At 38.6% G+C, this 72,089-nt stretch overlaps 1 protein-coding gene across 6 annotated transcripts; it reads left to right on the top strand.

Annotated features, from left to right (window-relative positions):
- Nucleotides 1-44,852: 44,852 nt before the first annotated feature.
- Nucleotides 44,853-68,816, top strand: LOC132622596 (rab escort protein 1-like). 6 transcript variants are annotated; one of them, XM_060337221.1, is made up of 9 exons: nt 44,853-45,122; nt 46,289-46,544; nt 48,543-48,737; nt 60,103-60,313; nt 60,569-61,204; nt 63,442-63,673; nt 64,268-64,422; nt 67,689-67,770; nt 67,963-68,197. In XM_060337221.1, exons 5-8 carry the CDS (start codon nt 61,169-61,171, stop codon nt 67,746-67,748), a joined length of 483 nt encoding a protein of 160 aa, XP_060193204.1. In that variant the 5' UTR covers nt 44,853-45,122; nt 46,289-46,544; nt 48,543-48,737; nt 60,103-60,313; nt 60,569-61,168; the 3' UTR covers nt 67,749-67,770; nt 67,963-68,197. The 6 variants fall into 6 exon arrangements, 2 of the variants coding, with proteins under 2 accessions (XP_060193204.1, XP_060193205.1); XR_009575949.1 differs by having other exon boundaries at nt 44,855-45,122; nt 46,299-46,391; nt 64,256-64,422; nt 67,963-68,816; XR_009575948.1 differs by having other exon boundaries at nt 44,855-45,122; nt 46,289-46,391; nt 64,256-64,422; nt 67,963-68,816.
- The last annotated feature ends 3,273 nt before the right edge of the window (nt 68,817-72,089 follow it).

The raw sequence follows: 72,089 nt of genomic DNA, 5'->3' as shown, positions 1-72,089 counted from the left end.
CTCTGCAGCGGTGGTTTGACCGCCGCAGCGGTCGACGGAAAGCAGTAACTCAAGTTTTAAAGACTTAGTCTCATATTCTTTATTCATAATACCCCAACACAGTTCCCCACAAGCACCTAGGGTGAAATTTCAAGCTAAGGCAAGAAAACTCTTGAGAGGTAAGTTTCATTTATTCCTTCTAACCATTCCGTACCATCTTCATAATTATCATCACTTTTGTGGATCTTTAATTGTGGAATTGTAATAGAAACCCTAGAAATTAATAAACCTTCTGAAATTGATGGGTTATGGTTACTATCACTTGCTTAACATCTAAAGGCTTGAGTTAACTTCTCTTAATCATTAATTGAAATCCTTTGAGCCATAAACTAATTGAATTGAGACCTAGGGTTCCATAAAAATGGTATCTTGACCATGAAAACTGCTTGTTGTGGGAATGTTGATATAATATTGTTATAATTTGATGATTAATGATTACTAAGGCCCTTTATAGGTTGCTTTACACCTAGAAAATCATCCACCCATTGGAATGGGGTAAAGAGAAGGGTATTCTTGAATTGGTACTTGTTATTTGAGAAATTGTGACTCATTGAGCCTTCTATTTCTAGACTTTGAGCGTTCTAAGGCTTTAAGGAAGGGAAAAGCTATAGCAGAGTGACTTGCGTTGTTCCAGCTCTACGTTTAAGGTAGGTTACAGTCTACTTGAGTTAGACTTTGATTAGTTGATTGTATGTTTTGTGAATTCTTTAGGAGAAAGCATGTCTAGTTTTCATGCATGATATCGTACGGTTGAACTCCTATGTGAATGTGATTGAGTGATTGTGTAGGCTTCGTGCCACTATTCCTGTGTGTTAAATCTACAGTGGATGTGTTTGTGATGAGAAGCTAATATGATCTTCCCGGCGATTTGTGATATGAAATAATGACTTGGGCATTGATAGGTAAGAAACACTGCCCTGTAAAGAGGTATGGAAAGGCACAAATGTGACCTAGATTATGGGCTCGTGGTCCGAGATTTGTTCCGAAAATGAGAGGTACATTGATATGGCCCGCGTTCGAGGTTCGTTTCGGAGCGGAGGTTTATGCTTGGGTCCGAGGAGTGGATCCGGAACGAGTGGTACATGGACACCATGGGTCCCCTGCAGGTCATGACTACTGAGCAATGACATCAGTTAGCATGTGTGTACAATGAGTAGGGTTATTGTGGTAAACTTATTTCCGTTGTGGCTTCCGTTGATTATGGTTCTTGATGTCTTAGTGACTTGATTGTGTTTATCCTTGGTTGACTTATGGTGGTTTATTAATATTCGTGTCTATTGGTTGGCTTGTTTATTCTATTGATTTTATGAGATATGCATGATACTAATCTTAGTCGGCCTATGATATCTACCGGTACGTAGTGTTTGTACTGATACTACCTTGTTGCATTCTTTTGAGTGCAAATTGTGGTACAGAGACTGCTACCCGCCCTCACATCTAGCGTTGAGGACGTTTGCTGATAGATTTAGGGTGAGCTTCTATCCATGACAGGCCACCCGAAGATCTTCCTCTTATGATGTCTTTTCCTATTCTGGACATTATGGATATTTATTAAACAAATTTCATTTCTTAGACATGTTTTAGATTGGAGTCCTGGTTCGATGACTTTCGAATTTTGGGGAATTTGTAATAGTTAGAACTTCTGTACTTATTTCAGTATTTAATGGCACGACTTATTTTGTTTATTTGATGCTTGAATGAGTAATAACTGACTAACTTGGTTAATATAAAATTGAACTTGAATGAATAGATGGCTTGTGTGTTGGTTCTCCCACTAGGAGTTAGTGTGGGTGCCAGTTATGGCGGGTTGGATCGTGACACCCCCAAATATGGAATTTGCTTAAAAAATCTTAAGAAGTGTTTCATCCAATTTTATTTTAAGTTTTTACAAAAACAATCATTTTAACTAAACACCAAAAAGGAATTTTTAATAAAAATGAATATACTTTCAACAACAACATAACCAGTGTAATTTATAAGTGGTGTCTGAGGAGAAAAAAATGAACGCAAACCTTATCAGAGGTAGAGAGGTAGTTTCACAAAGATCCTCGGCTCAAGTGCAGCAGATCAAAATAGTTATGAAAATAGGAAATATGGCAGTGAAGAAATCGTGGCGACTAATTGCAATGATCTGTTTGGTCGTTATTGTCTTTTTGATGCTTTTGACCCTTTCCCGAGATTTGTTAGCTCACATTTGACTCGAGGAGACTGTTGGCATGCTTCTCAAGGTGTTTGGACATGATTTGGGTGACTTTGTGGGAAATTTGGGCTTAAAGTGAAAAAGAGTTGACTCAAAGTTGACATTTTGGTAAACAGACCTTTTTTAGGAATCTGTCAATTTCAAGATGTCCAAATGGTCTTTTAGAACAAATACGTATATTCGGTTCGGTTCCCAATTCTCTCGGGTGCATTTGGAACTTGGGTTGGGAAGTTAGTTTTGAGGTATCGGGGGTTGACTCGGTCAAAAAAATCTTCATTGGGAATTCAAAGGCCACAATGCGTTCGTAGCATTTTTTATGTATGTTTGCATATATGGTTTGTGAGCAGATGGTCTCGGGTGATAGTCGGGATTTCGAGTTAAAGTAGTGAAAACTTGGGAGTTTCTGGTGCCACCATGACAGCGGTAGCGGTACCGCTCCAGCGGTTACCCTGCCGCTATAGCGGCCATGTGTAATTCTGGTGGACCGCGAAAGTGAGACCGCTAAAGCGCTAGCGTGGGAGCGGAAGCGGGTGACGGGCAATTAGATCCATTAAATGTGTGTTAAAAGCCCTAAGTCTTTCATTCAATAACATTCCGACTTTAGAGCTTTTTTGGAGCATTCAAGGCTGTTCTTCATAGAAAATCATTCTGGGAAGTTCCTTCACCTTCCCTTCCATTCCATGTTACATTATTCACCTTAGGAATCCATTAAACATGTTAGTTTCCTTAAGAAATGCTGGACTGAAAGAGTGTTTTATGGGTTCTTCATTCTAGGCTATTAAATCTTGAATTATTGATTGGGTTAGCTTTATTAAGCATGGAATTGATGATTAGAACTATTATTGTATGATTTCTTCCTAATTAGTGGCTAATTTATGGAATTGGAAGTTAGGGTTCATACCCAAATTTGGGGGTTTTGCCAAGAATCTGAATATAAGTGATTTGTTAGTTCTCCTAGCTTATAATTGATGGGAATTGATCACCTAGAACATTAGTTTCATGTTGAGACCTATAGATTCCTAATTTCATCTTTTTAGTTCATAAACCCCATTCTATATGTTGGGATTTGGGTCTTGAATAGAAGTAAGGTTTGAATGATGTTTCTTCTTGATTCTAATTTCATAATTCAGATATGATTAGACTTCCATTATCTCGAGGAGACTAAGGTTTGACTATTGGAGACTTTGCTGTTCAGCCTTCCAGGTCGGTTACGATTTACCTTACGATGAGACTTCAATTAGCAAAGCGTATGTTTAGATGATATTATCGGAGAATGCATGTAAACCTTCGGGTATAAAGTTGGGTTGGATATTGTCTTAGTTGGGCCTTGTTGTATGATTTGGGGGGCTAGCCACCCTGTTGTGTTGTTGACTTATCTTGATTTATTTACTTATTGGCTCGTTGCCACATTGAGACATTGGGTATTGGTTATTAGTGATATATCATGATTATGATATTGCGGTACTTTACTTTGAATTGATATTGAGATGAGGATTGTGGTTCCATTATGGCTTATTCTGTAGCCTGATTTATTGAGACTACTTGTGTGACATGTGTGGTACTATTTGGGATTGAATTGGTTGTCAATATTGCATTGCATCGTATTAATACTCACTTCCATGATACATTGATATGGTACTGAGGATGAAAAGTGTGAAGGAAATACAGATTCATTGAAACACGTTATATATCGAGTCATCTCTTAGTTGTGTGTGGAATGACTGAAACGAGGCATATAGGCGGGAAGGATTCTTCTCTAGGCTATGTGCGGTGTGACTGTTACATGAACTTCGCAAGTCCCCCATGGGTTGTGCTGCCGAAATGTGATATTTCATTTATCAGAATGCATGTGTACGGTGATTCATCATTCATACATTATTGCATTGCATTATACCTCTAGGTCGGTTATGATATGGTTGTGATATGATTGTGATATACTGGTTCGTAATGATTATACTGATACTTGGCACAGTTGGGCTTAGATGCTATAACATAGGTAACGACTTGTATTGTCGTTATGGATTCGTGTTGACTTGTACCTTGTTGTTTTACATGTTTATCTTGGTCTGTTGTCTTTGTATACGTTACCTAGTCGTAGTCGGCCTATGATACCTACCAGTACTTGTTGTTTGTACTGACCTGCACTTGCTGCATTCTTTTATGAATGCAGAGTACTAGGTTAGATCTACTTCTACCCCTCGTGGCTGATATTCGAGGATTGCTGATTCGAGTCTCTTCAGGGTGAGCATGAGGATGTTCGCTGCCCGAAGACTCTTCCTATTATTTATGTCTTGCATTCCATTCTGAGACATGATTCTGAGACTATTATGTATTATTATTCAGACTTGTAGTATTTGGATTAAATGCTCTTGTATAACTAGCCCAGATACTGGGGTGGATTTCATTTACTTCCCGCACTTATTATATTATATCTGTGAGACTTACGTTATTTTACTTTCTTCCGCTATTTTCTATTATTTGTGAATGTTGAATTAAGGGTTCGCCTACAGAGGTGGGAAGGGTAGGCGCCCTCATGACTTAATGAAATTGGGTCGTGACAAATTGGTATCAAAGCCCTAGGTTACCCGGTCTATAATACAAGAGTGTGTCTAGTAGAGTCTCGTGGATTGGTACGATGAGCTCCGTACTTATCTGCGAGAGGCTATAGGACATTTAGGAAACTTCACTTCCTTTCATTCTTTCGTTCTACTTTATTCTAATTGGTATCCGGAACAATCAAATTGGTATCTGATTCTTATCTCTTCTCTCATAGATGGTGAGGATTCGAGCCACGATAGTTCGAGATCAGGTACCGGAGCCGGAAGCTGCGGCAGACACCAGGGGACGAGCGACAGTTAGAGGATGCGGTCGAGCTAGAGGTTGTGGGGCTGCACTAGCCAGGGGCAGGGCTCCGGCGGCTAGGCAGCAACGTGCGGGATCTCCACCTCCAGAGCCTGAGCCTGACGTTCAGCAAGTTCGAGACCAGGCCGTCGGGGATGATGTGGCTCCAGCACGGGCATATCCCGAGGTCACTTCAGAGTAGGCGATACAGGATACTATGGCTCGTGTTTTACTTCATTTGGATGCCCAGCAGGCTACCGTTGGTATAACTTCTCCGGGTGGGGGATCACAGACTAGAGATGGGGCACAAACCCTCGAGCAGAGGCAGACCCGTGCAGTGCATCTTATTGCGGCTTTGACTCTATAGATGGATGCAATGCTGGCCTCGTGAGATGATCTTAGACCCATAGCATGCCCTGTTATGACCTTGACCGATCAAGAGCTGGTAGGGAGGCTCAGGAAGATAGATCCACCGAGATTCGCTGGTACTGATGGAGAGGATGCATATGAGTTTATATTGGACATGCACGAGTTGTTGCATGGCATAGGGATTGTTGAGACCCACAAAGTCAATTTTGTGTCATACCAGTTTTGTGGAGAAGCGAAGACCTGGTGAAGGTACTTCATTTCTTGCAGACCAAAGGGTTCTCCTCCACTTACTTGGACACAGTTTTATCGGGCCTTCCTTGAGAAGTATGTGCCCCGTGCCTTGAGAGAGGCACGTAGAGATGAGTTCCTAAACTTGCAGCATAGGGGATTGTCCATTGATGCTTATGTGATGCGCTATTTGCATTTGACCCGTTATTTATCACCCCTGATTCTTACTGAGCCCGACAGGATTCGACGCTTTGTTGGTGGGCTCGTTACTTCTCTTCAGATTCCATACCTTCAGCTTGAGGCCATGGGTTCTTCCTTAGTCGAGGCTGCTAAGGCCCGCGCATTTGGAAGGGTTAGTAAGAAGAGGCAGCGACAGTTTGGGGGTTATAGTGGTTCTAGCTCGAGGGGCGCCGAACATTCTTCTAGGCAGTATTAGTCCTATTCCGGCTGCCCTGTGCAGTCAGCATTGCAGGTTTCTTCTAGTTGGCTATCCAGGCAGAGAGCTTCTGAGAGCTCATTTTCTCGACCAACAGACCGAGTTGTTCCAGCTGGGTCTTCAGTGTCGGTTCATCAAGCTCCGCTTTCTAAGGCTTGTTTTACGTGTGGAGCACTTGGTCATTTTTCTCGAAAGTGTCCACGACCCAAGCAAGGTTATCAGTGCCAGAGGACTCCGATAGCTTCAGGTAGCCGAGGTGGTGCTTCTTCGAGAGGCGGTGCTCGATCAGGCTGCGGTGGTCTACAGATTTTTAGGAGTGGGTTCCAGGCCGGTAGAAGTGGGTCCCAGAGTTCGAGAGGTGGATCATAGTCTGGATAGTCTGCTCGTAGTGGGGCCCAGTGTTATTCGTTCCCAGGTAGCTCCGAGGCGGAGGCCTCAAATGCTGTCATTTCAGGTACCATTTCTGTCCGACATAGAGTAGCCTCTGTATTATTTGATCCTAGATCCACTTATTCATATGTGTCTGCATATCATGCTATTGGTTGGGACTTGACTTGTGATATCATAGCGGTACCTATTCATGTGTCTACTTCATTCGGATATTCCATTGTGGTTGATCGAGTCGATCGGTCGTGCTTGGTTACTTTTATGGGTTATAACACGTGGGTAGACTTGATGATACTTGATATGGTGGCTTTCGATATTATTTTGGGTATGACATGTCTTTCTCCTTATCATGCGATCTTGGACTGTCATGCTAAGATAGTCACTTTAGTCATGCCGGACATTCCTAGACTTGAGTGGAAGGGTACTCCTAGTTCCGCTCCGAAGAAGATTATTTCCTTTCTTCAGGCAAAGAAATTAGTCAACAAGGGTTGTTTAGCTTAATTGGCTCATGTGCTTGACACTACTGTTGCATCTTCACCCTTTGAGTCCATTCCCATTGTGAGCGAGTTCGCGGAGGTATTCTTGTCCAATCTGCCGGGTGACCCGATCGCGATATTGTATTTTGTATTGACTTGGATCCGAGCACCTGCCCTATTTCTATTCCGCCATATCATATGGCACCCGCCGAGTTGACAGAGCTTAAGGAGCAGTTGCTGGGTTTATTGAGCAAGGGGTTCATTAGACCAAGTGGCTGCTCTTGGGGTGCTTCTGTGTTGTTCGTGAAGAAGAAAGATGGATCGATGAGGATGTGCATCGATTAGCACCAGCTGAACAAGCTTACTATTCATAACAAGTGTCCTATGCCTCGTATTGATGATTTATTTGACCAGCTTCAGGCTGCTTCAGCATTCTCGAAGATTGACTTGCGTTCGGGCTACCATCAGCTGAATATCAGGGCTGAGGATATTCTGAAGACAGCCTTTCGGATGAGATATGGGCATTATGAGTTTCTGGTGATTTCATTTGGGCTTACCAATGCCTCGACTGCATTCATGACTTTGATGAATGACATCTTTAGGCCATTCCTTGACTCCTCTGTGATTATGTTTATTGATGATATCTTGGTGTATTTCAAGAGTAGAGAGGAGCATGAGAGCCATCTTCGCACTGTGCTTGAGTTGTTGAAAAAGAATAGTTTGTTTGCTAAGTTTTCGAAGTGCTAGTTTTGGTTGGAGTTTGTGGCGTTCTTGGGCCACGTTGTATCTAAGGACGGGATCATGGTTGATCCTCAAAATATTGAGGCTATAAGGGATTACTGTGATCGAGATCCGTAGTTCGTGGGTTTGGCTAGTTACTACTGCCGATTTGTGAAGGGTTTCGCTTCTATTGCTTCGTCATTGACCAGATTGACTCAGAAGGATGTTCCCTTCCTGTCACGAGCCAAGCTAGATGGGCCGTGACGGGCACCCGAACCCTACCTGCCGAGCACCACTAAACATACATACACCTCATAGTCATTTCTGAGTGGGCCACAAAGCTAACTCATAGATATCATAAGTTGTATGGGACACAAGACCAAAGATAATATACATCGTCAAGCTGAAACCAAGTATACAAGCTGGACCAGACTGTCACATACGTCTAACTGTACATACTGTCTATAAGCCTCTACTGGAGTACATGAAATAATGTGGCTTGGACAGGGCCCCGCCATACCCATGCAAATGCATATGCAACCATGCTGACTCACAGAGCAACTCCGGAGCAAGTAGAGTGCCACGACACTGCCTGCTGAGCTGGTATCCTACTGAGAGATCCATCAACCTGTATCTCAAGACCTGCGGGCATGAAATGCAGCGCCCCCAACAAATGGACGTCAGTACGGATAATGTACTGAGTATGTAAAGCATAAAAAAACAGCATAATGGAGACATGAGAGTAACATGAAACATGAGAGACAAAATAAACCTATACATCTGAGCTGTTTCTATAGACTAATGATATACATAAATACTGTGCACCTGAACTGCCTCTGCATGCATGAGGTCATATATATATATATATATATATATGCGTATATAACGCCTGACTAGCCAATGTGGGCATCTCATCGTATGGTATCGGCCGACATTATCATCATCGTATCATTATATGACCAGCTGATCAGGTGGTAGTGTGTATATAATGCCGTCACCTTCCCTATACCCCATATATATATATATATATATATATATATATATATATATATATATATATATATATACACACACACACACACACAATTTTCGCTCATATAGTGCATGAGGGGTCTCGGGTCTATATATGCATATGTATATATAAATGCAATGCAATGCATAAAACATGCTAGGAGTACAAGTGACTCTAAAGACCAAACTGGATCTAAGCAAGACTTTCTGAAGATAGCAATATGGAGCATGAACCAAATGGATCATTCCTAACTCTAAGAGTATAGTCATTATGGATTAACATTACGTGTACGTTCGGTTCACAAGGATCATGCCAAAAAGAAAGAAAGGGATAGCCTTACATACCTTATCGTCTCATTAACTACTCAACGCCTATCCTCCCAAGCTTGTAAATCTCAAAATGCAAGAACACTTCAATTCCAAGATTACTCCACCTTACAATACTCACCCAAAGCTTTTTCAAGGAGAGAAGTTAAATTTAAACCTCACTTTGAAACCCTAAATACTTTGATGTTCAGTTTGATCTTGGATTTAGGCTTGGAAATGTATTTGAATGTGTTTTGATAAGTCTCTAGAGCTTTTCTGAACTTGGGGCTATGTTTAAAATGATTAAAATGAAAATGTAATATCATATATATATATATATATATATATATACGGTCCGTATAACATTATACAGCCAACATCCTGGCCGTATAAAATTATACGGTCTGTATAGTTGGCCGTATAATACCACCTCCAAAACTGCCTTCTCTCGAAATTTTTAAATCCTTAAATACGATCCATATCTCAAAATACGAACCATATCTCAATTACACGGTCCATATTCTATATATTCTAGAAATAACTTTTAACGAACTTTTTCGCTTCGATTCACTTATTGCCTAATCCTTTCGTAACTTACCAAACATGAACTTAAACACTTTTAAGCATAAGCTAAACATATCCAACCTCGTATAACGTCGAAGGCAAATCCCGGTGTCCAAAATTAAGATAGCTAACGTACAACGAATCTTAATGTAGAAAACTACAAGGTGTAACACTTCTAGTGGTCCGATGATTGTGAGGAGACCTTTCAAAATCTCAAGACCCTTTTGACGTCAGCCCCGATTCTAGAATTACCCATGGAGGGTAAGGATTTCTCAGTCTATTGTGATGCATTTCGTATGGGTTTGGGTGTTGTTTTGATGTAGGAGGGTAGATTCATCGCCTATGCTTCCCGTCAGTTGAAGATCCATGAGAGGAATTATCCTACCCATGATTTGTAGTTGTTAACTATGGTCTTCACTTTGAAGAGCTGGAGGCATTACTTTTATGGTGTCCATTGTGAGGTTTTCTCCGATCACCGTAGCCTTCAACACGTGTTTACCCAGAGAGATATTAATCCCAGGCAGCACCGATGGATGGAGTTCCTGAAGGACTATGACATCTCTATTCTTTATCATCCAGGGAAAGCCAATGTTGTTGCTGATGCCTTGTGTTGACACCTAATTTTCACCTCATAAAACATGTATTTTAATTTTTCAAATTTCCCGAGTCCAAGACGGAGTAAGGATGCCCTTAAAAATTTAAAAGTTCAAAAATTCAGAGAAAATTGCAAAAAAAAAAAAAAAAAAAACTGGTGTTTAATCATTATTTGTATAAAAATTAACAATTGTAGGAAATTACGAGTTATTTACTTTCATGAATATAATTCAAAAAGAAGACGTGTATCCTACTCCATCCAAATTCGAGAAATTCAACAATTAAAATGATGTATGAATTACGATTCATTTTTTTACCGCATTTTCACATCCCTAAAAATTATCCGGAACTATATCAATATTAGGCTCGTTTTGAAGCTAACATTTTAAATTTTCGAGTTTTAAATTTTTAATTAGCCTAAAATAACTATTTTATTTAGTTATATATGTGTTTATATCACTTAGTCATTATTTGATTTAAATTAAGGGAGGGGTTAAATGAATCTTTTAAAAATTTCAGGGGCCTATGTTTTTTTTTTAAAGGGAGAATGAAAGTTTGTAAAAATAAACTTCCCCCCCCCCCCCCCCCCCCCAATCTTTCATTTTCCTTAGCCCGACTTCCCTTTCTCTTTTCAGGCGATTTTAAGGCAATTTGGGGTGGCTTCTAGGGTTCTGCCTCCATGGCTATCCACGGCCATTTTTGGACGGATTTTTTTAGGGTTTTTACCCTTTGTCTCGTCTTATCATCATTCCCAGGTTTAATTTCGTGATTTCATGAATAGTTGGGCTCGAATTAAGTCGATTAATGGGGATGTTGCTCGGGTTCTTTGAGTAAGGGGTTGCCATGGGCGGAACCAAGAGTTCCTAGCCAACTTGTGCACCTCGTACTATAAACAAAGGACCTAGTATAATTTCCCAAAATATTCGAATGATTCAGGTACTATTTTAGGATTTCTATCTTATTTGTACAATGTATAGGTTGGATGTACTGGTTCTTTTGTCTTATTGGTGACTAAGTGTACTATCCTACTATTTTGCTGATTTATCTGATTTTATTTGAATTTTTAGGATAAAATTGGTTATATTTTGTGATATGTGTTGTTTTTATGATTGGGGGAGTAGTACATTTAGTGAGTTGTTTTGAGGAAATTGCTGAGTTGTTAAGGAAATTTGAAATTGTTTTCGAATTAGGTTGAAATGAGGGGAAAATCTGTTTGGAGGGGGGAGACCTAGAACTTTCTATTTTTGTCGTTAGGGTTCCCACTATTGTCCTATAAATATCTAGTGTTCATGACTAAAAAGGGGTCCAATTTTTATTTTATTTTACCCCACGGCTAAGGTTGAAATTCTCCCTAAGTTTCTCCATTAGCTATACATATATTAATATACTACCCCTCAAATACCTATCAAAAATATAATAGAACTTAATATACACTATAGTCACATCAATATACTACAAGACCACTAAAAATACTACTATTTTTGGAAGAATCTAAGAGTTTAAAGGTTGTTTAAGGGTGCTTGGTTGTTGGTGTTTGAAGATTTAATCCCCATTTTGATCTTTAGGTTGCCCTACAAAAAGGTAATATTACCATTTTAAGCCTATTTTATTCTGTTATTTTAGTTTATATTTCCATTTATATTGTTTGAATCATGTTGTGCTATTTGACTTTCGAAACTGTTTTGGTATGTAGAATGTGATAATAGAGTTGTTTAGATGTTTTTAGTATTGTTTAATAAGTGTTTGAAGTCTTAAAAGGCTTGTTTGATTGAAAGGGAACCCATTCGGTGTTTATATTTACTATTTCATTGGATTTTTCTTTGTTTTTGGGGTGTTCAAGTTGGTTATGAGTTTTGAGGCATTTAATAGTAATATCCTGGTGTTATTTGAATGATGTGATGTCCTAAATGGTTTTAAAATGAATAGAGGGGTCTGTTTGTGTTCTGAGCTTATTGTTCCATAGATTTTATCTAAGTCTAAGATGTTTGATTTGATTATATAGGCTATAATGTGATCCTTGTGTGTTCCTGGTGTTGTTTAAGAGATCTTAAGTTTGGAAAAAGTTTTAGAAAATGAAATAGGTAACCAAGCTTGACTTGAGCAGTTGTTTATTGACTGGTTGTGTCATTTGGAGCTGAAAAGCTTGATTTTCCTGGTCTTAGTTATTACTAGTTATGTTATGGATCTTGTTTTGAAGATTTAAAGGTATAGGAGGTTTCCATGTTGTTTTAAAACTAAGTTAAGATTAAAACTAGTTTTGTTTTCCCTTGTTTGTGACGGTTTTCATGAGATTACAACTTAAAATAAAGTTTAAGACTTGTAAGAGGCTTTGGAGGTAAAACTGAGATAAATAATGGCTCTCAAAATGTTTGTATGTGTCCTGCTTGTTTAACCTCTTGCAAGCCTATTGTGACTGTCTTTAGAATTAAAAAAAAATGAATTTGAGAACTTGCCTTTGTGCTTTATGTGTGGTCATTACTTGCAAACTAGTTTAAAAAGGGGTTTGAATACCCTTTGAGTGAAAACATGTTTTAAAAGATGATCTTGAAAATTTATTCTTCTTGTTTCCACTTAGCATGATGTGTCTTGAAGTTTCTGTGCTATTTTGAAAAGAAAGGAGCTTGACCTATTTTGAAAAGAAAGGAGCTTGTCCAGTTTAAAATACCTCAGAAGGACTCATGTTTTCTCTGTTTTGTTTAGCTAGTTGTGCTTAAATGTGAGGGTTTGGATTTTGTGTTCATGAACCTACTTACTGACTTATGTGTTATTTTATCTGAACTTTGTGCAAAAAATGATCTTTCTTAACTTGGCTAAATAGATTTTGAGACTGTAACTTGGCTATTTGTTTTGGTGAAAGGGTTTGAAAATGTTGTGGCTTGCTTGTTAACGCTTAGTTGGTTTACTCTTTGTGGACATTTGGTATTTGACTTGCAAATTGTTAAAAGAGGAGAGACTAGTATTCAGAGCAAGTTGTTTTCTTGACTTGAAACTGGGATAATAGGGTGTGGGGTTGGTTAGCATGTTGGTAGCTTTGATTTACTTCTGACCTACAGACCACTGTCCTGTCTCATATTGGTTACCTGTTTTCAATGTTCATGTTGGTTTGTCACTTGTGACTTGCATTTTACACTTGGACTGCTTACAGATTGCTTGGTTCCCTTGGTCCAATATAATCACCTAATAGACTAAGTGTAAGCAGCCTAAACTAGGACTAAAGATGCTTTAAGGGACTGAGTGTAATACTGGTTTTTGTGACTCACCCCCCCCCCCCCCCTTTGTCATTTGCTTGTAAAAATATGAGATTGCCTCAGATGTTTCTTGTCCTTTATCTGCTTGCTTTTGAAACTGAACCATGTCTGATACTGCTAAAGACATAGGATAGTTTCATTCCCCCCCCCCCCCCCTAACCTCATTTATGAGACTTCTGAATACCCCTGTGAATCTTGTCTTTGTTGTGTTAGTCATAAAAGGTTGTCTATACTTGTCTTGACCTGTGCTTATACCTCTTGGCCAACTATTGAACCATGTTGTACCTAGCATTCCATTTCTAGCCTAGGATAGCATTCATGCCCCCATTATGATCCACCAATATTTCTACTTGCACCTGTGATCCTTTGTGTAATCTTGGGAAAAGAACTGAGGTTATACCATCATTTGAGACCTTTGCTAGTATCCTATAGGGCCTGCCAATATACTTTGTGATTTTGCTAAATCAGTTCTGAGACTTATATTGAGTCTTTGGCCAAGATTTCAAGTCCTGAGAATATACCTTGCATCACTTGAACCTTTTATCCTGCTTTAGTCTGAAACCAGTCCAGAAATAATTCTTGGCCTGTAACCTTGCTCCTGTGATGTTATGATTGATTGATTAAAGACCTTAAAAATGAGTCTGAACCTAATCTAACTTGTTTAAAAACTTGAAGGTGATTCTCTGAACTAGCTCAGTCCTTTCACTTGACTACTGAACTCTTTTGAAACATGCTTGTGTCTTGATATTTGTTTTGTTTTGTTTTCTTGTATTCCGTACTTGGCATTGGCTTCCCTATCTCCATCCTTCCTCCATATTGTTGTTGTTTCTCCCCTTTGTTCTATGAATCCTACTTGGTTCTTGTTTGTAGTGTAATTGCTTCTGTGTTTTTGATATTCTGAGTCCTACCTTGTCTTGTTTTGATCTGGAGTTCGAAATCTCCCACACCTTGCCTTACTTGCTTATGTGAATTTGAAGCCTTCCTGCTTTTCTCCATTATAGGATTAATTTAAGATCTTGGGTAATTTATTGTAATTCAAACAATTGAGACCAGTTGGGTATAGATATATACACTAGGTATATGGAGGGTATGTAATCTTGTTTTGCTCTCCATAGGTGCATATTATTGGTATATCATGTATACCACAACTTTGACACTTAGGAGAAATTTGAGAAAAACTGAGTAGTATACCAGTGGTATATCATGTATATCACCTCTTGATACTTAGGAAAAATTTGAGAAAAATGGAGTAGTATATCTGTGGTATATCATGTATATTACCTCTTAATACTTAGGAGATTTTTGGCCTGGGCTTGTCATTTGGGCCTATTACCCGTGTGTGGTTTATTATCATTATTATTTTGGGCTTATTTCATATTTGGGTTGATTTTGTTAGTCTGCCGTTACAAAGTATTAAGTGGGCTAGGCCCAATAAATTGTAAATTCGTTTTTGGCTTTTGTAATAATCATTGTAGTCTTAATTTCTGTACTTAGTCTTATTCATGAATGTATACTTACATTAAGCATACCCGTTTGTATTTTTGCCCATTTAAACCCGTTGATGGGCCTCAACGGGGCCCACTAACGTATCTAGATCGAGTCAACCCAATTTGGAGCGAAATAGAGCATACGTTGGAATTAAGACAAACCCGATTGCATAGACGTTTCTCTTTTGGGCTTGGTTGGCCCAAATTCTCTATCTCCTTTAATTATGTATTTTAAATTATTGTGTGTGCAATTACCATGTCTATTGGAACCCTTAAGAGATTGTCATATTTTAAAGTTGCCTAAAGGAATTTATTATAAAAGTTGAGACTGATTTTAAGGCGTTGATGCAAACTTGGGATTGATGTGAACAAAAGGACCGAAACTGTCGATTTTTTATAAAATTTGGGACTGATTTGAACACTTATGAAACCTATGGACTTATGGCATGTGCACTGATTTGGACCAATGTTTAAAACTTGTGAGACTAATTACGATTATTTAGACTTAGACTAAAAAATGAAATTTGACTAAAAATTGACCAAAAGCTTAGAAATAAAAGATGGACTACATATATGTGTATTATATGGACTATAATGGTATATTTAAATTATTTTTTCTAAAAAAAACTATTTTCTTATACTTCGAAATATTTTTTTCAAACTATTTTTTGGGTGGACTTACGTAAACTCCTACTTAGGCTAAGAGCCTTCGGGTATTAGCCTAAGTGTTCTAGTCCGACACCCTAAACGCCTAATTTTGGGCAAAATTTCACCACTTTTGATTCTTGAAACATGGTATTTTTGCATAAATGACTAATTTTTATTGCGTATAAAATATAAACAATTTTTATCACAACCAATTTATATCTATACAGACACATTATTAGAACCCGTAGGTAAACCGCAATTGAGCGGATCCTTAATACCGGGGGTGCCTAACACCTTCCCCGGGGGATCACCAGAACCCTTACCCATACTTTGGTTAGATTAGGATTCTTTTAAAAACTTAACCATTTTGAATGGACCCTTTTCGAACTGGTTTTCCTAATTTCCTAAAAATTAGGTGGCAACTCTAAAATAAAGTCTATTTAGAGCACCATCCACGTAGAAGTATATTTTTTCCTTTTTCCCGGTACGATTGACAACCGTACTTACCCAGGACATTTTCCTTTTTAAATGAGGCAAGTGCAAATACGAATCGAAAAAAATAGAATCGCTACACCTTGAGTCGCAAGTTTACAAGTATGGGGATTTTAGCCCGTTTGGTTGTTTCCGAGCGTCCGTTGGCCATGGAAGTTTAGACTCTGGCCAACAGCTTCGTTTGTTTTGATATTTCAACTCCCAGCAGAGTTTTAGCTTGTGTGGAGTTTAGATCGTCCTTGTTAGATCAGATCAGGACCCATCAGTTTGAGGATGCTCAGTTGAGCAAGATTCGAGATAGGGTTCTAAGAGGTGAGGCCAAAGAGGCCATGATTGATTCTGAGGGTACTTTGAGGATTAAGGGGCGCGTGTACGTTCCTCGTGTTGGTGACTTGATTCATTTGATTTTGATCGAGGCCCATAGCTCTCGATATTCCATTCATCCGAGGGCGACTAAGATGTATCGGGATTTGAGGCAGCATTACTAGTGGCGTCGTATGAAGAGGGATATAGCCGACTTTGTGGCTAAGTGTGGTAATTTTCAGCAAGTTAAGTATGAGCACCAGCGACCCGGTGGTGTACTTCAGAGGATGCCCATTCCCAAGTGGAAGTGGGAGAGGATTGCCATGGATTTGGCTGTGGGTCTTCCGAAGACCCTGGGTAAGTTTGACTCGATTTGGGAGACAGTTGATTGGTTGACTAAGTCTGCTCATTTCATTCCAGTTCAGGTTACTTATTCTGCGAAGAAGTTAGCTAAGTTGTACATTCGTGACGTTATAAGATTGCATGGGGTTCCCATTTCTATCATATCTGATCGGGGTACTATCTTCACTACCCATTTCTGGAGAGCTTTTCATGATGAGTTGGGTACCCGAGTGGATCTTAGTACAGCTTTCCACCCCCAGACCGATAGGCAGTCCGAGTGGACCATTCAAGTGCTCGAGGATATGTTGAGGGCTTGCGTTATAGACTTTGGTGGTCACTGGGATCAGTACTTGCCGTTGGCAGAGTTTGCGTATAATAACAGTTACCACTCGAGTATTGACATGGCTCCTTTTGAGGCTTTGTACGGTAGGAGATGTAGATCTCCAGTTGGTTGGTTTGATGCGTTTGAGATTCGACCTTGGGGTACGGATCTATTGAGAGAGTCTCTTGAGAAGGTGAGTTTTTAGCAGCTCAGAGTCGACAGAAGATATATGCAGACCGAAAGGTCTGAGATTTAGAGTTCGCCGTTAGTGATCAAGTTCTATTAAAGATTTTATTCGTAAAGGATGTTATGAGATTTGGGAAGAGAGGTAAGTTGAGTCCGAGGTATATTGGGCCATTTGAGATCCTTGATCGTGTGGGCAATGTTGCTTATGAATTACCCTTGCCACCAGGCTTGGCAGGTGTTCATCCAGTTCTCCATGTGTCTATGTTGAAGAAGTATCATGCCGATGGTACTTATATTGTTCGTTGGGCGGTATTGCTTGACAAGAATCTGGCTTATGAGGAGGAGCCTATTGCGATTTTGGATAAGTAGGTTCAAAAGTTGAGGTCTAAGGAGATAGCTTCTATGAAGGTGCAATGGCAGCATCATCCTGTTGAGGAGGCTACTTGGGAGACTGAGTCCGACATGTGCAGCCGATATCCTCAGTTGTGTTCCGATTCAGGTACTTTTCCGCTCTTTTCCCTTCGTCGCTCGAGGACGAGCGATGGTTTAATTGATATCTGATGTAATGACCCGTTTGGTCGTTATTTCTTTTTTGATGCTTTTGACCCTCTCTCGAGCTTTGTTAGCTCACATTTAACTCGAGGGGACTATTGACACGCTTCTCGAGGTCTTTGGATATGATTTGCGTACTTTATGGGAAATTTGGGCACTTTATGGGAAATTTGGACTTAAAGTGAAAAAGAGTTGACTCAAAATTGACTTTTTGATAAACTGACCTTTTTCGAAAATCCGTCGATTCTGAGAGGTCCGGATGGTTTTTTAGAACTTGTACGTATATTCGGTTCGGTTTCCCATGCACCCAGGTGCATTTGAGACTTGGGTTGGGAAGTTGTTTCGAGGTATCGGGAGTTTCGAGGTATCGGGGGTTGACTTGGTCAACGAAACCTCCGTTGGGAATTTCGAGGCCACGAGTGTGTTCGCAGTGTGTTTTTATGTATGTCTGCATATATGGTTTTTGAACAGATGGTCTTGGGTGATAGTCGGGATTTCGGGTTAAAGTAGTGAAAACTTGGGAGTTTCTGGAGTTTGGTGCCTGCAATGGCGGCACCAGGACCGCAGCAGCGGTACCGCACCAGCTGTTACCCTGCCGCAATAGCGGCCATATGTAATTCTCGTGGACAACAAAAGCGGTCACGGGACCGTGGAAACGCTAGTGAGGTCGCAAAAGCGTGTGACGGGCAGTTAGATTCATTAAATGTGTGTTAAAAGCCTTAAGTCTTTCATTCATACCATTACGACTTTAGAGATTTTTGGGAGCATTCAAGGTTGTTCTTCATAGAAAATCATTGTGGTAAGTTCCTTCGCCTTTCTTTCCATTCCATGTTACATTATTCACCTTAGGAATCCATTAAACATGCTAGTTTCCTTAAGAAATGTTGGATTGAAAGAGGATTTTGTGGGTTCTTCATTCTAGGCTATGAAATCTTGAATTATTGATTGGGTTAACTTCATTAAGCATGAAATTGATGATTAGAACTATTATTGCATGATTCCTTTCTAATTAGTGGCTAATTTATGAAATTGGAAGTTAGGATTCATACCCAAATTTGGGAGTTTTGCCTAGAATCTGAATTTAAGTGATTTGTTAGTTCTCCTAGCTTATAATTGATGAGAATTGATCACCTAGAACATTAATTTCATATTGAGACCTATAGATTCCTAATTTCGTCTTTTTAGTTCATAAACCATATTCCATAGGTTGGGATTCGGGTCTTGAATAGAAGTAAGGCTTGAATGATGCTTCTTCTTGATTCTAATTTCATAATTCGGATGTGATTAGACTTCCATTATCTAGAGGAGACTAAGGTTTGACTATTGGAGACTTTGCTGTTCGACCTTTCAAGTAGGTTACTGTTTACCTTATGGTGAGACTTCGATTAGCAAAGTATATGTTTACATGATATTGTCAGAAAATGCATGTAAACCTTCGAGTATGAAGTTGGGTTGGATATTGTCTTAGGTTGGGCCTTGTTGTATGATTTGAGGGCTAGCCACCCCGTTGTGTTGTTGACTTATCTTGATCTATTTACTTATTGGCTCGTTGCCACGTTGAGACATTGGGTATTGGTGATTAGTGATAGATCATGATTATGATATTGCGGTACTTTACTTTGATTTGATATTGAGTTGACGGTTGTAGTTCCATTGTGGCTTATTGTGTAGCCTGATTTATTGATACTACTTTGATTTGATATTGAGATGAGGATTGTGGTTCCATTGTGGCATATTATGTAGCCTGATTTATTGACACTACTTGTGTGCCATGTGTGGTACAGTTTGGGATTGAATTGGTTGTTGATATTGTATTGCATCGTATTCATACTCACTTCCATGATACATTGATATTGCATTGATATGGTACTGAGGATGGAAAGTAAGAAGGACATACAGATTCATTGAAGCACATTATATATCAAGTCATCTCTGGGTTGTGTACGGAATGACTGTGTTACACCTTGGGAAATTTCATGTCGTTTGCATTATGAGTAAACTAACGCAAGCCTAAAGTGGACATGAAGCCCTATAAGGTTAAGAGGGTATTTGATAACTTTGAGTGTGTACCTTAAGGTTTTGGAGTCACATGAAGCGGCGGATGTAAGTCTGTTAAGAGATTGGAAGAATTGAGTCATGTTTTGGGAAGAATAAAAAAGAACGCATTTTCGCGAAACCGGGGAAATTGGGGCCACATGCGGTCGCATACTCAGTATGCTGGACCGCATATGGGCAGCAAACTCCCCAAATCTGCAACCTTCACTGACCAACCTCCTCCCTAAGGAGAGGAGGGGAGATGCGACCGCATATCCCATATGCGACGCCGCATCTCCACTACAAGTGGGTGCGGGGGAGGCGACCTTGCCACCTTTTTAAATCCCAAGAGACCCCATTCTCATACCAACCTCCCACATTTATTTCCCCACACTTCTAGAGAGTTCTTGAGAGTTATTGAAGGTTGCATAACACTCCAAACCTTTCCATATCATCAAGAGAGAAGATCAACATCAAAACCCAAAGAGAATCCATAGAAGGGGATTGTTCTTGCTTCTCTTCAAAGATGTGATAAACTTTGTCTTGAAAGGAGTTGGAGAAGGTGAAGTTAATCTATAATAAGGTATGATCTTCATATTATTTACATGATTAAGTTGATATAAAGGTTTAGTGACCCTTGGAAACGAAAAAGAATTAAAGTGGAGAAGTCATAAATGTCGAAGTGAAGAAGATGACTATGAAATGAACTTAAAAAGGGGATTTTGGGTAAATTCGAGACTAAAATTGAATATAACTTCTTGATTATGATATTGTGGATGTTGTTATTGTTGTTTGGGAGTTGATTTATGATATGGTGGAAGTTGATAAAATACGGGAAGTGCTGCCCAAATTTCGTTAGTTCATTAATTGCACTAGTTTGAACTTATAGGTGTTTTCAAGACTTAACCTTGGTATGAATCCTCTTGAATGTAGATTTTTCGGACTTTGGAGAAGAACATTAAGTAGTTAAGAAGATGTAAAGGTATGTAAGTCTAACCCTTCTTTCTAAAGGCATGATTTCCTTGTCGTGAACCTATACGTGATACCCACAATATTCCTCTTCCTATAAATGCTAGAAGCTCATAGTTCTCAAGAATTCTCATGCTATTGTTGACAATGTTCTTTGCGATGATAATGATAACGATTATGATGATCATTTCAATTCTAGAGATGCCATATAAAATATTTGCAATGTCCTATTCCTAGAAATGCTGGAAGTTCATGACTTTCAATATTCTTGAGGTATTATTGGTAAAAGCTCTTCATAGTGATGATGATGATGATGATGATGATGGTGATTCCATAATAGAAATCGGGGGTTTCCCGACCTTATTTCACCCCGATAGAAATGTAATGTTTCCTTTGGATACTCATGTATGTAGCTATGTTGTGACACCGAGCTTATATGGTCGGGTATGATATCTATTGCGCGCAAACCACTGCAGTTGGGTATGGACAACACCGAGCCTTGTTATGGCCGGGTATGGATGACATCGAACCTGTATGGTCGGGTATGGTATCATTATATATATATGGAGTGTTTCCTTTAGAGAAAGGTTTAGTAAGCATGATGAAGGTCTTAAGAGGTATTATGAGGTATAAATGATTCATTCATCTTAAGTTATTCTTCATGCTTTTATCATGTTACTATTACTACCTTACATACTCAGTACATTTTTCGTACTGATGTCCTTTTGTTTATGGATGTTGCGTTCATGCCCGCAGGTAGACAGGGAGACAGACTTGACCCTTAGGCTGCTTAATCAGAGATTGCCTAGAAGAGCTCCATTTGATCCGGAGTTGCAGTAGTTGGTATTATTCTTTTGTGTACATATATGGGCATGGCGGGGTCCTATCCCGTCTTTATGATTTTACATACTCTTCGTAGAGGCCCGTAGACAGATGCGTATAGCTGGATATCCCTTAATGTCGTCGGTTCACATTTTGTATATCATTTTGATAGCCTTGTCGGCTTGTGTATATATATATGGGCATAGTTGATGATGTTTATATAAAATAGTGCCTTAGTCCGATAGAATTTGTGTTATTGATGCATGGTAATTATGAGTTAGCCATGTGGCTCACCTAGAGATGATTATGAAAGTATGATAAGAGGTGCTCGGTTTGTTAGCTCCGGGTGCCCGTCATGGCCCTCCGATTGGGTCGTGACAAAAGTGGTATCAGAGCAATTCGTCCTAGGGTGTGTCTACGAGCCGTGTCCAGTAGAGTCTTGTTTATAGGTGTGAAGCGCGCCATACTTATAAACAGGAGGTTGCGGGATTTAGGAATGAATGACCTTCTTCTTCATCATAGATCGCGCGATAGAGACATGATATAAGAGTTTCCCTTTTCTTAGCCGTGTGTTATGTTTTCTGCGATGCGTGTCAAAAGAAAAGCTACAGCAGCCCAAAAGGGCAAGACAGTGGTAGGAAGGCAGACTGAACGGGTACAACCCTAAAGAGGTAGATGAAGGCGAGTCCCACAATGAGGTTCCATCTCGGTCCTCTCATACTCCACCTGCTTCAAAGGAGCATGAAGGAGCCTCAGCTCCAGCTCCACACCCCCAGTTCCTCCACCAGATACCTCAGGCCAAGAGGTGAAAGAGACCATTCATTTGCTGACTCAGTTAGTCACCGCTCAGGCCCAGCTGCAAGGTACGGGTCATGATGATAGAGCTGTCAGTGGCAGAGCTCGTGATTTCATTAGTTTGAACCCTCCAGAATTTTGTGGGTCGAAACCGGATGAGGATCCGCAGAGCTTCATAGATGGGATGTTGAGAACATTGCGGGTGATACATGCTTCGGATGTTGAATCGGTAAAGTTGGCCTCCTATAGATTACGGGATGTTGTGGTTCATTGGTATACTGCTTGGATAACATCTAGAGGAGTCAACGCACCTCCACCGGTATGGAAAAAGTTTGTAGATGCTTTCCTCTGACACTATTTGCTGCCAGAGGTACGACGGGCCAGCGCTGACAGGTTCTTGAATCTTAGACAGGGAAATATGAGTGCTCTAGAGTATGGCCTTCATTTTAATTCTTTGGCCAGGTATGCTCCGACCATGGTAGCCGATATGGGAGATCGTATTCACCGATTTGTGAATGGTTTGGGGCCGCATTTGATGGATAAGTACTTGACAGCCTCACTTCAGGAAGGTATGGATATTTCTCGCATTCAAGCCCATGCCCAGAATATGGAAGAATGACAACAACAACAAATGAGTGAGCGTGAGCATGATAGGGGGTATAGTAAGAGGGCTAGATCCTCGAGTCCGGCTAGTGAGTTTAGAGGAGCATAGAGGCAGTAGTATTCTAGGCATTCAGTCCATTCGTCCACTAGTGCACCTCCACAATTTGCAAGCCAGAGATTTGATATAACTATTCACTCCGGACCAGGTCAGAGTTTCCAAGCTTCGGGTTCTCAGTAGGGGTGGTTCAGGCTAGACGAGACCACCTTTACCACGATGTACTCAGTGCGGGAGGCTATATTGGGGATAGTACTGATTAGGTTCGGATGTTTGTTATGCTTGTGGCTAGTCAGACCATGTTATGCGTGAGTGTCCCTTCCGAGGTAGTAGCGGTACGGTTCAGCCTACAGGATCAACAGTTGGTTCTTCGTTATCTATACGCCCTCCGGGGCAAGGCTCACAGACACCAGCTGGTCGTGGTAAAGGTAGGGGAGGAGCGCCCAGTTCGAGTGGTCCTCAGCACCGTATTTATGTATTGGCTGGGCGACACGATCTTGATTCTTTCCCCGATGTTGTCACAGGTATATTATCGGTATCTTCTCATGATGTCTATGCATTGATTGATCTAGGTTCTACATTGTCATCTATTACTCCTTATATTACCGATCGTATTGGGGTGAAACCTGAGCTAATTAAGCCTTTTGAAGTGGCTACACCCATCGGTGACCCAGTGATAGCTAGTCGGGTATATAGAAATTGTGTGGTTGTGATTTGTGACCATCATACTATGGCCGACCTACATGAGTTGAAAATGGTAGATTTTGATGATATTATGGGTATGGATTGGTTGGCTTCTTACTATGCCAATTTTGATTATATAACCAAAATAGTTCGTTTCTAGTTTCCGGGAGAACCAGTTTTAGAGTGGAAGGGTAATATGGCGTCTCCGAGAGGTAGGTTTATTTTCTATCTCAAGGCAAGGAAGATGATTGCTAAAGTTTGTATCTATCATTTAGTCCGGGTTCAAGATATATAAGCAAAATCGCCGACTCTCCAATCTGTCCCTGTGGTGAATGAATTTCCGGATGAGCTTCCAGGCCTTCCACCGGAGCGAGATATTGATTTTTCTATTGATGTGCTACCGGATACTAAACCCATATCTATTACTCCTTATAGAATGGCTCCTGCAGAGTTGAAGGAGCAATTGAAGGATTTGCTTGAGAAAGGCTTTATTAGACCTAGTTCGTCGCTGTAGGGAGCCCTTGTATTGTTTGTAAGAAAGAAAGATGGCTCCTTGCATTGGTATTGATTACAGGCAGCTGAATAAGGTGACAATTAAGAATAAATATCCGCTCCCAAGAATTGATGATTTATTTGATCAGTTGCAGGGTGCCAAATGGTTCTCAAAAATAGACTTGAGATTGGGATACCACCAGGTGAGAGTTAAGGAGAAAGATATTCCTAAGACGGCCTTCAGAACCCGATATGTTCATTTTGAATTCCGGGTAATGTCGTTCGGATTGACTAAAGCACCGGCGGTGTTCATGGATTTGATGAATAATGTGTTTAGGCATTTTCTAGATTCATTTGTGATTGTGTTCATTGATGATATCCTGGTATATTCTCGATCCGAAGCAGAGCATGCAGATCATTTACGTACTGTCCTTAGAGTTCTTCAGGCTCGGGAGCTATTTGCAAAACTTTCAAAATGTGAGTTTTGGTTGAATTCTTTGACCTTTCTAGGGCATATTGTTTCAGCTGATGGTATTCGGGTGGATACCCAGAAGATTGAAGCTGTAAAGACTTGGCCAAGACCTACAACACCTACGGAGGTTCATAGTTTTTTGGGTTTGGCAGGTTATTACAGAATATTTTTCTTCTATTTCTGCACCATCGACGAAACTGACTCAGAAATCAGCTAAATTTCAATGGACGGATGCTTGTGAGCATAGTTTTTAGGAGCTGAAAGACAGATTGACTTCGGCCCCAATTTTGACACTTCCTGAAGGTTCGGATGGCTATGTTGTTTATTGTGATGCTTCAGGAGTAGGTTTGGGATGTGTGTTGATGCAGCACGATAAAGTTATTTCTTATGCTTCAAGACAGTTGCGGAAACACGAGAAAAACTATCCAACCCATGATCTTGAGTTAGCTGCGGTGATTCATGCATTGAGGATGTGGAGACATTATTTGTATGGTGTTCACGTTGATATTTCTACAGATCACAAGAGTCTCCAGTATATTTTCAAGCAAAAAGAGTTGAATTTATGGCAAAGGCGATGGTTGGAGTTGTTAAAAGATTATTATGTCTGTATTCTATATCATCCCGGGAAGGCGAACGTTATAGCCGACGCTCTTAGCCGTAGATCTATGGGAAGCTTATGTGATGTTCATCTAGGAAAGAGAGAGTTAGCTCATGAGCTCCAACAGTTAGCTAGCCTAGGAGTTCAGGTAATGGACTCGGGCAATATGGGAGTTACCATTCAGAACTCAGTTGTTTCGTCTCTAGTAGTTGAGGTGAAAGAACGCCAGTATGAGGATTCCATATTAGTTCATTACAGAAATACACTTCCTCAGAAGAAGAAGTCATCTTTTAAGGTTTCTGCAGGTGGAGTTCTTAGATGTCGAGGCAGATTATGTGTTCCGGATGTTGCAAGATTACATCATCAGATTTTGGAGGAAGCCCATTGTTCCCATTATTCTGTTCATCCGGGAGCAACGAAAAATGTACCATGATCTTAAATCCATATATTGGTGGGATGAAATGAAGAAAAACATAGCAGAGTTCGTATCTCAATATCCTAACTGTCAGCAGGTAAAGATCGAGCATCAAAAGCCTGGTGGATTTTTACAAGCTATGGAAATTCTGACTCGGAAATAGGAAGTGATTAATATGGATTTCATCGGAAGCTTACCTTGTTCTCAGCGTAAGTATGATTCTATATGGGTAATTGTGGATAGACTTATGAAGTCAGCTCATTTCCTACCAGTCAGAACTACATACACAACTGATGATTATGCAAAGCTTTATGTCAAAGAAATAGTACGACTCCACAGTGTTCCAGTATCTATTATTTCTGATTGAGGGACATAGTTTATAGCTAATTTATGGAAGTCCTTCCAGGAAGGTTTGGGGACTCAGGTGAGTCTTAGTGTAACATTTCATCCACAGACTGATGGACAAGCTGAGTGCACCATTCAGACCCTTGAGGATATATTACGAGCATGTGTGTTAGATTTTGGAGGTAGTTGGGATGATTGCTCACTGCTTATAGAGTTCGTATATAACAATAGTTATCATTTCAGCATCCAAATGGCCCCGTATAAGGCTTTATATGGGCGCAAGTGCAGCTTATTCAGCAAGCCATAGAAAAGTTCAAGCTTATTCAGGACCGATTATTAACAGTTCAGAGTCGTCAGAAATATTGTGCAGATAATTGTCGACTAGACTTAGAGTTCCAAGTGAATGACTGGGTATTATTGAAGGTATCGCCGATGAAAGGCTTCATGAGATTTGGCAAAAAGGGCAAGCTTATCCCTCGGTATATTGGTCCTTCTAAGATTGTACGCAAGGTAGGCCAGGTGGCTTATGAATTAGATCTACCTTCAGATTTGGAGTCAGCCCATCCAGTTTTCCATATATCGATGCTTCGTAAATGCATTGGAGATCCTTCCAGAATTGTACCTGTATATGATGTCCAAGTCATCAAGCAACTATCTTACGAAGAAGTTCCTATTGTTTTTCTAGATAGACAAGTTCGGAGGCTTAGAACCAAAGATGTAACTTCAGTTAAAGCTTTATGGAGAAACAATAATAGAGAAGAAATGACTTGGGAAGATGAGAAAGATATGAAGTTCATGTATCCGCATTTATTTCCACCCCCAGAAGAGATTCAGACAGAGGCACCATTGTCCTCAGGTATGTAATGCTTTCTTTTGATGATTTCAAGGTCGCGTGTGGCCATTATTGTTGTTGTTGTTGTAGCCCTGTGAGGTGTTGTATATCTTGGGTTGTTGTGACAGGATGGTAGTGACATATTTACAGAGGAAACTCTGGCGAAATATTTGTAGAATCCCTAAGAGTCAAACATTCGAGGACGAATGTTCTTAAGGGAGGAGGAATGTTACACCTTGCGAGATTTCGTGTCGTTTGCATTATGAGTAAAATAACGCAAGAATAAAGTGGACATGAAGCCCTTATAAGTTTAAGAAGGGTATTGGATAACTTTGAGTGTGTACCTTAAGGTTTTGGAGTCACATGAAGCGGCGGAAGTAAGTTTGTTAAGAGATTGGAAGATTTGAGTCATGTTTTGGGAAGATTTTGTATCATTCGAGTTACACATTTCTTAGCATTACCTTGATGGGGATATATATGGCCCCTTATATGGTTAATGAAGTTTTATACAAGTGCCAATAAGGTTCCATAAGGATTGGAGGTCGAACGAATCAAAAAGCACACATTTTCGCCAAACCGGGGAAATTGGGGCCATATGCGACCGCATACTCAGTATACTGGACAGCATATGGGCAGAAAACTCCCCAAATATGCATCCCTCACTTCCCAAACTCCTCCCTAAGGAGAGGAGGGGAGATTCGGCCGCATATCCCATATGCGACGCCGCATCTCCACTGCAAGTGGGTGCGGGGGAGGCGACATTGCCACCTTTTTAAATCCCAAGAGACCCCATTCTCATACCAACCTCCCACATTTATTTCCCCAGACTTCTAGAGAGTTATTGAAGGTTACATAACACTCCGAGCCTTTCCATATCATCAAGAGAAAAGATCAACATCAAAACCCAAAGAGAATCCATGGAAGGTGATTGCTCTTGCTTCTCTTCAAAGTTGTGATAAACTTGGTCTTGAAAGGAGTTGGGGAAGGTGAAGTTCATCTATAATAAGGTATGATATTCCTATTATATACATGATTAAGTTGATATAAAGGTTTAGTGACCCTTGTAAAGGAAAAGAATTGAAGTGGAGAAGTCATAAATGTCGAAGTGAAGAAGATGACTATGAAATGAACTTAAAAAGGGGATTTTGGGTAAATTCGAGACTAAAATTGAATATAACTTCTTGATTATGATATTGTGGATGTTGTTATTGTTGTTTGGGAGTTGATTGTGATATGGTGGAAGTTGATAAAATAGGGGAAGTGCTATCCAAATTTTGTTAGTTCGTTAATTGCACTAGTTTGAACTTAGAAGTGTTTTCAAGACTTAACCTTGGTATGAATCCTCTTGAATGTAGATTTTTCGGACTTTGGAGAAGAACGTTAAGTAGTTAAGAAGACGTAAAGATATGTAAGGCCAACTCTTCTTTCTAAAGACGTGATTTCCTTAAAATGAACCTATACATGATATCCACAATATTCCTATCTATACTATATTAAAATCATGAAACCCCTAAATTAAAAGTTAAATTACGATAATACCCCTCCTATTAATTTAAATACCCTACTGTTTAGTAAATGAATAAAAACTAAAAAAACTAATCGACATAGAGAGAACCAAAGCATCTGTTTAAAAAGGAATGGTCATCGTTATTATATCAAACCAACTTCCGTGTTATTATGAAAATGACCAAGTATAGAGGAACTCTCAAATTTCAATCTCTCACTTCGTGCTTTTCTCCAACCAGGTATGTTCTATTCTTCTTTTTTTGTTTTGTTTTTTGTTTGTTTGTTAAAACTATGTTTTGTTCTTCAATGCACTAACTTCCTATTTTGCATAATTAATCGAAACTTTGAAACTTTTCATGATTACCTTTTAGTAGAGATGATATAAATATCAAAATAATTTCTCATAAATTTGGGGATAACATAAACATGCTAACCTGAGTATTACATTCAATTAGTTACCATAGTGATTAGTATTGGTTAATTGATTCAAAAACACATAATGGAGAAAGGATTTTCTTTTCCTTTGAACAAAAGAAAGTACAAATATTGTATTATTATAAGTTTGATTCAATTTTTTTATAAGACAACATTTTTTATCTCATCCAAATAGTGTGTAAATTTCGGTTTAATTAACAGATAAACTGAACCAAAAACAAATGTTATTTGTATATTGGTATTGGGTTATCAAGTTATCTATTTAATAGTTTTGTGTTATATTGGTCTATCGGTTCGGTTATCAGTTCTTTGGATTTACTTAACGGTTAAACCGATAACCAAATGAAATCCTGGTAGATTTATCTTTTTATCCCTGATTATGTAAAAGCGATTTAGAATTAGAAACCCTATTCGTAATATCCGATTTTTCTAGCATAAGTTTCGTTAACTTGACTATATTACATCTGGAGTTGGTTATAATTAAGCAGATTTATGGTTCATAACATACCTGAGATTTTTCTACCCAGTGAATAGTTATATTGTTATCTCTCCAACAAAAGGCAAATGAAACCCATCCTGTTTTGTACTATCCATTTGATAGTACTAAATATTTTGATACAACCTCAACAAAACTGAAAGTAAATAAGAAAAGAAGCTTAGTCCAGGTTGATGCTAAGAGAATGTAATTTTGCATTAGTTATTTGTTGTGGTAAAACACGCATGCTAATGTGGAAGTCGAAGACGATGAATCAGGATTAGAGGTTACCGAAGAAAACACATATTTACACATATAAACAAGAAGGGAAAGGAAATATATCTAGAGGAGCAAATTGGTTGCTGGGCCTTAGAAGACATTTTCATAAAAATTTAACTGACATCGAACCGCCATGGACTGCTAACCAATTTATGGAGAACCAGTAATGAATATCTTCTTGGTTCAATTATCAATTTAGCATACTTACAAGTCGATAACTGATAATCCGAACCAATAACATATTAAATCGAATCGAACTTATCGATAAGCATCCCTACGTCTAAGTTTGTACAAAAGAAAGTAGAAACAGTGCATTACTTTCGTTTGTGACATGTGTCCATATGTCGCTAATTTATACAAGAATTCTTTCAAATATGTACATGGTTAAAATTCACATTTTGTAATAAAAGCTTTATAATATAAAATGTATACAACGTGAAACACACGTTTAGAGCGACTAGTTCCTATAAATGCTAGAAGCTCATAGTTCTCAAGAATTCTCATGATATTGTTGACAATGTTCTTTAGGATGGTAATGATAACGATTATGATGATGATTTCAATTCTAGAGATGCCATATAAGATATCTGCAATGTCCTATTCCTAGAAATGCTAGAAGTTCATGACTTTCAAGATTCTTGAGATATTATTGGTAAAAGCTCTTCATAGAGATGATGATAATGATGGTGATTCCATAATAGAAATCGGGGGTTTACCGACCTTATGTCACCCCAATAGAGATGTAATGTTTCCTTTGGATACTTATGTATGTCATAAATGAATGTAGCTATGTTGTGACACCGAGCTTATATGGTGGGTATGATATCTATTGCGCGCACACCACTGCAGTTGGGTATGGACAACACCGAGCCTGGTTATGGCTAGGTATGGATGACATCGAACCTGCATGGTCGGGTATAGTATCATTATATGTATATGTATGGAGTGTTTCCTTTAGAGAAAGGTTGAGTAAGCATGATGAACGTCTTAAGAGGTATTATGAGGTATAAATGATTCATTCATCTTATGTTATTCTTCATGCTTTTATCATGTTACTATTCATGCCTTTCTCATGTTACTATTCATGCCTTACATACTCAGTACATTGTTCGTACAGATGTCTTTTATTTGTGGACGCTACGTTCCCGCAGGTAGATATGGAGACAGGCCTAACCCTTAGGTTGCTTCATCAGAGATTGCCTAGAAGAGCTCCATTTGATCTGGAGTTACAGTGGTTGGTATTATTCTCTTGTGTACATATATGGGCATGGTGGGGTCCTGTCTCGTCTTTATGCTTTTACATACTCTTCGTAGAGGCTCGTAGATAGATGCATATAGCTGGATATCCCTCAGTATCGTCGGTTCACATTTTGTATATCATTTTGATAGCCTTGTCGGCTTGTGTATATATATATGGGCATAGTTGATGATGTTTATATAAAATGGTGCCTTAGTCCGATGGAATTTGTGTTATTGATGCATGATAATTATGAGTTTGCCATGTGGCTTACCAAAAGATGATTATGAAAGTATGATAAGAGGTACTCGGTTTGTTAGCTCCGGGTGCCCGTCATGGCCCTCTGGTTGGATTGTGACAGACTGATACGAGGCGTATAGGAGGGAAGGAGTCATCTCTGGGCTGTGTGAGGAGTAAATGGTACATGGACTTTGTGGGTCCCCCATGGGTTGTGCTGCCGAGATGTGATGTTCCATCGGTCAGAGTGCATGTGTACGGTGCACATGCATTGCATTCATCATTCATACATTATTGCATTGCATTGTATCTCTTGGTCTGTTGTGATATGGTTTTGATATGATTGTGATATACTGGTTCAAATGATTATACTGATACGTGACACAATTGAGTTTAGATGCTATAACATAGGTGATGACTTGTATTGCCATTATGGATTTGTGTTGACTTGTACCTTGTTGTTTTACATGTTTATCTTGCTCTGTTGTCTTTATATATATTAGCTAGTCTTAGTCGGCCTATGATATTTACCGGTACTTGTTGTTTGTACTGACCTGCACTTGCTGCATTCTTTCATGAATGCAGAGGACTAGGTTAGATCTACTTCTTGTCACGACCCAACTAGAGGGCCATGACGGGTACCCGGAGCTAGCATACCGAGCACCACCTGTCAGACTTATCATCAAGCTCAACCTGAATATATATCATTCTCAACACAAGCTTATCAAGAAATGATCCTCGAACATCTCTCAAAACATAAATGTACATAAGCTCACAAGGCTACAAAATATACACTAAGAAGATCATGAGACATCTACTACCCACACATATGTACCTACGAGCCTGTAACTGGAGTACAGAAATCATAAGGACGGGACAGGATCCCGCCATGCCCCAAATATGTACACAAAAGAATATACCAATAAACTGCAACTCCGAAGTAGTGGAGTGCTCCTGTAAGCCTGCTGAGTAAGCTCCTAGGAATCTGGACCGTCTCCCTGTCTACCTGTGGGAATGAACGCAGCGTCCATAAAAGAAAAGACGTCAGTACGAACAATGTAATGAGTATGTAAGGCATGTATAACAACATAATAAGGAAATAAGAGAGCATAAGATGAAGAGATAACCTGTAACTGATCGCCTCTTAGGGCGAAATCATGCATGCTAACTTTTATATTTAAAACATCATCATATCATGTATATATATATATATATATATATATATATATATATATAAGCTGCCCGACCATATAGGTACAGTGTGATCATCATTAGCCCGCGTCCGGGATAACCATCTCATGTCGCCCACTAGTGGTGTCTGCCCGACCAACTAGGCATGGTGTAAACTCACATATACATAACATAAACCATGCATGAGAGCTCAAGTAAAGCTATAACTTTATCGGAATGACGTAAGGTCGGTAACCTCAAATTATTATGAAACAAACATCATCGCTATCTCTCACCTTGAAAGAACTAGTATCATGAGGTGAGATGGCCAATAATGAATAATCATCAAGGAAATTATGAAATAAGATCATTAAGCTCACAATAGCATCAACTCATAAACTTTTGGACTCTATAGAAATAGAATCCTCATCATCGTCATTATTATAAAACACATCTTATCTCTTTCTCATAAGAAGCTCTTAAGAATCTCTAACTTTCAACTTTTGGGATGTAAAAAGGCCATGGAAATGTAGAGAGGAAATCATAATATAGAAGTCATGCCTTTGAAATAAGGGGACTAGCGTTAACATACCTTTATGTCTCTTTAACTTTATCGAATAAACGTTTTCCTTCCAAGCTCACAATTCTACATACAAGGGAATTCGTTCTAATGTTAGATCATTAGAAACATGCTTAAGTTAAAGCTAAAGCGACTAAAAGGCTAACGAAAATTGGGCTGCATTTCCTTTGTTTTGACAACTTTATCCATGTAATAAACAACTCCCAAACATCAATAGCAACACCCATAATACCATAATCAATAAACATCTTCGAGTTTAAACATTGTTCAATCCTCAAAACTCCTTTTCAAAGTCATTCATAACCATAATTACAACACAACACCATATTCATCTATTTATACTACTTCTTCAACATTCTTAATATCATTCATAACAAAATTATACTCATAGCATAATTTTTTAACACGGACCGTATAAATGGTCGTATAACTCACCTTTTTCCAAGGTTGCTTTCGTTGATTCGTTTGATCGCAAATCCTTATGGAGTCTTTTTGGCACTTGCTTAACACTTCATTAATCATCTAAGGAGCCCTATAAATCCTTCCCAAGACATTACTAAATAATCGTCAACTCGATACTCTCAAAAACCTTCCCAACTACGACTTATACTTTACTTCCTTAGATGAACTTAGTTTCACCGATTCACATAACTTTAAAATCTTGTCGTATACACTTTAAAGCTAGTAGGTACTCTCCTTATGGTCACATGGACTTCATGTTCACCTTAAGTTTACGTTAGTCTATTCACAACACAATGATATGAAATATCCGAGGTATAACATTCTCCCCCCTTAAGAACATTCGTCCTCGAATGTTAGGTTCTGGGGGATTCTACAGAAATTTTGCCAGAGTTTCCCCTGTAACATGGCACTACCATCTTGTCACAACAACCCAAAATAACATCGCCTCACAAGGCTACAATACAACAACAAGAAACATGGCCACACACAACCCCAAAAGCATTAAAGGAAAGCATTACATACCCGGGGACAATGGTGTTTCATCTTGAACCTCTTCTGGGGATGGAAATAATTGTGGATACCTAGATGTCATATCTTCTTCTGCTTCCCAAGTCATCTCTTCTCTATTATTGTTTCTCCACAGAACTTTAACTAAAGCTACATCTTGAGTTCTGAGTCTCCGCACTTGCCGATCTAGTATGGCAATGGGTACTTCTTCATAGGCTAACTTCTCGGTAACTTGAACATCATCTACGGGCACGATTCTAGAAGGCTCCAACACACTTACGGAGCATCGACACATGAAAAACTAGATGGACTGATTCAAGCTCTGGGGGTAGATCTAGTTCATAAGCCACTTGGCCTACCTTGCGCACAATCTTGTAAGGTCCAATATTTCGGGGACTAAGCTAGCCCTTCTTGCCGAATCTCATTACACCTTTCATTGGCGACACTTTCAGGAATACCCAATCATTAACTTGGAATTACAAGTCTCGTCGACGATTGTCTGCATAAGATTTCTGATGACTTTGGGCTGTCAACAACCGATCCCGAATAAGCTTGATCTTATCTACCGCTTGTTGAATCAATGCTGGACCTATTAGTTGTGTCTCTCCTACTTCAAACCACCCAATTGGCGATCTACACTTTCTTTCGTATAGAGCTTCATACGTGGCTATTTGAACACTGGAATGATAATTGTTATTATATGCAAATTCAATAAGTGGAAAATGATCATCCCAACTACCTCCGAAATCTAGTACATATGCTCCCAATATATATTCCAAGGTCTGAATAGTGCGTTCAGCTTGTCCATCCGTCTGTGGGTGAAATACTGTGCTAAGTCTCACTTGAGTACCCAAACCTTCTTGAAAGGATTTCCAGAATTTGGCTGTGAATTGTGCTCCTCTATCAGTAATGATGGACACAGGGACACCATGAAGTCGCACTATTTTTTAAGGATATAGCCTTGCATAATCTTCTGCTGAATATGTGACTCTGACTGGTAGGAACTGAGCTGACTTCGTAAGTCTGTCAACAATTACCCATATGGAGTCATACTTACGCTGAGAACGAGGTAAGCCTACAATAAAATCAATGTTGATCACTTCCCATTTCCAGGTCGGAATTTCGATAGCCTGCAACAATCCTCCTGGCTTTTGATGCTCGATTTTCACTTGTTGGCAATTTGAACATTGAGCTACAAACTCTGCTATATCCTTCTTCATTTCATCCCACCAATATATTGACTTGAGATCATGGTACATCTTTGTCGCTCCTGGATGGACAGAATAACGGGAGTAATGGGCTTCTTCTAAAATTTGATGGCGTAGTCCCGCAACATCCGAAACACACAACCTGCTTCGATACCTAAGAATCCCATCTGTAGAAATCTCAAATGGTGACTTCTCTTTCTGGGGAAGTGTATCTCTATAATGACGCAACTTGGAATATTCATATTGGCGCCCTTTCACCTCCATGTCTAGGGATGAAAAAGCTGGATTGTGAACATCAACTCCTGCATTGCCCAAGTCCCTTAAGCGGACTCCTGGGCTAGCTAGCTGGTGGAGCTCACGAACTAATTATTTCTTTTCCAGCTGAACGTCACATAAACTGCCCATGGCATTTACGGCTAAGAGCGTTAGCCACCACATTCGCTTTCCCTGGATGGTATAAGATACTTACATCATAATCTTTCAATAGCTCTAACCATCGCCTCTGCCGTAGATTCAACTCCTTTTACTTGAAAATGTACTAAAGACTCTTGTAATCTGTATAAATATCAACATGAACACAGTACGAATAATGTCTCCATATCTTTAGTGCATGAATAGCCGCAGCCAATTCAAGGTCATGGGTCGGATAATTCTTTTCATGTTTCCGCAACTGCCTAGAAGCATAGGCGATGACCTTACCGTGCTGCATCAACACACAGCCCAACCCAACACCAGAGGCATCACAATAAACAACATAGCCTTCTGATCCTTCTGGAAGTGTCAGGACTGGGGCTGAAGTCAATCTACTTTTCAATTCCTAGAAACTGCGCTCACAAGCATCGGTCCATTGAAACTTTGCTGATTTCTGAGTTAGCTTCGTCAATGGTGCAGAAATAGAAGAAAATCCTTCTACAAATCTCCTGTAATAGCCTGCTAATCCCAGAAAACTACGGACCTCCGTAGGTGTTGTAGGCCTTGGCCAAGTCTTCACGGCTTCAATTTTCTGACTGTCTACCCAAATACCATCAGCTGAGATGATATGGCCCAGAAAGGTTACAGAATTTAACCAGAACTCACATTTTGAAAATTTGGCATATAATTCAACAGTCCGAAGAATCCCAAGGACAGTACGGAGATGATCTGCATGCTCTGCTTCTGTTCGAGAGTACACCAGAATGTCATCGATGAACACAATCACAAATAGATCTAGAAAGGGCCTGAATACATTATTCATCAAATTCATAAATACTGTTGGGGCGTTAGTCAAGCCAAACGACATTACCCAAAATTCATAATGACCATATCTGGTTCTGAAAGCCGTTTTCAGAATGCCTTCTTCCTTAACTCTCACTTGGTGATATCCTGATCTTAGATCTATCTTTGAAAACCAGTTAGCACCCTGCAATTGATCAAATAAATCGTCGATTCTTGGAAGCGGATATTTATTCTTTATTGTCACCTTGTTCAACTGCCTATAGTCAATGCACATTCGCAAGGAACCATCTTTATTTCTTACGAACAAGACAGGAGCTCCCCATGGCGACGAATTGGGTCTAATAAATCCCTTCTCGAGAAAATCCTTCAGTTGTGCTTTCAACTCTTTCAATTCTACAGGAGCCATCCTGTAAGGAGGAATAGATATAGGTTCAGCGTCCGGCAGCACATCAATAGTAAAATCAGTCTCCCGTTCTGGTGGAAGACCTGGAAGTTCATCTGGAAATACATCCGGAAACTCATTTACTACCGGAATGGATTGAAGAGTCGATGACTTTGCTTCGGTGTCATGAACCCGGACCAAGTGATAAATATAGCCTTTTGCAATCATCTTCCTCGCCTTGAGATAGGAAATAAACCTACCAGGAGATGCTGTATTACCTTTCCATTCAAGCACTGGTTCTCCCGGGAATTGGAATCGAACCATTTTTCTCTACAATCCACATTAGCATAACAAGAAGACAACCAATCCATGGCTATAATCACATTAAAATCTAACATTTCCAGCTCAATCAAATCAGCTATATGTCACGACCCAACCCCATGGGCCATGACTAGTGCTCGAACTGGACACTCGTATACGAACCTGCTAGATATAGTCAGACTGAAACTAAGGACAGTATGGAAACTTGTCAAAACAAACGAAAGATTCATAACATCACATCTCATCATAAACCTGTCTCTTGAGGAGTCACAGCTAACCAACACATAGCATAATACGCAAGCCGACAAGGCTGCCACTATATACAGAGATACCCAAAACGAATCATATCAACATAGCTGACCAAAACCTACGTACAACCCACACATGTCTACAGACCTCTAAGAGTATAAAAGTGAAATATGACGGGACAGGGCCCCGCCGTACCCCTGGATATGCATAAGTCGACATCAAAAGATCTGTACCAAAATAAAATCTAGGCTCCGGAACAATAGAGCTCTCCAAAATAGCTGAGCAGAAGTCCTAAGTTGGAGGGTCACCAAACCGAATGTCTGTACATGCGGGCATGAAACGCATCCCCCCAAAGAAAGGGGAGTCAGTACGAAATATGTACTGAGTATATAAAGCATGAAATACAATAAAGAAAATCATAACTGAATAGAAGATTACAGGAGGCAAGTATGATAATCAAAGATACCAATGCACCTGTGCCTTACGAGATGAGAATCATGCATGTCTATATCATATACCATATCCGGCCCATTATGGGACTCGGTGAATAAAGTCATCATATACCATACCCGACCCATCATGGGACTCGGTGCCATAATCATATCATCATATATATACATACGTACCCGGCCCTCTAGTGAGGGACTCGGTGAACAATGCAGTGAAACTGTGCACGAAAACATACCCGGTCCGGGACTCGGTGAAAGATATATTGACGGCATGCACGAGCAGAGTAGTGAGCAACCATATGCAAACTAAATCATTATCTGAGACTCAATAGAATAAGTAGAATGAACTAATACTTGAGTATCAAAGACAACAGTCATGTCAAGTACCCCTCGAATGTCACTATGGATTATATCAAATAGAACTTCAAGAATCATAGACACGTATCAAGACAATATGAAATAGGTTCTGGATATCAAGAACATTAGCCATCCTAGTGTCTCTAAGAATAGGAGTTTCTTTGGAGCTTATACATTCGTCGTCTGTTTGTCTCACATAGATCATGCCAAAAAGAAAGAAAGGATAGCTTTACATACCTTTGACGCTTAATCCGTGACTCGATACGTATATGCTGCCCGAAGTACCTCAACCTATATTAAGACGTTAAGAACTATGATTGAGCTACAGAAAGGCTTAAAACGTATTTCAAATTTAGTACCTTATTCCTAGAAAATTGAGCGGCATTTCCCCTATATCGCTCACTTCCCTCACATCCAAGCCAACTGTACAACAACCAGAATAACATCAACAACGACACGTCCAAATTACCACATCAAGAACTAGTCAAAATAAGATCCAAGAACACCTCGAAACAGCCCGCACAACACTCCAAATCAGTCCACACGTTGCAACATTCAATAATAGTCAACATAACGACCACGACATATCCAAGTTATTCCTAATGATCTATAGCCATAACACATTATCAAAATGACCTTATAATAGCATGCTCCAAATAGCCCATCACTACAACAACCCAATACATAATCATAACCCTTAATCCTTCAATTCAACAAGAACATCCCCTAAATACAATACAACAATGCCCAACAACCTCATGAACATCTAATCCAATCCATATCTCAACAATCTCATATAAACAACTAAACCTTTAAATATCAAGATTCCTTCACTTTTAACATATAATCAATAACAACATAGCAAGATTCAAGGGTAATCGAGCAATCAATCACCACCCGTCCAGCCCTTCAAAATGTAAGAACAACTCCCACAATCCAATAAAACAATATCCAATACTAGTCTACAAATTCAAGTTACTGCCCATATGTTTTCATGGAACTAATAAATCTAACATCTACACAAGCTCACACACATGAAGTAAGGGAGACTTCTTACCTTAGATGTCCAAGAACAACTTTCCTTTAAAATCCTTGAAGAAGAACTAACTTGCTTCCATAGATGACTAAAACATTACTGCTACATAGGATTTAATTGAACAAGCTTGCTGGACATTTTTTTTCCTTGCTCCCAATGAATCCTAGAGAATTAAAATCTTCTTTCAAAATATTGGACTTGGCCGTGAGCTCAAGGAGCTGCCATGGCTGTTTGTGATGCTTTGTTTCAAGTGAATTATGAAGATGATTATGCGTTATGCTTTGTCATCAACTAGGATATATATATGCTAACAGCCCTTAAGACACGTGTCCCACTATGGCATGGACCAATCAAATTCGGCCATGTTGTAGTGGGACCCACTGTACACTAATTAAGTTAATTAGTCATTAATCCCCACTTAATAATCTGATCATGACTATTAATTAATCCCTAATCTTCACTAATATTTCCGCACTAATTGTAATTAATTAGCAGATCGTGCACTTATTAAAATTAGGATTAAAACGTCCTTGTCTCATATCTCAAAAATAATCTTGTCCTTGAACTTATGTTGATTAGCTTACCAATAATCCAACGTACAAAAATAAGGGATATAAAACTATAGTCCGACGATCACATACCACCATTGCACAATTTCTATATACTTGTCTAGCTATTACTGGATCACCAACAGGAGTAGACAGCTCAAAAGGTTTGATTGGCTCGGGTTTCACCCCAATACGACCAGCAATATAAGGAGTGATATACGATAAGGTAGAACCCAGATCAATCAATGCATAAACATCATAGGAGGATACGGATAATATACCTGTGACAACGACAGAGGAGGACTCAAGATCCTATCGCCTGGCCAATGCATAAATACGGGGCTGAGGGCTACTCGAACTGGATACCACCCCTCTGCCCCTACCACGACCTACTGAAGTCTGAGGGGTCTGCCCTACAGGGCGCACGGACAAAGAAGAGCCGACTACTGATCCTATAGCTGGGCCCCAACTCTACCACTCATCGATAGACAATCACGTATCATATGCCCAGTTTAACCACAAGCATCTGGGCCTCGACGACACTGACCCGCATGTAATCTACCGCAATGGTTGCATCGTGGTATCGGTGGTCTCCTCTGACTAAGATCACCTCCAAACTGAGAACCTGCAACTCTCGAACTCTGACCTGAACCAGAATAAATAGGGCGGTCAAATATCCTGCCCGCAAACCGAGAAGGTGCACTAGCTGCGGACTGGCCTGAATATTTGGAATACGGTTGCCGCTGACCCCCTCTATACTCACTACTAGCACCGGCAGATCTAGCTCTCTTACTATGCCCTCTATCAATATCGCGTTCACCCCTTTGCGGCTGCTGTTGCTCTTCCAAATTTTGGGCATAGGCCTTAATACGGGAAATGTCCATCCCTTCTTGGAGTGAAGCTGTCAAGCAATCTTTAATCAAATGTGGCCCTAAACCACTCACAAATAGGTGCACCCGGTCTCCCATATCGGCTACCATGGTCGGAGCATACCTAGCCAATGAATTGAAATGGAGACTATACTCCCGGGCACTCATATTTCATTGCTTTAGATTCAAAAACCTGTTAGCTCGGGCCCGACGGACCTCAGGTGGCAAATAATGGCGGATGAAAGCATCAAGGTAGACACACCCTAGGACGGAATTGCTCTGATACCACTTTTGTCACGACCCAACTAGAGGACCATGACGAGTACCCGGAGCTAGCATACCGAGCACCACCTGTCAGACTTATCATCAAGCCCAACCTGAACATTTATCATTCTCAACACAAGCTTATCATGAAATGATCCTCGAATATCTCTCAAAACATAAATGTACATGAGCCCACAAGGCTACAAAATATACACTAAGAAGATCATGAGACATCTACTACCCACACATATGTACCTACGAGCCTCTAACTGGAGTGCGAAAATCATAAGGACAGGACAGGATCTCGCCATGCCCCAAATATGTACACAAAAGAATATACCAATAAACTGCAACTCCGAAGTAGTGGAGTGCTCCTGTAAGCCTGTTGAGTAAGCTCCTAGGAATCTAGACCGTCTCCCTGTCTACTTGCGGGAATGAACGCAGCGTCCATAAAAGAAAAGACGTCAGTACGAACAATGTACTGAGTATGTAAGGCATGTATAACAACATAATAAGGAAATAAGAGAGCATAAGATGAAGAGATAACCTGTAACTGATCGCCTCTTAGGGCGGAATCATACATGCTAACTTTTATATTTAAAACATCATCATATCATGTATATATATATATATATAAGCTGCTCGACCATATAGGTACGGTGTGATCATCATTAGCCCGCGTCCGAGCCTCCCGCGTCCGGGGTAACCATCTCATGTCGCCCACTAGTGGTGTCTGCCCGGCCAATTAGGCACGGTGTAATTATCATCATAGCTGCCCACTACGCCCATCGTGGTAGTGTCTGCCCAGCCAACTAGGCACGGTGTAAACTCACATATACATTACATAAAGCATGCATGAGAGCTCAAGTAAAGCTATAACTCTATCGGAGTGACGTAAGGTCGGTAACCTCCGATTATATTATGAAACAAACATCATCGCTATGTCTCACCTTGAAAGAACTACTATCATGAGGTGAGATGGCCAACAATGAATAATCATCAAGGAAATTATGAAATAAGATCATTAAGCTCACAATAGCATCAACTCATACACTTTTGGACTCTCTAGAAATAGAATCCTCATCATCGTCATTATTATAAAACACATCTTATCTCTTTCTCATAAGAAGCTCTTAAGAATCTCTAACTTTCAACTTTTGGGATGTAAGAAGGCCATGGAAATGTAGAGAGGAAATCATAATATAGAAGTCATGCCTTTGAAAGAATGGGACTAGCCTTAACATACCTTTATGTCTCTTTAACTTTATTGACTAAACACTTTCTTTCCAAGCTCACAATTCTACATACAAGGGAATTCGTACTTAGGTTAGATCATTAGAAACATGCTTAAGTTAAAGCTAAAGCGACTAAAAGGCTAACGAAAATTGGGCAACATTTCCTTTGTTTCGACAACTTATAATAAACAACTCCCAAACATCAATAGCAACACCCACAATACCATAATCAATAAACTTCTTCGAGTTTAAACATTGTTTAATCCTCAAAACTCCTTTTCAAAGTCATTCATAACCATAATTACAACACAACACCATATTCATCTACGTATACTACTTCTTCAACATTCTTAATATCATTCATAACAAAATTATACTCATAGCATACTAAGAATCATGACTCAAGTTAACTTACTACTCAAAATATCATTATTCCCCTATTTGCGCTCATATTCTATTTTCTTCTCTCATCCAAGTCATTCAACCACTCAAATACTCTTAATAACATGAAATAGATGTAAAACTTACCTTTGATCATGTAAGGATGAACTTTGGATGAATATACCTCAATTGAGAACAACCCCAACTTCAATACCAAAGGAATTCTTGATTTCTATAAACCCAAGTGAGCCTCTTTGCACTTGATTCTCTTGGTTTTTGGTGTTTAATCTTTGATTTCCCTTGGATTTGTGTTAATATGGTGTGTAGAATATTCTAGAGCTCTCAAGAGGTGTGGAGTAGATGGGAAATGAAAAATAAGACTTGGGTCATCTTTTTATAAAAAACCCAAAGCTGCCCGATAGGATTTATACGGATACTTATACGGTCCGTATAAGTGACCGTATAATACCTCTAGTGATGACCCTTTACTGTGACTGTTATACGGACCATTATACGGACCGTATAAATGGTCGTATAACTCACCTTTTTCCAAAGTTGCTTTCGTTGATTCGTTTGATCTCAAATCCTTATGGAGTCTTCTTGGCACTTGTTTAACACTTCATTAATCATATAAGGAGTCCTATAACTCCTTCCCAAGACATTACTAAATAATCGTTAACTCGATACTTGCAAAAACCTTCCCAACCACGACTTATACTTTACTTCCTTCGACGAACTTAGTTTCACCGATTCACATAACTTTAAAATCTTGTCGTATACACTTTAAAGCTACTAGGTACTCTCCTTATGGTCACATGGACTTCATGTTCACCTTAAGCTTGCGTTAGTCTATTCACAGCACAACGATATGAAATGTCCGAGGTGTAATACTTCTACCCATCGTGGCTGATATTCGAGGATTGCTTATTCGAGTCTCTTCAGGATGAGCATGAGGACATTCGCTGCCCGAAGAATCTTCGTATTATTTATGTCTTGATTTCCATTCTGAGACATGATTCTGAGACTATTTATGTATTATTATTTAGACTTGTAGTATTTGGATTAGATGCTCTTGCATGACCAGACCAGATACTGAGGTGGATTTCATTTACTTCCGCACTTACTATATTATATCTGCGAGACTTACGTTATTTTAATTTCTTCCTCTATTTTCTATTATTTGTGAATATTGAGTTAAGGGTTTGCCTACCGAGGTGGGAAGGGTAGGTGCCCGCACGACTTAGTGAAATTGGGTCGTGACACTAATAAGGAAAAAAAGTAAAAATACTTTAATTCTTGGTACTCCCTCCGTCAATTTTTACTTGTCCAGTATACTAAAACATAGATGTTCAGTTTATAAAATTAAGAGATAATTTAATATTTCATACTTTTTTTTATCCTTATTACTCCATCTGTTCATTTTACTTATCCAGTATACTAAAATTAGACCTCTATTTTTACTTGTCTAGTTTGAAAAATCAAGAGATAATTTATAATTTCATACCTATTTTACCAAAAAAAAAAAAAAAAAAGACAGTCGGTGCACTAAGCTCTTACTATGGGCGGGGTCCGTGGAAGTGTTGAACCACAAGAATCTATTGTACGCAGCCTTACTATGGTTTCCACGGCTCAAACTGGTGACCTACTAGTCACATGGCAACAACTTTACGAGTTACCTAGAGGCTCCACTTTTACATACCTATTTTACCCTTATTATTAATTATTAGATTGAAAAATTGATAGTGGCTGCACTTGATTTCAATTATTTAGATTATTTATAATAATTAAGGGTGATAAATAAAATTGTCATTCTATTTATTGCGGATGTGCCAAGTCAAACATGAATAAATAAAAGGCTTAATGCATATGTGATCCCCTAAACTTGCCCCTTTTTCCATTTTGGCACCTGAGCTAAGTGTTGTTCCTCTTGAACTCCTGAATTTGGCCGCAAGTGTGTGTATCAAACACAATCCGACTTACATAACATATATGGTGAGTTTCAGTTTTTTAGCCTTGCGTGTGAGTGTCAATCGCATCCTACGTGGAAAATTCAACCAATTAAAACACCCCACCCATTTTAATCATACACATCAATTATAAAGTTTTGATTTGGTTTTTATAGTTTTCAGTTTTGGTTTCCAATTTTATTTTCTTATTTTTCAGCTTTTGATTTTCCAGTTTTGGTTTTTTATTTTTAGTTTTAGTTTTCAATTTTGATTTCTTATGTTTCAGTTTCGTTATTTGATTGGTTTAAGTGGTGGTTCTTCACTTGTATAACACAATAACACACTTTTTGTTATCTGATGTATACAATTAAATGGGTGGAGTATTTTAATTGGTTAATTTTTCACGTGAGATGCGATTGACATTCACGCGCATGGCAAAATAATGAAACTCATCATATATGCTATGTAAGTCGGATTATATTTGATAGACACACTTGAAGCTGTCAGAAATTCAATAAAAATAACACTCAATTAAAGTAACAAAATAAAAAAATAAAAAAAAAGATAAATTTAGAGAACCGTATATACATTCAGCCTAAATAAAAATAAATCGAGAGAGTAATCTTTTTCTCCGAAACAAAAATTTCAAAATTTTGACAAGTGTATTTCTTTGGATTACGAAAATCAAAGAACAGAAAGAGAAAAAGGCTCGGGGGAAGTGACAAGTAAGACTCATGCACAGAGCCTCATTACTATCGCCTATCTAAACTTCCTCTTTGGATTACTCTCTTTTTTCTCTGTCAAATCATTTTTATTTCACTTTCACTTCCTGTTTTCTCTTTCACGGCTTCTTCACAGAACCGTACCTCACTGTTCTTGTCATTTTTCAGAACTTCTTAGTATCCAGGTATATATCCTAATCTCTCTCTGTTTTCCCATGATTTTTGTGTTATCAAGCCAAAATCCTGATACGGGTTGGTATAAAAATCAAGTCTTGATTAATCACGTGTTTGTTATCATTAAAAAGAACTGATTTTTTTCATCTAACGTGCTCTGTTTTTTGGGGGAATGTTAAAAGTAATCAGGTCTTGAATTCATGTTTTTGTTTTCACTAAAATGCATTTGTTTCTTTTTCTTTACCCCTGTTTGGATGGGTGTTCCCGGTGTTTCATTATTGTATTATTTTCTTGAAATCATGTTTGTTTTCGTTGTTTTTAAAATTATGTTATATGGTATTGTAAATTCGTTGTAATCCTACCACCCACCCCTACCATCCCACCTCCACGCCAACCTCAACCCCACCCCCCTCTGCTACGCCCACCCTACCACCCACCACCATGCACTACCCCCACCCACCACCCACCCCCACACCACTACCCCTACCCTCACCGCACACCACCCACCCCTCCACCACCAGGGGCGTATCTAGCATGGTAAGTTGGGGTTCAATTGAACCCCTAACTTTCGACGCACAGCGTAAATTTATGTGTAAAAAATTATTAAAATTGTAATAAATAGTAGATATGAACCCATAACTTTAAAAATATAATGGATTCAATACTTAAAATCTAAAACTTGAACCTCTAGAATTTAAATCCTGGATCCGCCTCTGTCCACCACGCCCATCAACCTCCTACTTATCTTTTAAAGTTCTTATTTTATCCTTTACCTTAGTTTTATTAATATATATAGATATATATAAACTAGTTTGTAATTAAGGGTTAAGAGTATTTTATTAAACTTACATGTTATTATACAGTACCATACAGTCAAACCAAACAATAAAAATGTTATTAAACCATAACAAACAATACAGTCCATCCAAACATTGTATTCATTAATATAGTACAATAGAATACAATACCATACTGTACATTATGAAACCAGGGGTAACGACCATCCAAAGGCTTAAAATGCTCTGTTTTCTTTTGGGAATGTTAATAGTAATCAAGTTCTTGTTTTCAATAAAATGCAATGATTTTCTTTTAGATGCTGTGTCTTTTTGGGGAATGTTAACAGTAATCAAGTCTTCAATTCATGTTTTTGTTTCCATTAAAATGCAAATGTTAACAGTGATGTATAGGTCGGTGCATGTATGCCGATCAGAGGCAGGAAAAGAACAAATGGAAGACAGGGAGTACTTGCTTGATGAAACAAGTAACTTTGAGGAAACTAGGTTTGCTCCAGTTATCACATTGTACAAATTTGATGTGTCTGCGCAGTTTGTAGGGAACCTAAATGGTGTATAGAAATGCACGTTTGTGTATGACTCCGATCGTGATCAATCGACCTGAGTTGATGCTAGTCCTAAATGACTTTCAATTGCTGAGTACGTTTCCCCCTTTGAGTATAAATATTCTTGCTTTATTATCATCTTTGGTACACTAGGAAATTTGTCTTTTTACTATTTCCTTCCCATTTATGTGATGTGATGGTGTTCGACTATATATGGAGGGAGTTTGATATATTAATTTGAATTATTCAATATATGAATGATAGCTAACAAAATATTAATGTATTGGTTGGAAAACAGGAAAAATATGTGAGTCAGATGAAACATAATGCTTTTACTTTTTTCCTGTTTACTCCAAACTTAAAGTTGAACTATGGGACACCCATGATGGGTGAGACTAATACTTTACCCAACTTAAATGTGGTGAGTTACTTCTCCTTATTAACAATCTAATTAAAAGAAGAATAAGTTACTTCTCTTTTGTAACTCTTTTAAGAGAAGAAGAGTTATACAACTCTTAATAAGGAGGGAGTTCTAAGTGACATAACACTACTATAAAAGGGAGTCCATTGAGGTTACTCCATACAGCACATTTGAGCTAAAATTCCTTTAGATTAGAGTGTAGTTTCTGTGGAGAAATTACAAGTCTCCAGAAGTGATCTTGTAAGAAACCGTTAAGGCAATTGGTGGTGGTAAGTGGTAACACACAACTGATCCTAGAAAGAAGGTATATATAATTCTGCATAAATCTCCAAGCTTTATCCTTCGATTAATGTTGTAAATAGCTTTTATATGATGCACCCCCTGGTGCTTTTGCAGATGAAATATTTTACCTTCTTCCAAAAATGTTTAGTTTGAGATCGAAAACATCATATCAAAATTTAAGCTTTGACTAGTTTTTTTAATGAATTTGAATTTTTAAAAGTTTTCAGGGTGAGTAAAAAATGGGATGGGGTCCAATATTTTGGTATGACTCAAAAAGGAAAGGTGTCATATAAATTGAGAGGGAGAAAATAGTTCTCTAGTTCTCTTGAATCTTTCAGAAAGATCATGACTGCAAGGTTTTGCAGCTTTGCATGACTGGAGGTCATTGCCGGCTCATAGCTGTGCATGTTGGATTCAAATCAGTACTGGTAAAGTAATTTGGTTTTTTATTATTTTAAAAGTGATGTCAAAATATTCTCTTTTTTCTTATTCTCCTTAAAAGTACATCCCTTCCTTGGTTGAGTCCTTGAATATGCCTGATATCTTTGTTTTCTGGTAATCCATGACTTGTTCTTTTTACTTAAAAGCTACTGCTGCAAGTAGATTTTGAAAAAAGAATGGCTTACATTGGCCTGTAGAAGTTCTAATGCAACTACCATATAGCCATTTTGTGGTTTCAAGGTTTTCTCCCACGGCTAATTCTGCAATGAAAGATCTGTCTAAGGCAAGGAAATTCTTTTCATTGTACTTAATAGAGAGGTCAACATGAAGAAGAATGGCGGCAGAATAATCCTTGAACTATAGGAAATAATCATTGACATAGTTTATGATTAGTTACATAACTAGATTGGGGTTGTAGAGTCCAGTTCCTATACTAACTAGATGTAAAAGTGTGGCTTTATATAATGAAGCCATTCACGTTAATGAGCAGTGAAGAAAGTACCAAGAGAAGCTCACTTTACAGATAACTTCTTTTGTAAAGCTTCTTCAGTATCAGCTGTCAGCCTGTTATAAATTGCTTCAGTCATGGAAAAAAAAAAACAATAAGTCTTGAAATCCATTTAGGCGCCTATTACTCCTGTCTTGAAGTTTCAGACTAATCATAATTGTAGATTCTTCCAACTGGAGCTGCGATTATAATTCAGTGGGGATGCTAAATTCTGTAGTTAAACTTTATATGTTATGGGCTATTGTTACTGTTTGCTGCTGTTTCTTGTGTCATCTCAGTAATTGGGGATCAATTACTTCTCGTTCGATTGATGTAACTGTCATCGTTTCAGCATTGAAAACTGTGTTTCCCGTCACTACCTGCAATTTTTGTGACTCGGTAATGTGCTCCTTTGATTCATTCTCAATGTGCTTACTTAATTCTTTTACTGTTGTATCCAGAAATCCTAAGATGGAGTTTATACCAACATTAACCAATGATCTGCGTGCTATATCTGAGTTGGCACTAAATGTCGAAGAGGAAAGTGGAGGTAAAGATATTAAAAGCCATCAGCCAGAAAAGAAAAGCTGTGTGCCTTTACTGGACCTTAACTCTCTCAGACTCGGAGACTGAAGAAAATGACCAAAATGTGTCAGGTTAAATTCCCTTTTTTGTTTATTTACAGGAATGCCTTTCAATTTCTGTATCAAACAGTTGGATATTGAACATGGAGTATCATAAAAATATTATTAGTATGAGATAGCAACTACGTCATATCTTTTGCTCATCGTTCATGCTGGATACTTATGCATTCACTAACAACTAGATGAGATCATATGAAGTTCATACTGATTAATTTACAGTTAATCAATGGTAATATAGTGGAACTTATTCCTCTATGCATAGGATGTTTCAAACTAGATTGCCTCAGAAGAAGCTATAAAAATTTGTATTGCTGATCACAATAGAGGATACTGGGAATAGATTGTCCTATTTTGAGATGGATTTATACAGACGAGTTACATCTCCCATCCCAATTTATGTGACACTCTTTCTTTTTTAGTCAGTTCTGAAAAGAATGACACCTTTCTATATTTAGTAATAATTTAACTTTAAACTTCCATTTTACCTTTACTAAAATGATGTATAGCCACACAAATATCTATGACTTGTTTTAGACCACAAGTTTCAAAAAGTTCTTCTTTCATTCTTGAACTCTGTGCCCAATCAAGCACCTTCACATAAATTGGGGATGGGGGAGTAGCATTCTAGGCCTTTTATTTCTAACTCCTAATTCTGCATGGAAACATATCAATTGGCACAAGTTCCGACATCTCACGAATTTAGCTAGACATTTCATTTTTAAAGTCTTCCTTAGTGAGTCATACATTTGCATTTCCTTTACCAGTATTTATCAAGCATTCACTAGGGTTCCAAAGAGAATGGCCTCATGCTCTGTATGTTCCGAATCACTCAAGGCTTTCTATCTTACAAGTGCAGCATGATTTTGGCCTTAACTTAATGCAATCTTCATTATTAGCGTGTACGAGCCAAGCTCTATAAAGCGCTACATTAAATTAATTCAACATAACAATATCCGCCCGGGTTTATATTTCCCTTCTAATATCAAGTGATTGATCTGAAAGTAACAAACTAAAAGAAAAAATTTCAACTAAATTCCAATGTTGCATGGGATGATGGAACTTTCACGCGAGGTACTCATCACTAGTAAAGTATATTTTTACCATAGTAGGTATAGTTTTCATTAAGTAGTAGATCGGAGGAACTTTAACGCGATGGTTACTACAGTGGTAACTCTGTGAAATGCACCTAACTAGATATTTTCCGTTGAAATGCAACAAGTTCCTTTTAGGTTACCTATAACGGATCACACTTAATATTAGGTTACTTGTACATTCACTATATATTCACCTTCCATGTATATGTCCATTGTAACTCTGTTGTTTATACTTGTATATTTTGGTTTCCAAAAGGAGAATTATATCTCAATAAATATTTTGGATCTTATTGGTTTAGGAACCTTTGATGACAATGGCTATATGCCCTATCTTAACCATGATAACATTCTCATCTAAAATTTCAAAAGCGTACAATGTTAGAGGTCCGTGCTTTTATAGCCAGCTTTTGGTAATAGATATCAGAATATCCTAGCTAAAGAGAGTTTCTGTGGGTACAGGTCCACGTATTAGTTGCAATGACGATGTATAGTGTCATAATGTTTAGTTGGAAATCCAAATATGCTAAATGGACTAGGTGGAAAAAGCAATGTCATCAACATCTTGCGATATGATCGTACATATTTCACCTTTGATAGAAAGGACTCGAGGCCCACCTGAAAGTTCATGTATCATGGTGGATGGAAGATTTACATAATTTGCCTTTGTACTGTATCTTCTTATCTTGCATGAGGCTGTACTATTGTTAACATATCATCTTTGTTAACATATCATCTTAGTCGATTCTTGTCAAGATAGAATTTTGCTATAATATACTACTTAAAGCTATAGATTTTAAGAGCATTCTCTGAATTTAGACTTTACGTCGGCCAATGAACTTTCTGAAAAGAAATGGACCTTGCGCCTAACTCAACCTGACTAAGTTAGCTCTGAGAAGAGGATTGCCCAGGACCATATAAGGAGTCTATGTCCCCATTCCACAAATGATGTGAGACTCAACACCGCCCGCACGCCTAGAGCTGGATATCTAGAGCGTGGCAATATAATACGGGGCTGAACATCAGATTAAACAAAATTGTGATGTGATTACCATGTAAAGAAATGGATCCAGGACCTTGGGTGTAACTCATCCCCGAAAGCTAGTTCACGAGGGGTGGATTTTCTTAGACTATATATGGAGTCCATGCACTCATCCCACAAACGATGTGGGACTTAACACTTTCAAACGTGGATTTTGTCAGTACGTGATGCGCAATTCTCAATTGTCGCATATCTCCTCTACCGAGCATTTGTTCCTTTTCCTTTTCCTTTTAAAGTCATAACTTCAGCACTAATTGTAAATAGATACTCCCTCCATTTCAAAATAAGTGGTGTTTTTAGCTTGGGCACACCCCTTAAGAAAACTAATCATTCCTAGAAAATAAGATGTAGTTTTACTAACTTACCTTTAATAGATACCTTGAAAAAGACGTAGCTCTTTAGTAGTTTCTTGGTTATATAAAACTCCCTTATTCAAATATGGGAAAGATTGGAATAAGATCATTAATGTCTTCTTGATTATGTAAAACACCACCTATTTTTGAAACAAAATGAAAAGGTAAAAGCACCACTTATTTTGAAAGACGGAGTATAAGTTTATGTTATATTTGTTGTGCTCTTGTGAATTTCCTTTTCTTTTTGGAGTTCCAATTATGTTTCCAGGATTGTAGTTTTAATGCCAATTAATTGATTCATAGACTTCAGTTGCATGCATGGATTTCATTCTTTCTCTTGTCCGTGGTTTTGCAAATGTGAGCGCAATTATATCAATTTATCCCTTATAATTTAGGGATAAGGTACTATTACCCCCCTGAACTTTGGCCGCAGTTGCTAGGACACATCTTACCTTTTCAGGGGTCCTATTACCCCTCGATCTTTTTTTAAACGGAATAGTTACCACCTTGAAACTGGATATCTACTCTCTTATTTGCTTTAGCGTTGGATGTATTGATGAGCCACATTCAAGGAGAGGTGCCATGGTGCATGTTATTTGTAGATGACACTGTCTTGATCGATGAGACGCGAAGTGGGGTGAATGCCAGGTTGGAGGTTTGGAGACAGACCCTAGAGTCTAAAGGGTTCAGGTTGAGTAGTACGAAGACCGAGTACATGGAGTGCAAGTTCAGCGTGATGACAAGTGAGGCGGACGTGGAAGGGAAGTTTGACTCGCAAGTCGTCCTAAAGAGAGGGAGTTTCAAGTACCTTGGGGCCATGATCCAAGATAATGGGGAGATTGACGAGGATGTTACGCATCGTCTTGGAGCAGGGTGGTTGAGATGGAGGTTCGCATCTGGTGTCTTGTGTCACAAGAAGGTACCACCAAAACTTAAAGGGAAGTTCTACAGAGTAGTGGTTAGACCAGTGCTGTTATATGGAGTGGAGTGTTGGCAAGTCAAGAACTCTCATGTCCAAAAGATGAAAGTGGCGGAGATGAGAATGTTGAGATGGATGTGTGGGCTTACTCAAAGAGATAAGGTTAAAAATGAAGTTATTCGAGAAAAGATGGGAGTAGCCTTTGTGGCAGACAAGATGCGAGAGGCGAGACTGAGATAGTTCGGACATGTCCAGCGGAGAGACACAGATGCCCTGGTGATGAGATGTGAGAGGTTGTCGATAATGGGTTGGAGGAGAGATAAAGGTAGGCCGAAGAAGTATTGGAAAGAGGTGATCAGGCATGACATGACAAGTCTTCAGCTGACAGAGGATGTGACCCTAGATAGGAGGGTGTGCAGATCGAGGATTAGGATATAAGGCTAGTGGTATGACCCTAGTTAGGACGGTGTGGAGATCGAGGATTAGGATATAAGGCTAGTGGTAGGACTAGTATTATTTTCCTTCCCAGTAGGATAAGTATTATTTTCGTCATTCTACTTTAGTATTTTCAGTTTTGCCCTATAGTTTCTTGTCCTTGATTTTCTGTTACTATCTGTTATTTCTTGTACTTCGAGTATTTTATTTATCTATTTTTTTTTCCGGATTGTTCTATCATGGTCTTTGATCTTTCACTATTTTATTTTCATACTGCTTTGAATTGCTTGTCCTTATCTGACCTTTTTTTTTGCCATGCTTTCTCTTGAACCGAGGGTCTTCCGGAAACAGCTTCCTTACATTGTCGGGGTAAACTCTGCGTACACTTTACCCTCCCCAGACCTCACATTATGGGATTTCACTGGGTGCGTTGTTGTCGTTGTTGTTGTATGGGAGATTGACATACACTCTCCTTGCCACATGTATATTTTTTTGTTTTCTATTTTTTTAATTCTTTTTGCTTACATGGCAATTTTTTTTAAAAATTGAAAAAATGAATATTTAAAAAAAATCTGAAAATTTGGTTTTTTTAAAACTTGTTTTTTTTTTTTTAAAAGCAAATCTGAAAACATGGATTTTTAAAAAAAATATGGAAAAAAATGGGTTTTTTTAAATGGAAAAGGGTCAAATATACCTCTGTACTATCGAAAAAGGGCTAAATATACCCCTCATTATACTTTTGGTCCAAATATACCCCTGTTGTTATATTGTTGGTTCAAATATACCCGATACTGTTGGTTCAAATATACTCTTACTTCGTTAAAGTTGTCCAAGGTGGACATCCAATCCTATGTGGCATTGACATTTGATGAGGTGGATGACACGTAGCATGCCACCTCATCACCCCTAACCCATTTTACTCCTCCCCTCTATTTGTTCTTCCACCATTGTATTTTTTTCCCCTCCACATAGTTGCCGTTTCTCGCTGCCGATACTGACCGTTCGTCGGACGCCGATCACCCAAAATAATTACCCGTTTCTCTGTTTTTTAATCCAAGCTCTGTGTCCCTCTCTCTATACATAAATGTTTCAGATATACATGTCAAGTCAAGATTTGTAGAAATGGCAGTATGTAATGTGCAAATTTGACTGAGAGAGTATGTCTTACAGAGGATTTATTAAAATTTAGGGGTTGGATTATAATAAGTGATATGTAAATTGGGGTTGTGGGGAAAATTAAGTCAACTGTTAACAACAACAACAACAAGAAGCCCAGTAGAATCCCACCATGTGGGGTCTGGGGAGGGTAGAGTGTACGCAGACCTAACCCCCACCTTAAAAGGTGAGGCGGCTATTTCCGAAAGACCCTCGGCTCAAGAGAGGAAAACAAGACGAAAGGTTAGATAGGGCCAAGCATATAAAAAACAATATGAAAACGAGGAATAACAAAAGCGAGGAAGTCATGGTAGAAAGTAGCATTAACTACCATAGATAAATAAGATAATCAAAGTACAAAGGCCTAACAAATATAAGCAGAAATCAAATGCAGAAATCAAATGGCAATAAACGAATGAGCAAAACTACAACTACTATGGTGAAAGGATAAGCAACCTAGCCTTCTATCCTAATCTGAGTCCTCCATAACCTCCTATCTAAGGTCATGTCCTCGGTAAGCTGAAACTGTGCCATATCCTGTCTAATCACCTCCCCCAATACTTCTTTGGCCTCCCTCTATCTCTCCTGAAACCGTCCATAGCCAACCTCTCACACCTCCGCACTGGAGCCTCTGTGCCTCTCCTTTTCACATGCCCAAACCATCTCAGCCTCGCTTCCCGCATCTTGTCCTCCACCGATGCCACTCCCACCTTATCTCGGATATCTTCATTCCTAATTCTATCCCTCCTAGTGTGCCCACACATCTATCGCAGCATTCGCATTTCCGCGACATTCATCTTCTGAACATGAAAGTTCTTGACTGGCCAACATTCCGCCCCGTACAATAAAGTCGGTCTAACCACAACTTTGTAGAACTTGCCTTTAAGTTTTGGTGGCACTTTCTTGTCACATAGCACTCCGGAGGCGAGCCTCCATTTCATCCACCCTGCACCAATACGATGTGAAACATCTTCGTCGATATCCCTATCTCTCTGTATAATAGACCCAAGATACTTGAAACTTCCTTTCTTTTGAATGGCCTGAGTACCAAGCCTCACTTTCTCGTCAGCCTCATGCGGTACGCCACTGAACCTGCACTCCAAGTATTCTGTCTTGGTCCTACTCAATTTAAATCCTTTAAACTTCAACGCCTGTCTCCAGCCTTCCAGCTTATCGTTAACTCCGCTGCGAGTCTCGTCAATCAGGACTATGTCATCCGCGAACAAGATACACCAAGGCATCTCACCTTGCATTTGTCGCGTCAATTCATCCATCACCAAGGCGAATAGAAACGGGCTGATCCCTGATGCAACCCCATCAGAACAGGGAAGTGCTCCGAGTCTCCTCCTACCGTCCTTACCTTGGTCTTAGCTCCATCATACATGTCTTTTATCGCTCTAATGTACACCACAGGTACACCTTTAGCCTCCAAGCATCTCCATAGGACCTCTCTTGGCACTTTGTCGTAGGCCTTTTCTAGGTCAATGAATACCATGTGCAAGTCCCTCTTCTGCTCCCTATATTGCTCCACCAATCTCCTTATAATATGAATGGCTTCTGTAGTCGAGCGCCCCGATATGAATCCAAACTGGTTCTCTGAAATAGACACACCTCTCCTCACCCTCATTTCCACCACCCTTTCCCATACTTTCATAGTGTGACTTAACAACTTGATACCTCTATAGTTGTTGCAGCTTTGAATGTCGCCCTTGTTCTTGTACAAGGGAATCATTATACTCCACCTCCATTCCTCCGGCATCTTCGCTGTCTTGAAAATGACATTAAACAACTCAGTCAGCCACTCCAAGCCTACCCTACCTGCACTCTTCCAAAATTCCCCAGGAATCTCGTCAGGTTCGGTCGCTCTTCCCCTGCGCATCCTACAAACCGCTCCTTTAACCTCCTCAACCTTTATACTCCCACAATATCCAAAGTCGCGACGCCTATCAGAGTGCTCCAAATCTCCCAACACAATGTCTCTGTCCCCTCCTTCGTTCAAGAGTTTATGAAAGTATGACTGCCATCTTTGTCTAATGTGGGCTTCCTGTACCAACACTTGGCCATCCTCGTCCTTGATGCACTTCACTTGATCCAAGTCGCGTGCCTTCCTCTCTCTCGCCTTGGCCAGCCTAAACAGCTTCTTATCCCCACCTCTGTCCTCTAGTTCTGCATAAAGGCATTCAAAGGCTGCCGTTTTTGCCGCCGAAACTGCCAACTTTGCCTCTTTTCTCGCCAGCTTATACTTTTCCCTGTTCGTCCGCTTCTCTTCATCGTCCTTGCTATCTACCAACTTCACATATGCGTGCTTCTTTTCTTCCACCTTCCCTTGGACTTCTCTATTCCACCACCAATCCCCTTGGTGCCCACCACGGCGGCCTCTTGAGACCCCTAATACCTCTCTAGCTGCTTCCCTAATGCAACTGGCCGTCCTATCCCACATACTGCTCGCATCCCCTTTACTATCCCACGCTCCCATAGCCATCAACTTCTCCCCCATCTCTAGGGCACGAGACAAAGTCAAACTCCCCCACCTAATCCTCGGTCGGTCATCCACGACCCTCTTCTTCTTCTTCCTCCTTATCTGCAAATCCATCACCAATAGTTTATGTTGGGTTGTAAGATTCTCACTCGGGATGACCTTGCAGTCCTTACAGAGGCCTTTATCATCTTTTCTAAGGAGCAAAAAGTTTATCTGCGTCGCAGCCACCGAGCTACGGAAGGTTACAAAGTGCTCCTCCTTCTTCGGAAAACTCGAGTTGGCTATCACCAATCCAAAAGCCTTTGCGAAATCCAGGAGTGAGACTCCTCCACCATTCTTGTCCTTAAAGCCAAATCCTCCATGCACCTCGTCATAGCCCCTCGAAACAGACCCAATGTGTCCATTGAAATCTCCTCCTATGAATAACTTCTCAGTAGGCGGTATACTTACCACCACTTCGTCCAAGTCCTCCGAAAAGCGCCTGTTTTCCTCCTCGTCCAAACCCGCTTGCGGCGCGTAAGCACTAATAATGTTCAAGGTGAACCCTCCAACGACCAACTTAATCGCCATCATCCTGTCATTGATCCTCCTAACCTTTACCACCTGATCTCTAAGCTCACTATCTACTAAGATCCCTACCCCATTCCTATACCTCGACTTACCCGAGAACCAAAGCTTGTACTCGTCCACATCCTTAGCTTTAGGTCCTATCCATTTAGTCTCTTGGACGCAAGCAATATTAATCCTCCTCTTCTTAAGAATCTTAACTAACTCTATGGACTTTCCCGATAACGTCCCAATATTTCAAGACCCTACTCTCAACCTAGAAGCTCCCTCTACCCCCTTAGCCATCCCAACCCTAGCCCCCGTCCCCAACCGAGAACATGACCCTAGTTTACCATCCCTCACCAAAGCCAGTAAAGCAAATATACGCTAGTGAAAGGTTAATCTAAGACAAACAAAGAATCAATACTAAAGCACAAAGTTAGCAAGAGTTTATAAGCGGTGAAATAGGTATTCAATTAGGCGGAGCAGGCAAAATTTAAAAGGCTAAAAGACAGGGAATGGGCTACTGGAGGTACCGACTCCAAGTAAATAAAACCTGTTCACCACTGAAAAATCTCTGTTTGCCGCCGGAAAATTCTGTTCACTGGCCGGAATCACTGTTCACCGCCGGAAAACTTGAGTACCTGCGCAAAAATTGACCGGAAACCTACTGGTGAAGGGTTTCCGGTCGCAGGGTAGAAGAGGGAGGAAAAGAGAAAAAACAAAAAAGGAAGAAGGAAAGAAAAGAGAGAACAAAGGAGAGAGAGAGATCTCTGGCCGGCCAGAAACGTACTACCAGTGGTGGTGGTCGTCGTCGCCGGTTGGGGTGGCTTGGTTGGGGGTGGGTGGCGTGGGGGGGGGGGGGGAGAGGTGCTAAAATTTACCGTTACTGGGAGGTGAGAGAGGAGAGAGGAGAGAGAAACATGGAAATAAATTCAGCTAAGGCAGAATTAAGTTAACTGTCGTTCAACAAAATTTGAAAAGAAAATGATATGTAATGGAGAGTGGATTACTCTCGAGTCTCGAGTTTGAGTAATTTTTGCTCCATATTGAATTTTAATTTGTATAATTGATATACTACTATTTTAATTTCTAGAGCTCTACTATATGACGGTAATGGTGGCAATTATGATGGAGGGGAAGAAATTTTAGTGGGGGAAGAACAAATAGAGGGGAGGGGTAAAATAGTTAGGGGTGATGAGGTGGCATGACACGTGGCATCTACTTCATCAAATGTCAATGCCACATAGGATTGAATGTCCACCTTGGGCAACTTTAACGGAGGAGGGATATATGTGAACCAATAGTATAATGGTAGGGGTATATTTGGACCCAAAATATAACGAGGGGTATATTTGGCCCTTTTCTGATAGTACAGGGGTATATTTGGCCCTTTTCCGTTTTTAAAATGTGAAAAACTGGATTTTTTTTTAAAAATGTCTTAAAAATCTAGATTTTCATGATTTCATTTTTTTTTAGGATACTTCTATTTTTCAAATAAATCTGGAAAAAGTGTTTTTTCTTGTCAAAATGTGAAAAACTGAATGTTTATAAAAATTTGGAATTACTAATTATTTTTTTAAAATGTGGAAAACGCGTTTATTTAAACTAAATCTGGAAAACTAGATTTTTTTTTCACATATAGAAAAAAAATCAGTTTTCCACATTTAAAAAAAAAATCAGTTTAGAAAAAAAAATTTAAGCTTTAATGATAATTAATTAGGTGTAATTAAATGTGAAGTACCCAATTAAAAAATGACACTTGTCAGATTTTATGCTTCTCACTCTCCAAAGAGAGTGAAATGCACTCTCCTTGCCACGTCAGCGCTTAGGGTGGTAATTATTCTGTTTTAAAAAAGTTCAGGGGGGTAATAGGACTCTTAAAAGGGTAAGGTGTGTCGTAGCAATTTTGGCCAAAGTTCAGGGGGGTAACAGTGCCTTATCCCTATGATTTAGTAGTGTTTAATGATCTGCTTTTTTCTCTGTTTCAAGAAGAAGGTGCATCCCCTCATCTATGATATTATTTGATTTATTTCTAGGAAACTGGCACCTTGTTTTTTTTCCCAGCTTAACTTATTGATAAATGATGATTTGGAAGATAATAGTTGGAAGCATTAAATGCTTTTCTAGGAGTGAAATGTGAGAACTTTAGCCCTAAAATATCATCTTTAGTTCCATAATAAAACGACAAAGTGTATCAAGAGTAAAAATCTATTCATATCTTTATAGATGTAATTACAAATTTGATTCCATATGTAGCTTATTTTGTTAAAAATATCGGGTGTCCAAGTAGATGCTGATAAAGGAAGTAAAACATAGTGCAATAACAGTACTTTGATGATTGTCTGAAACAAGTTTCCTTCTATAGTACAAGGAGGAGCAGCTCCTTCTATTAGCATGTTGAGTTATTGAGTCACCATTTCAGTCTAATGAAATTGTTCGTGCTTAGTTTATTCTTACTTGCTAAAGGATGTGAAATTATACTAGGTCGAGTCGAAATCATTTAATTTAATTTAATGATTTTTTGGCATATTTGAATGATTTGTTTGGTGTTTTGTGGAATTTGCCTAATTTGTGGTGTTAGTTACCCAGAAGGGCCAAAATGGAGATATGGGAACTATTTGGGATCAATAAAAGAAGGTGGTGCTGAGAAATGAAGGTCCAGCGCGCCACACTGGTGTTTCAGTGCTATGCAGCAAAACCAGTGCGCCACGAGCTACCCAGCGTGACAGATTGGACCTTCTCTTCTGGGCACCTTCTTTGATTGCTCATCCGCTCCAAGTAGCTTTAAAATTCCTTCTTTTGTCTCCAAATTGTCCCTTAGCTATATTTCTGACCTTCTTGGTACCTAACGCAAAGCTATATATAAATGCATATCGGATAGAGAATTACTAACAAAAAGTCAAAAGAAGAGAATATTATATTGATAAATTTAGTGGAAGATTGCTCTCTGATTTAGAACTGAGCTAAACACAACAGTGCAATAAAAAACTTGTTAATTCTATTTACCATATTTTAGGAAGTGGAGCGAAGTATCTGCCTTAATTGCCATCCTGTATGGACTTATTTTCTTGTCTACATATCTGTCTCAGTATCTTATGCTGCAAGGTGAATTGCGGACATAACTTAATTGCTTTACAGAAAAGAAATCATTCTTTTGTACGTTTGTGCTTGATATGTTAATTTTTTTTATCTGTTGAAGGAATAGTTAATGTCTGATGTGGCAATGGTTAGTTGCTGGCAATTTCGGCTGTAATTATCAGATATACCACAACTTTTAAATTAACATGTATGAATGTAAGAGTTTTTGCTGTGATAAAAGCTTAGACGCTTGCTAAAAGAATTATGTCTATGTAGAGAACAAGAAACGGAGGGCAGCAAAAACGGAAGAGATAGCAAGACTCTCTTCAGAAGATCTTGCCAAGTACTTTGACCTTCCAATTGTTGAGGCTTCAAAAATTTGAAGATTGGAGTTATAGTACTCAAAAAGAAATTCAGGGAGTTCGGTATCCCTCAATGGCCATGTCGGAAGATCAAATCTCTAGATAGTCTCATACTTGATCTCCAGGTCTCCTCTTCAGCTCGTGTATATTTGCTCCTTCTGCGTTGAATATATTTCTTTTTTGTTTCCTCGCTTTTAGTAAATAGCTAAACGTAGGAGATTGGTCAATATTACTATATGGCTCGACCAAACATTCTATTCTCTCTCTTATTCAGTGCTAGAAGAAACTATTTTGATATTATTCTGATATTGGTTCACAAGTTGGATAACTTAAAAATGTTTCTTATATTGGTTTTACTGCCTGGATGTATGTTTTTGTAGAAAGAGATGCAACAACAACAGGAGGAAGATGAGTTAGCAGCTATCTCAATTGAAGAGAGAAAGAATGATAGAATGTGAAAGAGAAAGCATTCAAAAGAAGCCCTTCATGGACATACCCGGAAGAAACAAAAATGTTTAGACCAGTTATCTTCAAGAGAAGATATAAAACCAGAGTCCTTGAGAACCGATGTCGAAAGTTATCGCTGTTATAAAGTATCAGACATTAGATAGTTAAAGGAGTACATGAGAAAATGTATTTGTTAAAAAGGAAAACATACTCAGCAATCGAAAGCCACTGGGGACTAGCATCAACACTGGTCGATTGATCGCGATCGGAGGCATACACAAACATGCATTTCCATACACCATTTAGGTTCCCTACAAACTGCGCAGACACATCAAATTTGTACAATGTGATAACTAGAGCAAACCTAGTTTCCTCAAAGTTACTGGTTTCATGAAGCAAATACTCCCTTTCTTCCATTTGTTCATTTCTTTCGTCTGATCGGTATACATGCACCAATCTATACATCACTGGATACAGAAAGTTCTGGAAAATGACAGGAGCTGTGAGGGTACGATTATGTGAAGAAGCCATGGATGAAAGAACAGAAACAGAATCGCCTTTCTCTCTCTGTTAGTAACAGTTTCCTATTTTCTGCTATTCCCTTTTGTTTTTCTTATCCTTTGCTTATGTCGTATCCTTGTTCCATTCCATAAACAGTTGGAACCTGTAGCATTAGTTGATTGTGTGATTTCCATATGATTGTGATGTCTCAGCCTAATAAAGTAGGAAGTCTTATAAAAAAAATAGTAGGAACTAAGAAGCTTTTCATTAGATTGAAAACATGCCAAAAGCAGAGAATTTACTTCTCCAATATGACATAGTTCTTTAAACAAATTGAACCGGGAGCATAATTGTTTGTTTTTTTTTTTTTTTTTTGGCTTTTCACATATGGAGGATTATTGTTTGTTCTATTCTCAGGCCAAAGTAGTTTAGTGCTTTTATATGTTACTTCTGATTTACATGGCATCAATGTAGTGACTGTATGATGCCTGCTATTGCAAAGGAGTTCTGACAAATTACTACATCCTATTTTTTTATTGTTGATTAGTACATCCGTCCATGGTCTAGACATGGATCTTATAATTGTGGTGTAAGTGATCCAAAAAAAAATTGTGGTGTAAATTATAAGCTTATTAGAGTTCTCTCACATATAAATCCATAGATTATCTTATTAATAAAATTTATGTTCCTTAACATTGTAATGGTCAATAAATCATTACTTTCAACAAATGCGAATGGTTTATGAATTTTAACTGTTTACGGTTGTGTATCCAGCAATGGAATGGCTTATGAATATTAACTGTTTACAGTTGTATGCCTAGAATTTGGGATTTCACTCGGAGTCAATTTTTATTTTTGTTTTTACTATACGTTAGATTCTACTCCTTTCTTCCCAATTTATGTGACACTCTTTCCTTTTTAGTCAATTCCAAAAAGAATGACACATTTCTATGTTTAGTAGCAACTTTAAAATTTTCATTTTACCCTTAGTGAGATGATTAATAGCAACACAAATATCTATTGCTTCTTTTAGACCACAAGTTTCCAAAGTCTTGCTTCATTTCTTAGGACATGGTTATAGGAAAAAACAGAGGTTGGTAGATCTAAAAAGTCTTGCTTTATTTCTTAAACTCCGTGTCCTGTCAAACACCTTCACATAAATTGTGACGAAGGGAGTAGCTATTATTTATCTGACATAGTAATGAATGTTTCTTTTTAGAAAAGGATTATTGTATATGCAGTAGCAATGGCAGATTCTGATCAAGAGAATGGAGATGCCTAGAGAAGTGTTCTTAAGACAAATGATGGTGTTGGTCGATTGGCCCTTTATCACTCATCCATTGGCAGATTATTCTCACCCTTCCTTTGTGCTTAAAACAGTTATAAAAAATCATGAAAGTACCTCTTCTATTATTATTTTTACAGAAAATCCATCATAAGGAAGTGAAAGAGGCACATAACATAGGACTGAAGAGCGCTAGAGGTCTTAAATTTGCAGTTGGATGACGTATCAGCTCCCCCAGGCCCCAGCATGTAACTTAGGAGCATGTAACTGAGGGAGCTTAGCTCTAGCTGCAAAGTCTGTTGAACAGTTTTGCAGCTAGTTGTTGGCCTTGATTTTTTATTCCTCAGAATGTTAGCTATACATTTGTGATGAGTTGCAAGTTAGCCTTACTGCTTTACAGTTAGAAATGTTGATGAGCTTACTTGTAGTAGTGGAAGAAGCTCATTTCAAGCAGTCGGGGAGGATTCACACTGTTGTTTGCCTCCTGAAATATTACTGTTTAGGCAAACTAAATTGTTCTTTAACTTTGACGACTGCAATATGAGTTTAACTTTAATTTTTCTATAAGTGAATGAGCTCAGCTTTTTACGTGTCAAATAGAAGATATTTTCTTGATTGGGTTTCTCTTCTGTTACCTTTTCTTCTGTAATAAAAAAACAATCTCTGTGTCTTGATTTCGTCATTCATTATTTACGTTGTATTCAGAAATTTGAAAAATGAAGTTCTGATTGTGCTAAACATTTGATTCACTGTTTATCGTATCCATTCTTCAGTACTCGTTAATTGATGTTTAATTTTCTGGATTTCTTTGAATTGTTGTTCTCATTAGTAGTCTTCCCTGAGGCTAATATTCTATCTTCAACTTGTTTCGAGGTTCTTCGGATACCTGTTTATTCTCTCCTTATGGACAGGGTTCAAAGAGATGCTAGTCTTGTTCCTATAAGACTTCAACCGTGCTTGTTTGGTGCAACTAAGTTTTGTAAAGTTCATGAGTTGACATGCCGTTTCATGATTTCACAGGCTAGTGGGAGTTACAAGGGTGTTTGCTTGGCTTCTGAACAAGAATTGTTCAGCAATAAGCTGATATTAGCTCCATCTTTTGTGGTTCAATCCCCACCACCTCATTCTTCCCCTGATGCTTGTGATTTTGGCTCGGGAAATACTACTGAGAAGCTGGCGAGGAGTATATGCATCTCAAAGCACTCTTTGAAATTGGATGTAGCCAATTGTTTGGCATTTTTTCCTCCTAGATGTGAGATAGATGCCCAACCCACTTTTGTTTTTTAAGTGATTTAAATATTTGATTGTTTTTACCTTATCAATTTTTTTCCAGCTCTCTTCCCTGAGCACAGCAATCCACGTGCTTCAGTTGAGTAGCAGTGTAGCTATAATATACTAACCACTATTCTAATGCTGTACGGACTTCTGACACATCACTGTTAACATATCACTCTTCATAATTCGTGATCTTTTTTAGGATGTGCTCTTTAGTCCGCCTTCCACTATTAGAATTTTATTGCTCACATTAACTACTTCTCTTCATAAGTCAAAAAATTACATTAGTAGACTCCAAGTTGGTATGTGCAAGTTGTATATATGACTCAACCTATGTCATCCACAGTCATATGTCAAGTTTGTTCAGCTACCTATAACAAATATTCCCCGTCAAGCTTTCGAAACCATGTTGAAAACACGAAGAAGTGGTTTCAGTAGTTTGATTGTAATATCTCTAAATATAGTAGTAATTGGTACTATTAAATTGAATGGAATTGGAATTACAAACTTCCGGTAAATTCTTTAGTACTTAGTACCCTCTCTCAATTGGTTATGTTAGGATGATGTTCAGGGGAAGAAGCTGTTACATGCAGCCATCAATGTGCTGTTCGCATTCCTGTTTCTGGAAGTTCTGGAGATAGTAATTCTGCAGATGACCAAATTGAAACTGGGGATGCAAAACCTGCTTTACTTTGGAGTGCCTTGTACACTCAAGAACTTGCTAAGGTATCTGCTATACCTTTTTATACCTTGTTTTGTTTTTGGTTTGCTCTACACAGGCTCTTCCATTTTGTTTTAACAAGGATTTTCCCCAGTTCTTGTTTCATTTTGCTGAGGTTTTAATATTGCTTTTGTTTGTAAAAGCACTGAAACAACTGTCATGATCGTTTCACTTTGGGCCTGTGCTGTCAGTCAATTTTGTTTCCTTTAGGGTTATGAATTATCTTTCCTTAGATTCTTCTGCACATTTTGATATAGATTATCAATTGATCATAAAGGAATGTCCAACATGTGATTAGTACTGAGCATAGTACATTAGTTGGTTAACATATAGGAATTAATTACTCTTGAAGTTTATCAATCCAGTCTTTTGTGTAAAATTGCAAGTCAGACTGGAGCAGTTTGATTACTTATCACCCAATTCGCTCATTATTTGTCCCAAAGGAAGGCTGTATTATTTATATCCCGGGATTAGATCCCATGGATACGTGTGAGAATTACCCCTATCAGAAAGTGAGAATTATCCTTCTGATCCCCACTTATAAATAGGGCTAGCTTCAATTCTGTTCCTCCTTCCTTCTTGCTCTCCATCTCTCTCCAATACAGAGCCTTTCTAGTTACATATTGCTACCTCCAGCGACTCCTCTTTCATGCAGATTGCTTTACCCTGCCGCTGGTTGATCCAACCCCTCAAGAGAAAAAAGGCCATTGTAGCTGACTTATACCCTTTCGTGCATCCAATCTCCTCGTCTTGTTCCCTCCCTTCAGCCGATCGCTGTTTCTTTCCTTTCATTTGTCTTCCTTGTATTTATTTCTCCTTCCCTTTTCTTTTGTTTTCCCTTCGTTATTCTTCTCCTCAGATATCATTTTACATTTTTTCTTTCTATGTCCTGAAATATATAAACTTTGCTAACTGATATTCTGCATCACAACATATTATACCTAATTTTCTCCTATAGGATAGACCAAGTTACTCTACCTGTTCCAAGCTAACATTAGCAGAATAATAAAGAACAGAGAAGTAAGGACACTGTATTTTTACGTGGAAACCACCCGACTTACAAAGGGTGAAAAAACCATGACCTACACCTCTGTAGGAATTTTCCCAAACTCCAATACAACTGTGAGTCAATTCAAGTTACAAACTCTGTAACCTAAGAACTAAACTCTAATTCCTATCTCACTAACCTCCCTAGACTAATATTCCCACTTCAAGTTGCCATCAGCTTGAAGCTGAATTTGACAAACGTTTATACCTATCACTATTGCTCTTAGGAAAGTTGGTAAAGGTACAACTCAATAAAACAATCCTAATACCATATTCTATAATTGAAGACCATAAAACATAACTCTATGAAACAGGTTCTTCAATCTTCTTCTCTGTATCAAGTCGCACTTCAGGAATTAACACTCTCAATTATTGCATTGACTGTGTTCGCTCAATTTCTGATTTCCTCTGTATGTGAGTGCGTAAGATTCTTCGTGAAAGGACTTGAATATGTATAGCTTTTGGTGTGTATCAAGTCGGCGGAACACAAACCCTACATGATGAGGCCTATTATGAGAATTAGGGTTTGAGTTGACTTAGGTTTCTTGCATTCACGCGCCTTCAGTATTCCTATAGGAGTCTGAAGTGTATCTTGATAATTATGGCAAGAAATCCTATAACTTGTCCGCCAAATCCTTATCTCATAGAATCTTCTTACTTCAAGAGTTTTACTCGCAGCAAGACTCTGAGCTGGAACATTTCATGGACCTGGTTCATTCAACTTTATCTCGCATCTGTGTCTGAGATGGAACATGTTCACAGACCTAGTTCATTCACTTTGTCAATCATCAAAACATTCACGTGCTAGTGTCAACAAATTCCCCCTTTTTGATGATGACAAACCCGTGTCCCTGAAGCCTCTGGGCAACCTGTTCCAAACATCTTACAGCCTAGAAATGAACACCAACACTAAGATTGAACCAGGTTAGGTCTGACTGGTAAGATTGAACCAGGTTAGGTTAGGTCTGACTGGTGAGATTTGTTAGCAACTGAGAGGATCGTGTCCAGAGACAAGCTCTTTCTAGATCAAATTTTGTTTTAGTGAGTTTTGAACTAATTTCGCTGGACTTTTCTCTTTCAAAATGCAGCTGATTTTTTATTCCTTTCGGTTCAGATTCAGCCCTAAGTAGTTCATTGCTAAGTTCGGATTTTCCAGTTTTAATAGTTAGCTTTAGAACTTCAGATTGGAGTGCCACAACTGATGAACCAAAGTTGAGTTACTTGTTCTGTCAAGAAGCAATTTTCCATTTCAGGTTTGTCTTTACTAGCTTCAACATCTATGAATTCATTTTTTAAGCTAGTTAAGGCAATAAGTAACTCAACCCTCTTTGCACTCTTTTCTGCTAAGTTGCTCGTTCAATTTCTGATTTCCTCTCTATGAGTGTGTAAGATTCTTACAGAAAGGACAACTATATATAGCTTTTGATGTTGGGTAAACAAAAACCCTACACGATGAGGCCCATTATGAGAATTAGGGTTTGAGTTGACATAGGTTTCTTGCATTCATGCGGCTTTAGTATTCTTTTAGGAGTCTGAATTTTATCTTGATAATTATGGCAAGAAATCTTGTAACTTGTCCGCCAAGTCCTTATCTCACAGAATCTTTTTACTTCAAGAGTTCTAGTTGCAGCAGGACTTTGAGCTGGAACATGTTCATGGACCTGGTTCAAACTCTTGGTTCATTCAACTTTATCTCGCATCTGTGTCTAAGATAGAACATGTTCATAGACCTGGTTCATTCACCTTGTTCATTCACTTTTTCAATCATCAAAACATCCGCGTGCTAGTGACAACACTAACTAAGCACAATCTTGTGTTCTCTACTTTTTTTAACCATTTTGCAGTTCTTCTATTGCACATTATATACTTCATGGTTGAAAATTATGGGTAATTAGTGTTAGATTGCTGGATGGATATGAAATAGTGATGGAAAATCGAATATTATAGTGTTGTTAATAAATCTAGTTTCTTACCAATCATAAAACACCCGACTGGTAATTTAATCCAATAGTGTAAAACGCAAGATTGGATTACTGTTAAGGTAGCACATGATTAAGCCAACTGTACCAAACGGAAAACGCAGCATATCAGGTATGATCCACCTTAAAATCCCCAAATAATTATTCATTTATCCATGAACTAATAATCTCATTTATCAATGATCCCTGAGTTTGCGATATATGCCTGGCGAGTTGGCCTGATTTTTTCATTTTTTGTCCCTCAGTTTCAGGATGTACTGGATAACATCATTTGTAGCCCATGCCAGATGGGAGTATTACCATGATCTTCTGGGTGCTACAGAAAAGGTAACATGCATTCCACTCTTCTTAAATAAACCTGTTTTATGTTGGGCCGTATCATCTTTCCCCCTGATCCTGCCCTTTTTTTCTTTTTTCGTCTTGTGCCCTCTTTGCCATGGCCCGTTCTCATGCATTTAGGAGAAGGGTAGATATTCAAGACATTATTCGATTTGGTGTTCTTGTGCTATTTTTGTGCAGATATATCGAGAGTTGTATTCTGGTGAAGAATTCTTTCCCAAGTCAACCTCGTCGGAGGAGGGTGCTGGCCAAGAGCTTGAGGACTAGACACCAATATTAATGCTGCTGGACATTTTTCGTTTTAGCTGACAAAAGGGCGGCTGAATAATACATTTTACATTGACGATGACAACAAGAATATCGTTGAAGTGGGTTTTGTCCCTATATATACCATTATTAAAGTGCTTATACGAAACACTTTTGTTGTGGTAAGAGTAGCATCTTTAGCCTTCGTTACTTTGGCTAAAGATTTTGTTTATTTGTTGCAATTATTTTTGGCGGTTCTACTGAGTGGTGGTTCGACCAACTATGTTGTATGGGGTGGAGTGTTGGCCAGTCAAGAACTCTCACATTCAGAAGATGAAAGTTGCAGAAATGAGGATGTTGTGATGGTTGTGTGGGCTTACTAGGAGAGATAGATTAGAAATGAAGATATTTGGGACAAGGTGGGAGTGACCTCAATGGAGGATAAGATACGGGAAGCGAGACTGATATGGTTCGGCCATGTGCAGAGGAGGTGTACGGGCACCTCGGTGCGGAGGTGTGAGGGGTTGGATATGAACGGTTTCAGGACAGGTAGAGTAAGGTCGAAGAAGTATTAGGGAGATGTGATTAGACAGCACAAGGCGCAAGTCGAGGTTATGGAGGACACTGATTAGGGTAGAAGGTTATTAGGTAGTTGAACGTTGTCCTACTTACCTTTTCATACTAGTAGTCGTAGCATTACTCTTGTAGTTTCTTGTCTTTCGATTTTTGCTACTACATGTTGTTTCTTGTATTTCGGTTATCGTATTAATTTGTTGTAGTGACAGCTATTTTTTTCAGACATCTTTATCATGCTTTTTCTCGTATTTCGCTATGACTTTCTACCGGAAAAAACCTCTCTACCTTTTAAGGTAGGAGTAAGGTTTGCGTACACTCTACCCTCCCTAGACCTCACTATGTGAGATTTCACTGGGTATGTTGTTGTAATTATTTTTTGCGATTGTTGATTTGAGACTCCCTGAGACTTGAGTTTTACCTGGGAACTGTTTCTTATCTTCAAACTTGAACTGATGTCAATTATCAACTAATAGTAGTTCTTTTATAGTAGTAGTACTTGTGAAACTACAGAGTACCTCTTGTTAGGCATGTTTAATATCATTAGTTGGTCAACAGTCTTAACTATATTTTTAAGAATATCACTGATCACATCACGTACAATAATGTAGCTAGCTTTCCTTTTTGTATTTCTTGTGCTTTTATACCATGAGAGATAAGATTAGAAATGAAGTGATATGGGACAAGGTAGGAGTGACCTCCGTGGTGGACAAGATGCTAGAAGGGAGGTTGAGGTGATTCAGACACATGCAGAGGAGATTCGCAGATGCTCCCCTAAGGAGGTGTGAGAGGCTGGTCGTGGTTGGGCTGAGAAGAGGGAGAGGTAGGCCTAAGAAGTCTTGGGAAAGAGGTGATTGGGCAGGAAATGACGCAGCTATAACTTACCGAGAATCGAGGATGTGACCCTGGATAAGAGGGTGTTGAGATCGAGTATCAAGGTAGAGGGTTAGTAGGTGGCGAACATATTTCTTTTCCGTACTAGGAGTAGTATTATCTTTATTACGTTTGCTTATTCTTAGATCTCTAGTACTATCTGATTGTTTCTTTTACTACGTTATCCTAGCATCTTGTTGTTATTATTGCTCATTATTACTGATGCTTTTTCATCTCTTCTTAAGTTTTATCGGAAACAGCCTCTCTACCTGAAGGGTAGAGGTAAGGTTTGCATACACTTTACCCTCTCCAGACCCCCACCTGGTAGGATTATACTGGTATGTTGTTGTCCTTTCGTGTTCAATATATGTCACTTTCTTAATTTATCACTTAAGATAATATTCAAAGATTTTAATTTCTTATGGGACTTACAATAACAAGTAAAAATATTTTAAGAGGGATTTATCTATTCGATATAAAAACTTAGGGGTTAGTTTGATTTGAAGACAAGTTATGGTGGGATTAATTATCTTGATATAGTTTTTTATAGGGGTGTCAAAAAATATGAAAAACCGATTGAATAGCTCAAACCTAACCATACCAAACTGATTTATAGTGCTTTTTTTCAATAAAATCGTGGATTTTTATTTAAGCTTATAACCGTCCTGAACAATTAGGGTGGTCTTTTTAATTTATTCAAAAAATTAAAAAATTCCCGAATCGAACCGAATGGCCTTACGTGTATGAAATATATTTTATATATTACAAATATGTTAAATTGAATATATAAAATATATTTTATAAGTTCTATTTCAAATATAAAAAAGGATTTTCGCCACTAAATTTTGGGCCTTTAGTTGATTGGATTTAGTTTCACAAGGATACCTCATATACATTGTCATACAATCGTAGATTTAGATGATTTTTTTTAAGGAGGTATTTTGGTTATAGTTAGCACTAATAGAAGTTTACCTCCATCTTGATCTCCTCTACTATGTTGCTTGACGTATATGTATCAAATTCAAGCTGTGGCTTCTGTGGCCTACAAGCTAGTGTTTGTTTTGGCTCAATTCAACATTGTTGTCTTTGGCAAGTTATTCTTTTCCTTGGTCAATCAGTGAGGATTCACGTCGCGATGATGCCATCGTTGTGGTCTTGCTACTTGATATAACACATTTCAGTTTAATTACTTTGTGTAGTTTTTTAATAGCTTTTACATTAAATATTTCATAAGAAACAAATAAAAGCTTTATTTGATGTTGTACTACAAATAGGTTTGTGGAGGTCTGTGTCGTTACATTTAAATGGTGGTGTAGGTCTGTGTCGTTACATTTAAATGGTGGTGTATTCTTAGGTGACACTTTAAAATTAAAATAACCGAACTGTACCGATACCGAAGAAAACCGAGATGATGGGAGGGTCTCGAAAAGTCTAATTTTGGTTGTATAAAATAAAATAATCAAAAAATTGGGATGATATGATTTTTTTAAAATAACCGACCGAACCGTTCCATTGACGATCCTAGTTTTTTATCAACTATTTGATTTGTTATATTAAAACTAAGATGCATTGCTTAATTTCTAAAAAGTTGTTTGCTTACAAAATTACCCTTCACTTTATCTATACTATATTAAAAGCATGAAGGACCATAGAAATGTTGATTGAACTTTTTGTCCTTCATTAATAAAAGACTCTATAATAGACAAAATAGTCATTTACTATTTTCCTAATATTTTTAAACTTCGAAATCAATTAAAATTTTAATCATTTAATTATTTTCGTATATTTAGGATTTCGAAATTAACTAAATTTGGTATGTTAAACCTTTCATTAATTGAACTTTGTAAATAATAGATTTGTAAAAGGAAACAAATAACACAAGAAATACGTTGCTTATATGGTTATTCTTCCCGTGATTATATGTGTCAAATTTTTTAAGAGTCCTTCGGCCACTTTCTAGGGTTTCTTTTTGTTTAAAACCTAATGACTTTGGCATTACACTAAACGGCCAACTCTTCTCTGGAAGTGGACAGGTAATTTGTTTGATCATTATTTTGTTTAACTTCTCAAATTTATAGACCAAGACCTATAGTTTTTATACAAGCTTTATTGAAATTTATTGTTTCTTTTGGTGCAAGTACATATATATCTTATAAATCTTTACATAGAAATAGAGTCCAAATAAACATTCACTTAACTTACATCGAAAATTTAAAAAATATTCGAAATTAGTTGAATTGTGATGATTGTTTTGTGCTTTATTTTTTTTTTTTAATTTTTTTTGTATAAAATTTGTTAGTGGGTAATGTGTATTGACTTGATTCTTTGTGAATTTTGTTTCAGGTGAATACTAGAATCATCGTCTTTTTTTTTTATGGAGGTTGGCCTCGATCAAATAATTGCAGTGTTGATTATGTGAATTATCAATTTACTGGCAAAACTATCGATTTCTGTTTTTTTTTTCGTCGCAAATTTCAGGTTGTCATCTTCTATCCTATTATATTTATTATTATTAGTTTGTCACAAGTAGTTGTGTTATATTATTATACTCTTTTTTTTTTTATTAGATAAGGAGTAAGGGAAGGGGGAATGGGGGAGGGGATTACACGTGGGGA

Source organism: Lycium barbarum, chromosome 12, assembly GCF_019175385.1.
Source record: "Lycium barbarum isolate Lr01 chromosome 12, ASM1917538v2, whole genome shotgun sequence".
NCBI classification, from domain to species: domain Eukaryota; kingdom Viridiplantae; phylum Streptophyta; class Magnoliopsida; order Solanales; family Solanaceae; genus Lycium; species Lycium barbarum.
This window is presented reverse-complemented; position numbering and strand designations above follow the sequence as displayed.

Bases quoted from the DNA above. Each gene is read 5' to 3' on its own strand.
- LOC132622596 (XM_060337222.1), top strand. From the start codon at position 61,169: ATGAAAGAACAGAAACAGAATCGCCTTTCTCTCTCT. The intron at 61,205-63,441 runs GTTAGTAACAGT...ATGATTTCACAG, and splicing joins AGAATCGCCTTTCTCTCTCT to GCTAGTGGGAGTTACAAGGG. The intron at 63,674-64,267 runs GTGAGATAGATG...GATGATGTTCAG, and splicing joins GGCATTTTTTCCTCCTAGAT to GGGAAGAAGCTGTTACATGC.